This window comes from Phoxinus phoxinus (genome assembly GCF_949152265.1).
Source record: "Phoxinus phoxinus genome assembly, chromosome: 4".
NCBI classification, from domain to species: Eukaryota; Metazoa; Chordata; class Actinopteri; order Cypriniformes; family Leuciscidae; genus Phoxinus; species Phoxinus phoxinus.
This window is the reverse complement of record NC_136879.1, coordinates 7,095,111-7,150,688: the sequence shown is the minus strand read 5'-3', so window position 1 is coordinate 7,150,688 and position 55,578 is coordinate 7,095,111. Positions and strand designations below refer to the sequence as shown.

Here is a 55,578-nt window from a genome sequence, read left to right as displayed (position 1 = left end):
TTTCACATAGTTTTGGAGCAAATATTCTAGGCTACGTGATACAATTTTCAAAAGCCTTGCGAATAAATAATTAGTTTGTGTTTCATGACATTATTTCAGTGACTTTTTTTTGGGTCATTTTCACAAACCACGCATAAATGTTATTATCTCAAAACTACAAACTTTTACATACATGCTGCTGACATATTATTGTAGCAGAGTTTGTGATGAATGCAGTGTAATAAGACCTTAGCCATGAAAATGTCACAAGTAACAGAAATAAGCACAAATGTTAGAGCATGTCAGAACACCTCCAGGACCCAGAAAACACCTCAGACCCCAGGGGGTTAACATGTACTTGTACTGCAACAGTCATTGTCCTGTTACCACCACAACTCCATACTGCAGATGAGTTTTTTGGTGCAACCAATCCAGTTATACTAATGAATAAAGGACATTCCAATTCTTCATCCGTTGTTGGTGATTTAACACTTATGTGCGGTCCAGAAGCACTTTGTGGCATTTTTGTGCACACAAAACAGTCACCTGTTTTTCCTCCGGACTTAGCAGTGAAGTTAGCTAATCTCCACCACATATTAGTTGCAAACGCATGTGGCTCTTCTTCGTACTTCAGCCGAGTTTCATTACCACTGCTAATAATGGCTTGTGTGTGTTGTGGTTTCAATCTTTTTATGAAATCACTTCTCAGAGATCTTTGATGCCAGAAATGTTAGACTTTATTCACAAACAAAGCCGAGCTCCCTTCTGCAGAAAGAGTCGCTCCAGACATGTGGTCGGCTTCACATATATACCCACATCACTTCCAAAAATGGTAATACCTCCTATAGATATTTTTGGGGCTGAAGTCTCACACATGTGACACACACAAATAGAATTATCTGCTGCACCAGCAGCTTTGACCTTTCTTCAAGCCCCTAAAAGTACATCCAAAGTCACACACTCACAAAGTAAATAATAGTGTCTTAATATGTAGCTAAATTACTGATCTTCTAAATAATAAAATCTTCAACATTCCCTCCTCTGGGGCTTATCTAAGCCCCACTTTACTATCCCTTTCCCAGAGTGTAGTTTCACAATCCAGCCCTCTCAGTTATGCTACCTAGTGACTCAATTAAGTCACCCAGTCTCTTTTCCAATGACTAGATTATGCGCACCACACTCGGGAGGAGCATTCGAGCCAAACATCTCTCTCCATACATTTTCTTTCTTTCAGTTGTATTTTCTTTTTTTCTTTCAATGGAGAGAGTAAAAGACTTCGAATTCTCCCTAACAAAACAAAAAACATTGTTATAAGTGTGTGGATAAAGTTGGTTCAGCATTGCCTGTCATTGTCACAGTAGAGTATGTCAAACATAAAAATCCCTTATACATTTAAAAGTATTCTTGCGGTGTAGATATCCTCTTCGACCCAGACTCCCAGGGTCTGGCTCATCAATCATCTTCTTCATCTTTATTTGAGGTACTTGAATCAACATCCAATTTTTGTACATTTAAATTTGGTTTATAAGCCCAATCTTAATAATATTGGTTGCCCTTTAAAATTAATTTTCATTATCTTGATATTTCAGCATTTCCATTTGTTTAACAGTGATTTTAACAACTAATGATCTTACTATGGGAAGTACACAACAGAATAATAACCACCTTTCAATATTGCAACTTCAGAAAACATTCCTAATTTAGCAAACCATGTTCATACTCCTCCAAACTTCAAATCAAGTTTTTCTTAACTTTTTGTTCTTAAACTTTTCTGACTTATTCCTGTATTCGCTAAATGTTCCTCCCTGCGCAGTATTATTTGGTAAACGTGCAACACTGATCTTCAACCATAAGTCCTTCTACTTTTCTCATGTAATTGTTTTCCTCCTAATGCAGACAAAGCTTTACAGTAAATCTCTGCTGATTTATAATAATTAATTTATTCATTCTGCGTTTTTATTTTTCGTGATCCATATGAATTTTGAATTTAAAATAGGGCTGGGTTAAATACCTATTTTTCTCATTTTCAATTGCTTCTTTTTATGAAGGAATATCAATTATTAAATTCGAAGAATCAATCTTTTAGTCAATCATTTTTAGTTGATGAACGAACAGAACATTGTAGTGCACCTTTTATCCTTTAAATCGCTTTGTGCTTCGTTATAAAGTTTCACATTTTAAATTCTGTCTATTTTATTACCAAATTGAACAATAACTACCATTTAGACATTTTCAATGCCAAGCTCCTCATTGTAGCTCCTCAGTTCAAGCATACTTTAACTAAATACCTTTTCTTCCTTTCTACTAATTTCTAAATAAACTATCATGAATAATCTAGTTATGTCCCATGTAATCACTCAAACTAAGAAAGCTTTAGAGCAATGTTACATTTACCTCATAAAAGTCATTCAATAAACTCATTAGACAATTAGAACAAATAACTCTAGAAAATAACTTTTTCACTACCTACATATTGATTATATGTAGGCCTACATTTCTTTCTTTTTTTTTCTGTAAATCTAAATCCATAATTTTTATATCAACCATTTAAAACATAAAGCATTATAACTTAATTATTATTAAAACTTCCTTGTGTGCAATTTAAGTGTTCGTATACAATTCATTTTAATCTTCAATATTCTTGGAATAACTTGCTAACCCATTATCTGAATTTATTTCTGATAGCATTTCAAATCTAAGGAATACTTCTCTGTTAGAAATCTCATTTCTGCATCTGCCCTTCCTCTGCTAATAACATTGCCTTTACCCGTCTATATCATGTCCATATAATCCATTATCAAGCGTTTTAATAGTCCTTCTTGGCTATTTGTGTCGCTGTTCCTTTCTTAACTGTTTTTTGGCACAAATTTTACAAATTTCACATTCTTAATCTCTCTTTACAAATTTCACATTCTTAATCTCTCCTTTTCCTTAATCTCTCATAATTCCCCCCTTGCGTACTGGTCAAAACCAGGCGCATCTGGATTGAAAATATTCAAAAGTGATGTTGGTGTAACAATCTGTCCTTCATGTGAATGTCAAATATCTTTTTGACCCTCCTCTGGTATCATAAATTGTTCTTAAGAGCCTGCTTGTTATTGAATTCGATTAACTTCCAATTAAATTTGTTGTTCTATTAGCACTACTTAATATTTTATTTAGTCAATAGCATATTGAATCATAACATAATCTTATGAATTAAAATTAAAATCGAATACAAGTCTTAATACTTGTTTTAATTTCACCTGTAGCCTTAAACTAATTAGGTATACCCCTGTATTGACAAGTTGCATCTAAGTACCCGTTTGGATCTTTTTCAAATGTCTTTTAGTTCTATTTTTTATTCCTTTATGAATTGTCCTAATTCCAATTATTCTATGTAAATTTCTTGAATTAGTCGTTAACATTCATTTTATCACCATACCATACATTTTCTTCTCTGGTGGGGTTATTATTAGGTTGCTACTAAATATTCAAGGGCTTTAACATTACATTTTTAGAAAAGTTTGGTTGATGTTGAGTATTGTCTGAACTTGTACTCATCTCTTTCACTTTGATTCTCTTCTTTGCACAACTCCTTGTGAATCTCCCACATTCTGCAACTTTTCATTCCTGTGATTCTGGTCAAGTTTGTCTCCTTTTTTCCATTCATGTTGATCTTTTTGAGTTGTTGCAATGGGTTGTTTCCTCTCATTTGCAAGGGAAGATCATTGATCCCTCACTTTCTGTTGTGGAGGGGGTTGAGGCTTGTTGGTGTATTTTAAGTTGAGACATGGACTTTGCTGATCAATGCACAAGCCTCTTTTGAGCCTCTTCTGAGATTACAATGCGAAGTCACTGGTTCTTTGTTAGAACCATCCCAGAAACCTTCCTGGAAGTGAGCTTACTGTCATCTGTGAATGAAATCTTAATTATTTCTGTTAGTGACAACAACATATATTAAATAATCTGCTCATCTGGCCCATTGTCCTCCTCGGTGTTACCTGTAGAATGGTCATGTGGGCTGAGCGGTTTCCTTTCATTAGCAGCAGGGCTTGAACCCATATATTCCCTTTTTTTTTTTTTTAAATGAATTTGGCTTTTTATCTTCATATTTGCACCTTCTTTACATTTTTCTCACGATAAATTTCAAATGTACTTTTTATAATTCGTCAATTCAAAACGTATCTCATTGTTTTGAGTCCCACTATCAGCACACTATTCATCTTGGACAACACTCAACCCACTTTACAAGACAAAAGTTACAAGACATTATTTCATACTTTTGACAAATAATCAGCTCCATCACGATATGCTGAAAAGAAAATCAGATGTGTTATGCTCCATCATGATATTCTGAAAGGAAAGTAAGATGCGTTATACGCTGCGCAAAATGTGGCACTGTTTTTTCCCATTATTTTTCTATTGCCACTACAGTTTCAACCAGGACATTTAACCAAATTCATCCATGGTCATTATTTTATTGGGCAGAATTTGCCCTGTGGGCCCACATATTCAATTTTCAATACAGCTGTATTGGCAAAATAATTGATTTGCCTCAGTGTCTCTTCAAACTCAATCTCTCACTCCATTCATACTGTCACACGCATTGGCCATCACACACACTCCTGTGGCTGCTGTAGCAGGTTCTGCTCTAAATACAGAACTTATAATTTTAGCTGTGGAATTCCACAAGGTCTGATCAGGTCAACACAACTATGTCCAATCACTATTGAGAAGTTTCCATGATCATAAGGTTTCCGTTTAACACCGGTTGTACAAAACCTTTTTTCTTTTTATAAACTCTAATATCCTCTATATTTTAGAATAATAGGCCTAGTTGGTCTAATTTTACATATTATTTTTGTCTTTGCTCATGAGCTGCTTTTAAGAAGAAAATTGGAGATCTCTGCATAATCTTGGATTCTTGGCCAGTAAGATTTCCAACTCATTATCCCAGTTTTGACGTTTGTGATTTCATAATTTTGGACTTTTGGAGTAACTTTTTCCTCCAATCTATCTCTAGAATTTACCAAAACAAGATGGAGTGACCAGTATCATTGCTTTGTCAACAATAATAATCATGCTTTTTTGACATTTTGTGTCTATCCTTTTCTTTGACAGAGAATAATTCTATCATGCTTTTAGCCCTATAGTTGTTGAATCTAATAGCCCTCACTATACCAAATCCAGCCTCCGTTCTAATTATTTGGTGAGTTTGAGCACCCACTTCTGTCTGTCAACATATTTTCTTTTTCTTATAGGGCTGGACTTGTACCTACTGAAAAAGCAGAGAGGGTTAGTTTAGCAGAGAATATAAAGAATTGCTCTTAGACCAGTGAATAATCAAAATGAATAAAGTTAATATAATAATTAACCAACTTTGAAGCAGTCTCTGGTGATCATTGAGGAGTCCACACCTGTGGTGCCCCGTAAGGGTCAGTTCTTCTGTTTTTAGATCATCAGTCTGTTGAAGCTTCTTGGCTGTCGCTCTGCATTTGTCATCAGCCGATGCTGTCACTCAAAGGCCTGTTAGGCTATGTTGTTTCTCTGCCTCTTCTCAGTTTGGGCAATGAAGTTGATCCTGCCTGAGTTGTGCATCTCAGGATTTTATCTTTGTCCTTAGGAAAAGTCTCAAGTGAACGTTTTACCCTTTCCAGCATTAAATCAGTCTTTCTCCTTGCTGCGCTTTCCAGAAAGTCAATTTCAGGAGGGGAGCTGAAAGCCCCTCACCCACTTCTGTCTTCTTTCTGCAGTCGTGTCTTTGACCTTTGGCCTCTTGTTGCTTTCATTGAAACTGTCAGTGAAGCCATCTGAAATTTGAACACTCAGAGATCTGCATGAATCAAATTTAACTTTTAAAAATACTAGGCCCAATTGTGCCTGAGCTATTAGCTCTTTATCTAAATTTCACTTTTTAACCATCTTTTTTACTAGTTCTTCTATATAAAAATCTCACTGGTTGACAACAGCAGTTCTTCCATTCTATTTTTAGTAAAGCAAGTTCTTCATTGCAGGAAAAAGCAAGCTATTTCTGTTTTTCAATATCAGCAATAATCTAACTTTGATTATCTAAGTATAATTAAACTTTCCCTATCATAAAATCGGCTTTCAATCTTTCTTCTATCTTTGCATGCTGTGTTCAAATAATCTAGCATGGTGTATAAAATTTTTCTCAACCAACATCAAGGAATTCCTCTTATCTTTTCTTTTTAATTATTGAATCAACAATATTTACTACAATTCTAAGATTCCTAATGTTTATTAAACTTAGTCACCCAATCTTGATCACCTAACACTGCACAACTTATTTTTTCTTAACACAAACTTAATAATCTGCAATGGAATAATTTTCCACTCTGTCTTCAGGGATAATGAGATACAAATTTAGACGTCTTCAGATATAACATATTAAGCACGTGCAATCTTATTTATATTGATCTATTAATATATATATTACTAGGCTACATTTATTGATTAAATACTTCTTTTTTTTTTCTTTCTTTTTTTCATACTGCAATAATCTGCAGAGTTAATATCTTGAAACAATTGTCTTCCTTTACTTTTTGTTAATACACCATTTATTTCATGTCTCTAAATCTCATTCACACATTCTTTGTCCCTTTTCAAGTGACCAGGGTCAGGGGGGGTCACTATTTTTACCCACAGGCACAGTCAAGCAAGACACAGGATCCCATAAACACACACACCCTATTCTGTACTCTATTCCCTGTCAGATCTGAATTATTCGCTACTTCTCAAATTTTTTTTTTTTTTTTAAAACACTACATTAAATATTCACTGATTCACTTCCTCAACACAGCAAAAAACAATACCTCTAAGATTCACTGATTCACTTCCTCAACACAGTGAAAAAACAATACCTCTTTAACTATACTAAAACTTCATCTGTGCACATGCTATTTACTTGTATCCTTCAAGGCCCACTTACAAGTAAAACACAAATCAATAATAACTGATATCCTTATCAGTACGGTTGTCATCCATCCAGGCCCACTTGACAACATAAAATCTTCTTCTGTGTACATGCTATTCTTGTATCATTCAATGCCCACTTACAAGAAAAACACCCTGTGTGCATGCTTTTTGCTTAATCATCCATCAAGGCCCTCTTGATATACGCAAAAACACAGATAAATCAACTGATATCCTTATCAGTAAATACAAATCATCTGTATGCATGCTCTTGCCTATTATCCATCGAGGCCCTCTTAATAAAGCAAAACACAGATTCTTGTATATTCGTACAACAAACCTTAGCGCCAAATCAGCAACACCAGTGTTCACAAAATCCACACAGGATCATATAAGCACTGGTAAACACTACTGGGAGCTCCCCCGCGCTATTATAAACTACTTGATATCTACAAGGCCTTCTTATTAGAAATCAAACTGCATGCAATCATTTCTGGAATCAAAGACCCCTTTTTCAATTTTGTTTTAGTTCTTTTAAATTTGAAGAAGCTTTTCTTACCACTTCCGGGCAGCTGGTGACCAACACATACTTTACACAAAAGCAAAAATGCTCACCTCAAAGTACAGTGGCCACTGTTGTTTGTGCCGGTCACCAGCGATGCCTTTTGTGGTTCCTTCAGCTCCTAACAAGTCCCGCTGGGGTGCCATTTGTTGTGGTTTCAATCTTTTTATGAAATCACTTCTCAGAGATCTTTGATGCCAGAAATGTTAGACTTTATTCACAAACAAAGCCGAGCTCCCTTCTGCAGAAAGAGTCGCTCCAGACATGTGTTCGGCTTCACATATATACCCACATCACTTCCAAAAATGGTAATACCTCCTATAGATATTTTTGGGGCTGAAGTCTCACACATGTGACACACACAAATAGAATTATCTGCTGCACCAGCAGCTTTGACCTTTCTTCAAGCCCCTAAAAGTACATCCAAAGTCACACACTCACAAAGTAAATAATAGTGTCTTAATATGTAGCTAAATTACTGATCTTCTAAATAATAAAATCTTCAACATGTGTGCATAAGTACATTTGTCAGCATGAACAGGTAACAAGATAAATTTTGCAGACATGGCTGACTGGATTCAATGCTAATTATTGCTGATTCTTAATTAGCAATTTCTTTTCCTCGTCTTCTTCCACGTTTCTTTGTCCTTCCGCTCAGTGCTGGATGTCCACTCTGCATAGGCTTATGCGTTCCCCAGGGATGGAGCTGCCTTCACTCTGCTAGCATGGATCCACTGCGGCTGGAAATCAATCAGCACACCGGTCCTCATCACAGCAATCACCGTGGCAGGCCCCAGATAATTTGGTTCCCAGAGTTTTGTGGGCTTCAGACACCTTATCAACACTGGTTGTCCTGGAACGAAAGGATGAGTTGGCTTTTCTGAAGGAAGAGGGAGAGAGAGAGAAACATCACCATTTATGCCATTCAAAGTTCTAACTAGGGAATCCACGTAATCCGCGATGATCACCTCCGTGTCACCTGTGGAAAGATTGCCAGCGCGACCTCTGACCCAAGGGGTCGGGAAAGGTCTACCCATAAGAATTTCAAATGGAGACATTTTTATGGTTGCTGATGGGGACATCCTTATTTCTGTCAATACGGCCGGCAACAAATCAACCCAATTTCGACCCGTATCCAGACACGCCTTATTAAGACGTTCTTTTATCATTTTATGGGTCCTCTCTATGTTGCCTGATGACTGCGGTGCGTACGGAATGTGAAAGTGCCAATTAATTTTAAGCTCTTTGGCTAGTAATTGTGTGACTTTTAATGCAAACGGAGTTCCATTATCACTTGCTATAATGGTTGGAATGCCGAATCGCGGTATAATTTCTTTTGCAAGAACCTTTACTACCGTCTGCGCGTTTTCGTTACCACACGGAAAAGCTTCAGGCCACTTAGTAAATCGATCAATAATCACGAGCAAGTATTTGTGATTCCCACATTTTTAGTTTTTATTGAAAGGATCCCCATTAGCTACAGCCGTGCTGCAGCTATTCTTCCTGGGGTCCTGGTGGCATGTGTGTAAAATCGATCTATAAATATTGGAAAGGAAGTTCAGGATGCGGAAGAGAGTCATGTCTGATTGCCTTGTGCCTATTTGTTTATGCGCACACCAGACAAGCATCCAATATCAACAAAGTATTCCTTCGAACATTTGCTATGCAGTATGATTGATTCAAATTTTGTATCACTTTTTCTTTTGACACATGTGATACACCGTGATAATGTCTGCACAGCATTACAATGCGGATGCTGGTAGTGCGATTCTACCTTGTTTGTCTCGTAGAATACCAGATTGATCTGGTTTTACTTCATTGGCAGCCCAATGAGTCAAATCAGCTTGTGTAGGATTAGCTTGCAGTACTTTAATGTCCAAATCATTAATCAGTGACGAATTCATCATCGGCACTTCTGTGCTTTCTTCATTTACATGCGGACTAAGTATTACGTCTTTTGCTGCCCATTTCGCTACTTCATCTGCAAATCTGTTTCCTCTAGCCTCATTCGATTCACCGGTTGCATGACCAGCTACTTTAATGACAGCAAGTTTCGATGGTTGCTGTGCTGCACTAATGAGCTCGGAAACAATATTATGGTGTGAAATTGGTTTTCCATCGGAGGTTTTGAAGTTTCTTTCCTCCCATAATTTAGCAAAATCATGGACTACGCCGTACGCGTATTTGGAGTCAGTGTATATATTGATGCACTGACCTTTTGCCAATTGACAAGCTCTCGTTAAAGCAATCAACTCTGCAACTTGAAAGAATACGCCTCAATTACATGATCAGGTAATTCAACAATAGCGTAACCACACAAGTATAAATTGTCATTTGGCTTGAAGCAGGATCCATCGATATACCAATGTCTCCCCTCCTCCAGGACAGATGTAGACACATCTGGCCTGCAGGCAGTCGAGGTTTGGATTCTGGACAGGCAGTCGTGGTCGTCACTCTGAAATTCACCCTGTGTCAGCAACCTGTGCAAATGTACAGTAGGGCCATGAATAACAGAAGTTACTTTCAACGTTAAATTAGCAGTAGCTAACAATATAGCCTCATAGCCTGAGCGGCGTTGGGCAGTCATGTGTTGAGTTGAAATGTTATGCATAATGGCTCCTACCTGGTGAGAAGTGTGTACTGTGAGTGGATGTGCTAAAACAACCCTTTCAGCATCCTGTACCATGATCGCTGTCGCAGCCACTGCACGCAAACAGGCAGGGAGTCCCCTAGCCACAGAATCAAGGGTTTTAGATAGATAAGCTATAGGACGAAAGGTACCCCCATGGTCCTGGGCCAGGATTGCGGCGGCTGTTCCCCCACCCTCGTGCACGTACAGATGGAAGTCTTGTGTGTAGCATGGGAGGCCAAGGGCAGGAGGCCTTAAGAGGGAGGATTTCAAATGTCTGAATGCTTGATCCATCTCAGTTGTCCATGTAATGTCCTCTTTATCACCCAGCGTAGCTTCTCGCAGGATTTTGTCATACATGGAGCAATTAGGCACCCATACTCGACAGTAATTGACCAGTCCCAGAAAGCTTTGCATTTGCTTCCGTGTCGATGGATGCTTGAATGCAGCAATGGCTTTGACCCTGTCCGCAGACAGACAGACTTTGCCTTGTGACAGTTCATGACCCAGGTAGGTGACTTTTCTTTTCACCCACTGGAGTTTCTCTTTAGATGCCTTGAAACCAGCCTCAGCTAGAATGTTGCAGACAATTGTGGAGGCAGCAGCACACATGTCCTCCGAGGCACCAGTGACTAAAATGTCGTCAGCGTACTGGAGTAGGCAGGTGTCAGGAGGTAGCTTGACATCTTTCAGAGTTGCGTGCACGACAGCAGAGAAGACAGCCGGCGAATCTCTTAGCCCCTGTGGGAGTCTCGTCCACATGTATTGACAATTCTGAAAACAAAATGCAAACAGTGGCTGAGTCTCATGATCAACAGGAACACTGAAAAAGGCGGAGCTTAAATCAATGACAGAAAAGAATGCATGTTCCGAAGGGATAGAATTAATAATAGTTTGCACATCTGGCACAATAGGAGCAAGTGGTTTTATCAAATCTCAGGTCTTGCGTTAAAGCCAAGAACCATTTGCCTTCCTGATTGGATTAATTGGTGTGTTATAAGGTGAATGAGTGCGGACCAGAATGCCTTGAGCCAGTAATTGATCAATGAGGGGTTTAATTCCCTCCTCTTTTTAAACACAGGCCTATTCGTTGTCAAATTGGCCTTGTAGGGTGGTACATCGATGAGGCCTACATCATCCTTGTGTGCCGCCCACAATTTGGGATTAACGTCAGGTATTTCCTGTGTCAGCACAGTTGCAGGCAAATCGTTGAGGAGAGCACTTCCTGTGTCAGTCAAAATGGAAAAGGCTGCAGGAAACATAAGAGTCAGAGAGTCAGCGTCAAATTCAAGTTTAATACCCAATTTATGCATCAGATCTCTACCTAGCAGTCAGAAAGGAGAATTTGGTATTATTGCAAAATCATGCATTTTGAACAATGACGGTACGTCGTTAGAAGTAACCGGCAAGGTTGGCGTCATTTCACATTTCACGGGGACATTATCGATTCCCACAGAGTTGATTTTCTTCCCCGTGATGGAGCCTGAGTACCTAACAGATGAGATTGATGATATAGAAGCACCTGAATCGATCAAAAAGACATATGGTTTATGATCAACGATTAATTCAATAAATGGCAAAACATTTGATCTGTTAGGATAACTCATTGAAATCATTGAGAACTCAGGCTCATAGCTCTGTGGGCGACCTCATTGCTTTCTCCATTCCGTTGCAAACTGCTGGCCTGAAGAACGCAAGGAGGGGGCTTTTGGCCCGTAGCCATCCGAGCGCCTGAACATCTGGTTCCTATTAGGCTGTTGCATCTCGGCTTTGGTTCTGCAAAACCTGGCTATGTGCCCTGAACGGCCACAACAATAGCACTTTATAGAGTTTTTATTATTGGCTAACGGACGGTTCGGAACGGCGTTAACTTGAAGCATTGCTGGAATTTTTCCTCTGGAGGAATCAAAAGCTCCGGCAGAAGAAAGTTCCCGGAGTCTCCTACCTAGATCCTCTATAGTCATAGAATAAATGTTTGTTGTCGTAATTCGAATTAATTCTGCAGTTTCGTTGTGCATGTTATTTAGTAACGTGTTCACAAACAGCAGACAATTATCATCATCAACAGGAATTGCAGACTCTTCGATCCAGGCACGCTTAAATCGATTAAAGAAAGCAACTGGACTCTCGCCAGCTCTTTGTTTAGTATTAGCTGCATGGGAAATGTCTTGTTTAGCAGACGACAACTTCAGCAAAAATGCAGTTAATTGTTTGAAAAAAAGTTTAAGCTTACCCGGACTGGCCCACGCCCAGTCATTGAAAAATTAATCATCTTCGTCATCCACCAGTCTCAGTTCACGATAAGGTCTAGACAAATCAACAGGTTCTGAGTCTTTTATCACAATGTTGCGAGTGGGCGGTGCGTCATTTAGAGGGTTTAACAATTCCACTCCTTCAATTAGCTCCTCTTCGGTAATTTCGGCAGGCAATGTTTTAGTCAGAATGAAGCGGTAATCTCGACCAGTCAATTGACTACGCTGTTAACCGGTTTAATACCGACACATAATGATGCGGGGATCGGGCGGGGTCTGGTAATTCTTTGCAAATTGCCATCACTTAGGAGATATTAAGAGCGTGGACTTTAAATCCATCTGATGTTTCCACAAAGGGAAATGCAGTCGTGGTTATTAGATCTGGATACAGTTTATTTTTTACAGGTTTCGAGCCTGCAGCAGTCTGAATGCTCTCGTATTTGGGAGGGAGGGGTGCAGTCACAGAAACTGGCTGTTCTGCCTTTTTTTCCTCCTCTGTAGGGTGCACAGAAGAAATAGGAGACACTTTGCTCTCTCTCCGGCTTTTCAGTCGGAGAAGGAGAAAGGTTTTTGTCAGTATGTTTGGCTGGACCACGATTCCAATATGATTTCATATCATTCCAAATTTTATAAGAATGTTTAATATATTCGTAATCCCAATTTGGATCTCCCCAATTTCCACAAACCATATCTTTTGCTGCGCGTATATCGTCATCTTTAAACGATCCGTCACTGGGGAACGGAGACAATTGTGACTTGCCGGCCGTCCAACCCACCAAATTTGACAAATATGGTTCTGTGAAAAACGCTTGATTATTTCTAATCATAAAATCTTTTGGCGATTCATTGAGTAATGGACTAATTTTATTCCCCATTGTTAACACACAAAGATTTCTCTTCTAGATCAATTCAATTAAGACAGCTTTCAAAATAGCCAAATAGAAAACAAAGAAACAAATCTGGATTTTACAGATTAATTGTGTTAGTACATTGGACAAAAAGAGAGAAATAAAGAGACAGAGAAAGAATTTAAAATTTTTTAAAGTATTATTCATTCATAGCCCAAAAGACAGAGACCTCACATTGAAATAGGCTTTGCGAGAGAGAGAAAAAGTCTCAGCTCCAAATCTACTTCCTTCTTACGTAGCCCAATCGTAAGGATACCACAAAACGGAGGAAAATGATCAATTTCCCTACATGCTCTTCCCGCATTTATTCAAAAATGCGAGGATTACCATCCCGTACTGATTTACGAGGTAACCAAAAGAGGAGATCAAGTCTCTTTTGCGTTCTACCCATATTCATTAAAACACGAGAATAACTGATTTTACCAAATATGGCACAAATCACGCCACTATAATTATAAAAAAAAACATTTTCTCAGCAGACAGTAAGAATCAACCTTCTCTTTAAATTTTTTTTTTACTCTTACCGTCTGGAGAAATCCCGGACGAGCCCCCAAATTGTTAGAAATGAATTGAGTCCAACAAAAGTGCCCCAGTCATCTGTCTTTAATTAGGCATGTATGAACAATCTTCCAGCGCTGGAGAGAGAAGATTCTCTAATCTCAGACAATAGTTTACCATAGATATAGGAAAAGTATAAGGGGGAGTATTACCCCTCCAACCAATAAAACCATACATTACATCATATAGGATCATATAGCATAGTTATACAACACAGCTAAATATGGTCAGTTTCCTGTCAAAAGTCCACACAGACATCTGGGTCCGAACAGGACCCTCCAATGTAAAGAATAGGACCCGAAAACCAGATCTCCACTGAAGCAACAGGGGCCTGCCTAATGCATAACAGATGTGACCATTACATTAACATAAAGGAATGTTATGCTGAATATGTAGGTTTTCAGAGCATGCAGGAAAGGAGAACTAATATTTCTAACAGGCCCATAGATATTTCTCCGTCCAATGGCCCATTAACAGATATATAGGCCATTTAATTGCCCATCTTTGGATAATGTATGCTAACAGTTGTTTTTATTTTTTTAGGAATGTGTCTGCATCACGCTCTCCTTCTCCAGCACCGCAGAGAGGCACGCAGGTGTTGTTCAGTTCTCAATCGAGAATCATAGTAAGTGCACAGACGTAATATTTTACTGATGAAATGTAATTGTGTTTACATCGTCATAATATACAAGTAGGGCCTACCTATACTTGTGTGAAATTACAAAAACGGTTGTCTTTTTTTTAATACATGGCCATTAGTGATTGATAATGATAATAATACAGTTTCTTTTATTGTGTTATCAACAGATGTGACAATGAACATGTCCAAGCACCTGTCCCGAAGAGAGCCAAGGCAAACAAGCAACAGGTCCAAGTCCACCCTGTCATGCAAAACCGAGACTGATGTTGACATGGTTGCACAGACTGCGCGATTCCTGCCCGGACGGGAAACTGGACCGCAACTGAGCTCTGTTGACTCACATTCGCCCATGAGTCTGTTTGTAACAGTATACATTACCTTTCTTTCTTTTTTTGAAAGGATGTGTTAAGTTATATTGTTAGGAAAGATTTCTATTTTTAATAAATGTTTTTATTTTTAATCAGTGAATCCAAAAAAAAGTATCACAGGTTATAAAAAAATATTAAGCAGCACAACGGTTTCCAACATTGATAATACCTGATTATCAAATCATGATATTAGAATGATTTCTGAAGGATCATGTGACACTGAAGACTGGAGTAAGGATGCTGAAAATTCAGCTTTGATCAAAGAAATAAATTATATTTGAAAGTATATTAAAATAGAAAATAATTATTTTAAATTGTAATAATATTTCACAATTTTACTGTTGTTTCTGTATTTTTTATCAAATAAATGCAGCCTTCTTCCAAAAATATTAAAAATGGTAATGTGTCCAAACGTTTGACTGGTACTATATGTTTATATATGCACGGTAGCACTGTGGTCTTGTAAAGCACAACATTTAGTTCCTCCACATAGAGGAATTACAATAAAACGGATTGAAAAACAAAACCTTTGAATCTCCTCTCATTCTCAGATTCTCCTCTCTGCCTCACAGCACCGTGATGGGGCATTAGCCATTGATGGGGGAGTGTCTATTGTCTCCCCTCATTCATATTCATGGCCATCAACACCCCTACGCATACAGCAGTACTGGCACAAAAACTGACTTACAAAGTTTAAATCGTTATATTGTTGTTTTGTGAAAGAGTGGATCAGAATGATTTTCACATCATTTTGTAGTAAACATTCTAGCCTACAAGAATGGTAACTCAAAAGTCTTGTGCCAAACTATTCAGTATGAGTTATATGCGCTCATTGCAGTGACAATTTTTTCCCAAAACTTACTAACCACGCATAATTTTTTTTTCTATAAAATGCAAACATGTAACTTCCATTTCTCACATATTATTGTAGCAGCGTTTGTGCTGAATACAGCATAATTATGAGTTGGCCAAAGGTATGTTGTAAGTAGCTGAAATAAGCACAAATGTCAGGGCATGTCAAAACATCTCAAGGGCCCCAAAAACCCCTCAGACCCCAGAGGGTTAAGTATCTTTATATGTTCATTAGAGATATATGGGTAAGTGATAGCCTGGGAAAACCCAGACCACTTCCGGCAAATTTAGATTTGCTCTGCAAGTGGGTCTGGCAAAGAGCCCATTGAAACCCATTTCCAATCCGTCGAAATCGCGGCACCAATCAGAAACGTTGGGGCGGGCTTTACACGATGACGACAGAGCAGCGACGGTGACGCAGATTTTGTACATTATAAAGATGGATGCCGCCGTGTTGTCCGCCAGCTATCGCGTCTGTTTCAAGCGATTTAAAATGGTAATTTACAAAAACGGCAAAGGTCGTCAGAACCCATTGCTACATCTTCCTGAAAAATACAGAGAATTGCTGAGAGTCTCAGATGTTTCTCCGTCGCTCTGCATACGTCATGTCCTTCATCGCTCTGATTGGTTTTAGATCTATCCAATTGCGCCCAGAGCCATTTGAGCGACGTCCGTTGGTGACGCCCCTGTGGAAATGTATTTTCTATGGAGCTTTGCCAGACCCTAACTCAGTTACAACTGAGAGTGGTCTGGGTTTTCCCAGGCTAGGTAAGTGATAAAGAAGGATTTAAAATTGAGGGAAGAACTAAAATTCGCCTAGGTTATAAATAAAAATAAAATCTGTTTTCACCTTCATTAGAATGATAATTAAAAATATGCTGTATATTTCAGTTTCAAATCATATTATCATAGTAGTCAGACAGGTCTTGGGACAACAGTGTTACATAGTCAATTATAATGTTACTTTTATTATCATATTCAACTGTATAGGCACTGTAGACCTTACTCCCCATATAGATGGTCTGCCAATAATCAAGTCCAGTAAAACACATTGTTGGGCTATTCTAGGTAAATTTGCTAATTCAGAGCCATTTCTGGTTGCTCTATATTATGGCAATAGCAAGCCTGACCCTGTTCATGACTATCTTGGTGATTTAATAGCAGAATTGCAGGTGCTTATGCAAAATGGTGTCCCACACAAAACCACAGTGCACAAAGTAACTCTGCGAGCATTCGTATGTAATGCTCCAGCAAGAGCATTTCTAAAGTGCATCAAAAGCCATAATGCCTTGCATGGATGTGAGCGTTGTCTGTCAGTGGCCACATCAGTTGAGGGAAGGGTTGTCCACTTAAATAAAGTGTCTTGTGAGAAACTCACTGATGATAAATTCAGTCAGTTGCAGTATCCAAACCATCTGAAGGAACCTACACCTCTAGCCCAAATGGGAATCAAATGTGTCACACAATTTCCTCTTGACCACATGCACCTAATAGCTGTGAAAAGATTACTTACCTTTTTGTTGCGAGGCCCAGTTATTTGCAGGTTGCAAAAAGGACAGCGTGAAAAAATCAACAATAAGTTGGTAGACCTGAAAGGTGCAATGCCAGCAGAGTTTGCCAGGCAGCCAAGATTTCTGACCGAACTTGATCGCTGGAAAGCAACTGAACTACGGCAATTTCTGCTGTACACAGGACCACTTGTGTTGCAGGATGTTTTGTCTCAGGACCATTATCATCACTTCCTGTCATTAACAATTGGTATCTCTATTCTCTTGGATGATGATGATGATGCCACTGGAGGACACTACCTGGGATATGCCCAAAACCTGCTTGAGCACTTTGTGGATACCTGTTCTGAACTCTATGGGGAAACTTTCCCAACATACAACATCCACTCTATCAAACACATTGCTGATGATGTTTTTAACTTCAAGTGCTCCTTGAATGAGTTGTCCTGCTTTCCATTTGAGAACCACCTGCAGTCCATAAAAATATTGGTTAGAAATCCAGTCGTCCAGGTCTCTAAACGATTGGCTGAAAAGGCAAATACCCAGGAACACATGAAGCAATCGATGCCTAAACCGTACTCCATATCGGCCAAGGCACCAAATCACTGCTTCCTGTTGGAGACTGAGCAAATTGTGTTTGTGAGGGAAAAGCGTCAAGATGGAATGTTGGTTGTGGATGTTATCGTCCCAAAGGTCACAAAGGAGCTGTTTGATCTACCTTGTGAGTCAAAGCTCTGCATAGGAAGGCTGTGTGTTTACCACATGCACAGGGATTTGCCATATTCCCTCTCCTCCATGTCTTTAAGATGAACTGAAACTTGGTACTTGTCTTGTCAGTTCACTTTTCTGGGTAAGAATATTGCCAACGTCAATTAATATACCGACTCGCATGCCCGATGAATCTAAAAAAATCTAGTTTCATCATTCTTGTATTTGATTAAGGTTAGTAGCAAATCTTTAAATTTGTCTAATCCACAGGCCATTATGTCTCAAGGACTGAGGCGTGCACCAAAAAAAAAAAGTTATACGGACTACATCCAAGGTAAGTGCCATTTTCACCTTTCAGTTTCTACTACAACTTTGTATATGCAGGTCAAAATCTCTGAATTGATTTGATAATACAATGGCCATATTGCAATTTTGTTTAGATAGTAGCTCATCGGAGTCCTTGCAGCCATCACCACCACCATAGAACCACAGAGGTAGTTGTGCTATTATTTATTTATTTATTTTTTAACTACTTTTCAGATTAAATATGTAATCTAACAAATTAGTATGCATTTAATTTGATAACTAGGCTATTTTAATCACTTCATTTGTTATATTAAAGATCATCGGGGTTGCATGTGAACATATTTCAGGAGCAGTAACAGTCTATGTTCTGTGCTGTCAGTCAGACTGCTGTGGCTCTTCCATTGAATGCTTTTGCATATTATATGATTGCTTTAAGAAATGCTATATTTTAAATAAAAACATCAGTGTTTACATCACATTTACATTATTTTAATATATTCCTTTCATGTTGTAGTTTGTACTTTCCCTGTGCCACCCAACAAATATGGTACGGCCTCCAAAACTGACACTGCCCCAGGTACGCAACACAACATTATAGTATAATTATTTTGGCCATGTCCAAACAATTTATTTTTAAATAACTTGTTTTCCGAAATTGGTTATATATATTTTGAAATTAAAAATAATTATTGATGCCAATATTATTCTTTTTAGAACCAAAAAATAACAATGGGAGTAAGCTGATGAAGCTTACTCACCATTAAAAAATGGGTGAGTTCATTAATCATACTTGTAAACTTAAGGCTGGTTCACACGGGACGATTTTAAAATTGTCGGCCGATTTTCCAAACCTGAGAGACCCCACACACGGCGATAAAAAATCACGGGTCTAACAGTTTTGGTCATACAATGTGTGGTGTGCAGCCACACGGCAAAATCAACACATCACACACGAACCGATTTGACTCCCGAGCATTAATCTCGCAAAATCCCTGGAGATCAAACGTGACTTCAGAGTAAACAATCATGGCGGACGAAGAGGATGCAGTGGCCATAGTTTGTGCTTTGTTTTTAAGCGAAAAAAAACATAAGAAAAACAAGAAAAGGCGATGGTCAAAGAAGTGGAGACAACGAAACGCTGTACAAACATTTGCGGTGTTGCCACAGGTCGACGAGTTGATCCTCCATCTCCGACGTCCACCGGACTTTCTGGTGCGCCATCATGCCGCCGGCTGTTTTGATTTTTGTTTCCCGGTACTTCCTCGCCACCTCGTACCTCGCTTTCTGATTGGCTACACGCCACAGTCCACAGGCTGTGTGCTCGTTTGTCCTCGGGGGACACCACACATGAGAAGAAATCGGGCCAAATAAATCCAACATGTTGGATATCCCCGATTTGAAATCGGAGCGGTCCCGATGTCCTTCCGAGCAGACGAGAGCAGTCTTAACACACCACACACGGCAGAAATATCTGATCAGATTATTTTACGATAATCGGAGCATCCTTAAGATTGTCGGAAGGGGTGAATCGGGACTAAAATCGGCCTAATTATCCTGCCGTGTCAAGTCAAGTCAAGTCAAGTCATCTTTATTTATATAGCGCTTTTTACAATACAGATTGTATCAAAGCAGCTTCACAGTGATAACATGAAAATAATACAAAAAATAATTTCATCATCATCCACCTTTAAGGCAGATCTATAATATTGTTGAATATTAAATGTCCCCAACTAAGCAAGCCAGAAGGTAAGGCAACAGCGGCAAGGAACCAAAACTCCATCAGGTGACAGAAGGGAGAAAAAAACCTTGGGAGAACCCAGGCTCAGTCGGGGGCCAGTTCTCCTCTGGCCAATGAGTGAACAGTGTATGAAGTTCAGAATGAATCAGAGTATTTGTCCAGTTCCGGTTGTTTGAAGTCAGAGTGGAGAGGAGGAGAGACTGGTTGACACTTCAGGTCAGTGGCGTCGTCGTCGTGTCCTGGCGCTGGTCCTTCATCAGATCTGGATACGGCCTGGTTCCAGTGGACAGCGGTAAACCTCGGGATAGACAGAGAGACTAATATTAGCGTAGACGCCGTCCTTCTTATGATGTACCAAGTACATCAGGATTACGGGAAGTGTTCCCGGTCCCGGCTGTTCTAAACTATGCAGCCTAATTATAAGTCTATAATGTGTATGCTAGGCTGAAGAGATGTGTTTTTAGTCTAGATTTGAACTGACAGAGTGTGTCTGCTTCCCGGACAATGGTAGGAAGACTGTTCCAAAGTTTTGGTGCTAAATAGGAAAAGGATCTACCGCCAGCAGTCGATTTTGATATTCTAGGTATTATTAACTGACCGGAATTTTGAGATCGCAGTAGACGTGAAGGACTATAATGCGTTAAGAGCTCGCTCAAGTACTGCGGAGCTAAACCATTTAGTGCTTTGTAAGTGATCAGCAATATTTTAAAATTTATCCGATGTTTAATAGGCAGCCAATGCAGTGTTGACAGAACAGGGCTAATATGGTCATACTTCCTGGTTCTAGTAAGAACTCGAGCTGCTGCGTTTTGAACTAGCTGTAGTTTGTTTATTAAGCGTGCAGGGCAACCACCCAGTAGAGCATTACAATAATCTAGCCTTGAGGTCATAAACGCATGAACTAATTGTTCTGCATTATTCATTGAGAGCATATGACGTAATTTAGATATATTTTTAAGATGGAAGAAAGCGGTTTTACAGATACTAGACACATGACTTTCAAATGAAAGATTGGTATCAAAGAGCACACCCAGGTTCCTAACCGACGACGAAGACTTAACAGAGCAGCCATTAAGTGTTAGACAGTACTCTAGGTTATTACGTGTGGAAGTTTTTTGTCCAATAATTAGAATCTCTGTTTTTTCTGAATTTAGTAGTAGGAAATTACTAGTCATCCAATTTTTTATATCAGCTATGCATTCCGTTAATTTTGTGAATTCGTAGGTTTCGTTAGGTTTTGAAGAAATATACAGCTGAGTATCGTCGGCATAACAGTGAAAGCTAATTCCATGTTTCCTAATGATATCTCCTAATGGTAGCATATACAGAGTGAACAGCAGCGGTCCTAGTACTGAGCCTTGTGGTACGCCATACTGAACTTGTGATTGATAAGACATCTCTTCATTTACTGCTACAAACTGATAACGGTCAGATAAGTATGATTTAAACCATGCTAGTGCAATTCCACTAATGCCAACATAATGTTCGAGTCTATTTAAAAGGATGTTGTGGTCAATGGTGTCAAATGCAGCACTAAGATCCAGTAATACTAATAGAGAGATACAACCACGATCGGATGATAAGAGCAAATCATTTGTGACTCTAACGAGAGCGGTCTCGGTACTATGGTACGGTCTAAATCCGGACTGAAAATCCTCGCAGATATCATTTCTTTCAAGAAAAGAACACAGTTGTGAGGATACTGCTTTTTCTAATATTTTTGACAGAAATGGCAGATTAGAGATCGGCCTGTAATTGACTAGCTTTGTAGGATCAAGTTGCTGTTTTTTAACAAGCGGTTTAATCATAGCTAGCTTAAAGGTTTTTGGTACGTATCCTAGAGACAAAGATGAATTAATGATATTAAGAAGAGGATCTATGACATCTGGAAGCATCTCTTTCAGCAGCTTAGTCGGTATAGGGTCTAACATGCACGTTGTCGATTTAGATGATTTGACGAGTTTGCAAAATTCTTCCTCTCCTATAGCAATGAATGAATCAAATTTTCCCTCAGGGAGACTACAATGCGCTTCCTGATGCGATACTGTATTAGACGGTTGCATAGTTATAATTTTGTCCCTGATATTATCGATCTTATAAGTGAAGAAGTTCATAAAGTCATTACTGCTGTGTTGCATGGAAACTTCTGGGCTTGAAGCTTTCTTTTTCGTTAGTTTAGCCACTGTTTCAAATAAATACCTAGGATTATGTTTATTATCTTCTAATAGGGTTGAAAAATAAGCAGATCTAGCAGCTTTTAAAGCCTCTCTGTAAGCAATTGAGCTCTCCTTCCATGAAATCCTAAACACCTCTAGTTTTGTTTTCTTCCAGTTGCGCTCCATTTTTCTGGCTGCTCTCTTAAGGGCCTGAGTGTGCTCGTTGTGCCACGGCGTTGGACTATGTTCTTTAATCTTCTTTAAGCGCAGCGGAGCAACTGTGTCTAAAGTGCTGGAAAAGAGAGAGTTAAAAGTTTCTGTTGCAATATCAAGTTCTTCTAAGCTATCCGGGATGCTGAGATGATGAAACTGATTAGGAAGGTTATTGATAAAGCAATCTTTAGTGGCAGAAGTGATCGGTCTAACATATTTATAACACGGAGTCGGCTTTGCAGCCTTGGCTAAATGTAATTTACACGAGACTAGATAGTGATCTGAGATGTCATCGCTCTGCTGCAGTATTTCAACGGCATCAACATCTATTCCATGTGATAGTATTAGATCTAGAGTATGATTACGACAATGAGTCGGTCCTGACACGTGTTGTCTAACTCCAATTGAGTTTATAATGTCTTTAAATGCCAATCCCAATGCATCTTTTTCATTATCTATGTGTATATTAAAGTCACCAACAATTAGTACTTTATCTGCAGCCAATACTAATTCTGATAGAAAGTCCGCAAATTCTTTGATAAAGTCTGTATGGTGCCCTGGTGGCCTGTATACAGTAGCCAGCAGAATTTTCAAACGTGATTTATCGTTTACACTATATATTTTTACATTAAGCACCAACACTTCAAAAGAATTATATTTACAACTAGATTTCTTAGTGGTTTTGAAAATATTACTATAAATTACAGCAACACCTCCTCCTTTGCGTTTCAGACGAGGTTCATGTTTATAACCGTAATCTTGTGGGGTTGACTCATTTAAAGCAATGTAATCGTTTGGTTTTAGCCAGGTTTCTGTTAAACACAGCACATCTAGGTTATAATCTGTAATCATATCATTAACTATTAGCGATTTTGAAGTAAGAGATCGAATATTCAGCAACCCAAGCTTTATCATTTGCTCATTTGTATTATATCTGTTTTTTATTTGTTGAAGATCAATTAAATTTTTAACCTTAGATGGGTTTGAACGTATTTTGGATTTCCAAGTTCGGGGAACAGACACAGTCTCTATATGATGATATCTCGGTGAAAGAGGCTCTATGTGATGGGATTTATCTGACCTTGGTGACGTGAGGCCGCTAGCAGACGGTCGGTTAAGCCAGTCTGTCTGCTTCCTGACCTGAGGCCCAGATTGTCATGTTTTAGCTCTAAGACTATGAGCCAAATTACTAGAGAGAAGAGCAGCACCATCCCAGGAGGGATGAATACCATCTCTTTTCAACAGGTCAGGTTTGCCCCAAAAACTTTTCCAATTGTCTATGAATTCTATATTATTCTGCGGACACCACCCAGACAGCCAGCCATTGAGTGAACACAATCTACTAACTATCTCATCACTCCGGCGAACAGGAAGGGGGCCAGAGCAAATTACAGTGCTTGACATCGTACTTGCAAGTTCACACACCTCTTTAATATTAATTTTGGTGATCTCCGACTGGCGAAGTCGAACATCATTAGTGCCGACGTGAATAATAATCTTAGAGAATTTACGTTTAGCATTAGCCAGCACTTTCAAATTTGCTTTGATGTCAGGCGCTCTGGCTCCCGGCAAACATGTGACTATGGTGGCTGGTGTCTCTATTTTCACGTTCCGTGTAATAGAATCGCCAATAACTAGGGCACAATCAGAATAATTCTCAGTGGGTGTTTCACTGAGCGGGGCAAATCGATTTGTTATCGGAACGGAAAAGGGGTTTTTTGATCCGCGACTAGAGCGATCTCTCACTGTCACCCATCTGCCCTGCTGCACGGGCTCTACTTCAGCCGGAACCGACTCATGTAAAGAGTTCACTAGGCTAGGCGCATCCAAAATAGTATCTAAAGCTCTAGCACTCTTCTTACTATTCTCGATTAAAGTTTGGATGCGTGTCTCTAGTTCTGAAATCTTCTCCGTCAGCCTGACTGTCTCCTTGCATTTATCACATATAAATCCTATATTGCCGACAGAGAAGGCTATGGTAAACATGTGACATGAAGTGCAGGTGACAATAACAGGAGAAGACATTACTCACCGTGTTTGTTGACTGATTCTTACTCACCTGGGCTTTTGTGAACTCAAAGGCGCGGGCGCGCGAGAGAAAAATAAATAACTGAGCGCACGGGTGGTGCGTTAAAAGGCTTTAGTGGTTATGGATAATGGCCATTTAATTCATTAGTTTTTTGCCATAAGAAAAGCTTGAGGAGCATTGCTGCTTCAATCACTTGCCTTCTAATGGCAAAAAGTGTATGTCCTTGAGCAATACAAACCAAAAGCTTAACTGCTCTTATTGTGAGTGGGTGAATGACAGGCATTCTGTGTAAAGCACTCGTTTTAAAAACTTTTATGATGATTTTTCTTATTTATTTTGCTAGTTCCAGCAGAGAACTTTTCTGAGGACCTTTTTGCAACACCACCTACCGCAAACCCTTGTAAGTAGACAATTATAACATTTATCACACATTTACATGTCTAGTAAATTGATTTAAAGTTTAAACTTGCTTGCATATTATTCAAAGTGTAACCTTGTGTACATAGTGTAGTAGTGAAAACAATTATTTTATGAACTCTTTCATTAGGTACTCTGATGAGTCCATTGGATGACCCCGAAATGTCTACACAACCGAGTAGGATATATAATATAGACCTAACTGTAAATTCAGTTTATTATATGATGTTGTGCTGTATTAACAGGGCTCAGTTAACTTTGTATGCTGTACTCAGCTGCCTTATACTCATTTCTCAATTCATCAAATATGAAATGTAAATTATATTTTAAAACAAGCATTGACCATTCACCAATGACTTCAGACTGTTTCTTGCAATAAACCCAAGAAGTACATGTACTGAAAATAAATTATTAGAAATATTGGAGATATTTTACACTATTAGATGAATGGAGAAATTAATGGAAGGCGACAGAGCACTGTATATGAATAATGGCGCCACCAGAAGGTGGCCATGGCCTGGCCGACTCCTGGCCACCCCACTGGCTAGAATAAATTTTAGTATCATCAGTTATGCATTTCATCCCTAATGCACAGCCAGGCAGGCAAGCCGTTCTAGACCTTCGATCGCACACAGTAGCCCGCCCCTCCGTCCATGCCGCTGTTGCGCGCTCAGACAGCAACAGCTCAGCGCGTGCCCGTCGGTCAACAATTTACAAAAAAGTTAAGAAAGAAGATGAAGAAGACTTCCGGTAAGTAAATAAGTCAAAATTATTCTTTAGTAAAAGAAGACGGGGAATTATGTGTCGTGACGTGTTTTTTAAGTGCCAAATGGTTACAGTATACTGTTACAGCAGCTTTTTGATGTGTCTTTGACACGTTTTGACAAGACTTAAATTATTTGTTAGTCAATTTTCAGACAATGAAGAGAAAGCCCACAGACAATTCTTCTTATTTTAAGAAAAAAAGTACAGAAGGACGAGTGAAAGAGATGGCAGGGGAGCAACAGAGGCTTACGGTACGTTCACATGGGGCGTCAGCGTCAACGCTTGACGGAAGGCGTGGCTGAAGTTTGGCACTGACGCCATGGTCATAGCAGCGTCAGCCAATGAAATTAGACAGGAAGTTCAGGAACTCAACAACAAGCTTCATTGTCATTCAACATGGACGCCAATTTTGTTGCATTAGCGATAGCTTGTGTGGTTACTGTGAACGCTCAACGCAAGTTGAAACGACGTGGTACTCGGCGCTTCTGGGTACATTCTATTCTCAGAGGGCGAAAACAACGGGGAGAGTATCACGGACTTGTCCGGGAGCTGCGTCTGGATGGGGTACTGTTTGAGCGGTACTTCAGGATGTCCCCGGACACCTTCGACGAGTTGCTGGGCAGGGTGGGACCACTGATCACAAGAGCTGATTCCGTGATGTGGAAGGCAATTGTACCTGCCCAGCGACTCGCTACCTGTCTTCGGTAAGAATAATTTTATATTACTGAGTATTCTTTATATACACACACATACATGTAGAAACCAAGCTCATGGTCGTTGGTAAATAAATAAAATTGAATATCTCAAAGTCTGATTGTCTGCGTAGTAAAAGGTAGTAAAAGGTATGTGTATGTGTATGTATGTGTGTGTGTATGTATATATATATATATATATATGTATATATATATATATATATATATATATATATATATATATATATATTGCAGTGTCTTTACTGTATAATGCTTTTTCCCCCCAGGTACTTGGCAACTGGAGACTCATTTAGAACGATCGCCTTCAGTTACCGAGTGGGCCATTCTACTGTCGCAGGCATTGTGCAGGATGTGGCCAGTGCAATCTGGGAGATTCTGGTGGAGGACACCATGCCAGTTCCAAAAAAGGAGGACTGGAGGGCAATAGCTGACCAGTTCTATGCACGTTGGAACTTTCCCAATTGTCTCGGAGCAATTGATGGGAAACATGTCCTCTTGCAAGCACCAGCGAATTCAGGGTCCTTGTTCTTTAACTATAAGTCAAGCTATTCGCTGGTGCTCCTGGCTTTTGTGGATGCCAACTAACTGTTTTTTGTGAGAGAAAACACCACAAGCATGAGTTCATTTTAATTGGTTTATTTATGCAAGTAGAAATGTGTGTGAATGTGTGAAAAAAATAATTTTTAATTATTATTATTATTTATTGTATTTATTTATTTTATTTATTTATTTTTATTACAGGACGACGTCAGCAGCCTCCAGTTCTGCCTGGTACACAAGTTGGTGGATCTCAAAACGCAGCCTTGCTCTTCTCGTCAGAGGAAGTCTGCGAATGGATGGTAAGAGGCTTTTTAAAAAAAATTCATCTTCATCCTCTGGAGATGTTTGAGGCAGTGGGGGACGTGGCAGTGAAGCCATCTGTGTCAGGGGCTCGATTGCTGATAGCATTTCCCTTTCAAAAGCGGACATTTCAATGTCCCTTTCTTTTCCTTCCCTTGACTGCAACCCTGGTTTCCTCCTGCTCCGTCTGCCTTGCTGCCTCTGTCTGTCTGCCTCTGTCTGCCTGACTGTCTTCCTCATTCCCTGTCTCATCTCTGCCTGCAGGTGCTTGCTGGGAATTGCTCTGACTGCTTCCCTCGGCCTGGCTGTCCTCTGGATCTGCATTGAGGGATTCTTGGACAGAAGATGAGCTGGGTAAAAAGGATGGAGGCCTCTGGACATTACTAGATGTCTCCCTATCAGTGATAAATGGAGTGAGAAACCCCATCACCGCCATAAATCGCCATGGCTGTGTGACAGAGGACCCTGCTCCACTCCTTCTCATCTCCCTTTCTTTGTTTTTTTATTTTCTGAACCTGTCTCTCAAAGACTTCCACCTGGTCTTGCATATGTCCTCTGAGATGCAAAAAAGAGAAATAAACAGTTCCTTCATATACACGTGTTTGTCAATTATTTATAAAATGTGTAGTTATGAAATAAATATGAATATTGGGTAAAATAACAGTTTACTAACGTTAATAATATAAAAATCCTGTATATATTTGTATATAATAATTATATATAATAAATAGTAAAAAATCACCCACCACTCTGATCATGTATATATTCTTTAATATATAATAATTAAACCTAAATTTCTGATGGGCCACTATTCTTGGCGGTACATTATATGTATGCTAGTTGTATGCTAGTTGTCACAGGTCCAATACACACCAGATTCACCAACGGCCTCTGCCACCTCCTTCCACGCCTGGTCTCTCCGGTATGAATCCCGGTAAATAAAAAGTGATTGGTCATAAAGGACCGGGTGATTCCCCACCGCAATAATTAATTTCTCCTCCATTTTAAAATTTATCCTCAGTTTGCTGCTCTTGAACAGGATGAACGTGATGAACGTGATTGGCTGCCGCCTGGCTACTGTATTTGCATAGAGCGATCCTGATTGGCTGACGCTTCCGTCTGCGGTGATTCACTGGCGTTGCTCGCGGCAGAAGTTGAAAAATTCTCAGCAACGCCAGTGAAGCGCCGCCGACAGATCCACAATTCATTTGACGCCCCGTGTGAACGTACCGTTAGTATTAGTGAGGAGGAGGAGGATGGAGGAGAGGAACAGACAGAGCAGCATGACAAGGATACACAGCCAGCATTAGTGACAGAACACAATGACGTGGAGTGTGGCAGGACACAGAAAAAGCAGGTGTTAGACGTGTTCCTGGACCAACAGGTGAAGTTACGATCACGTGGCCCTAATAATGAAATTGATGGCTAGCCTAGATAGTAACATCATCTGGAGAAATTTATGTTTTGTTTAGTGTGTTTCCATTAAATTACAAATCATGACATAAGCACTTAAAGCTTTTTGATTCATGTTTATTAGTAGTTGAGTTTTATTAGTCTGAATAGAAATGCCTATAGGCCATTATTGCAGCTATGATTGATAATTACGAGAGGGGCTTATTATTATTATTTTAATATCAGAATAACTGATTTTGCCTCTTGTTTCATTATAGATATCTCCCAGTCAAGAGCAGAGCAGCCCAAGCAGCCACATCTGAAAATCTTCCCTCGTACCTATCAAGGGGACAGAAGACGATGCTTCTCTAAAGACTGGTACAACACACATAAATGGCTGGAATACTCTCAGAGCAAAGATGTGATTGTTTCTATCCTTGCTTTTATTTGTATCTGCCAGTATCTGCTTTTCCCCAGTAACTGTTTTGTTTGCAATAAATGTACACCTTATGCCAAATATAATTGCAAATTAAAACAGAATTGTTGTGCAACTCAAAATGTTAACTGTACTGTTATTAGTCTATGCACATTATATCATTAGTAACATTAAATATAACACAATAAACCAAAGTATATCAGTAGGAGTTTCCTTAACCCTCTGGGGACTAAGCCCTTTTTGGTCCGTTTTCTCTATTTTTACATTTGGGCTTATAAACCATATGTAATGGAGATGGAACACCATGTGTTTGGTATCTATGGATTCAGAAGACCCTAAGCTAACATACGCATGCATGTAATGTGTTTATAAAGGAAGTATGTGTGAAAAATGTACAATAATCGAGAGAATTTCAAAACTGAAAATTAGATTTTTGTCATTTATTACTGAAAATCACACCTCACACAACAATAGTGAACAGTTTTTGAACCAAAAAAATATTTGTCAAACCCTTTGCTTGACAGCCATTTGTAATTGTTCCATCAAATGTGTTAAGAACAATGAAATAAGGAACTTTTTTTACAAACAGTCCCAGGCGTGAAAAAGCTACTGCTTCGAATTAAATGAGAACTGCTTGCTCTGAAGAACAGACACACTCACAACCTGGCAGATTTACTTTCCACTAACTGTTCCAGAGCTTGTTCTGCCGTAAATCTTACTGCTAGCCATCATAAAAGTGCTAAAACAATACAATAATAATGCTATTTAAGTTATTCTGTCTCTCTCTTATATAGATCTCTGTGCGCTCTGTAATACTCTATTCCGTTCGCTATCTGTCTCATTCTCCGTCCACATGACGCTGTTTGTTTGTACATGTTGAAGGCTACAGAGTCCTCTGATTGGCTAGAATACATCATGGTAACCTTCCTCTGATTGGGTAAAAAAAAAATCCTCCCAGCGGCAATTTTTCCATTGGTGGAATTTGCCTAACAACATCGATTTTCATTGGCCTTTTTATGCAGTGGTATTGCGCAACAGCGAAGCGCGTGAATAATACAAATGGGATATCATAGTTTTCAGCGGAATCTGAGGAAGACGGCAAAAAAGACCGCACATCTCTATCATTAATAGTTTTGAAGATAATTGCACATTTGTAAAAGTATGCCATTTTGGGCGGTACCGCCCAATTCGTCTCCAGAGGGTTAAAGGTCCCATGACATGGGGTTATTATATTATTTTATAATGTTTCCTGAGTTGCCCTTATAATGTTAGTATGTTTTTTAGATAAAAAATTGTCATAATTTAGAAACAAAAGGGATTTTTCCTAGCCCAGTTTTAGCCTCTGATTTGAACGCTCTGTTTGAAGGGGCGTGTCTGTGTGAGACTTCAGTGTAACCGGCCACTGCTGTGATTGGCTGACATGCTTGCATATGAAATAGCTACTTATTACATGTGAAACTCTCTCGAATACTTTTACTACAGTTATTATACGTTTTTACTATTACAGCTATCGAGATTAACAAATCGTCAGAAGTTTTTAAAGTATTTAGATCTATTCCCATCACATCAAATGTTGCCGTGATGAGCATTGCGCAAGCACATGAGTGTTGTTGATCGCGATAATGAAGATCTTATCATTGCAACGCAGTTTCTGCACTCTCACTGCTTTCACCAATGCAAACACGATGATGTAGCTAAATACGGAGAGCGATCATGTGCAGTGTAACGTGCGTCATTGATTTCATAACGAGTTTGGCAAGTGCCCAGATAAACTCGATCGCGATGTGTCCATGAGAAAATGAGCTAGGAAGTAGGAACGCGTGCGCGATTCCTACAAAGATTGTTCTTTGATCGCTTTCTGTATATAATTTTATTCACAATTTAAATACGATTATTTTCATGCTACTAAAAGAAACGATGTGAAGTTGATATTAATCACTGGCTTGACTTACTGAGGCATAAACAGCAGTATTGAACGATTTGAGAGAAAGATTACCTTGAACTTGAACAATTACACATCAGAAAGTGTTGCTTGGTAGCTCGATCGATTTATTTTCAGACGTTCGTCGAGGCCAGCTCTGTATTGACCCAAGTTGAGGAAACAGTCGTCGGTGAAATGTATGCCGCAAGACATGCAAAACTTTGGGGAGTTGTGTCGGCGCATTTCCAGAGAAAATGAAATTAATCCACTGGTTCTTCTGGGGCTTGGAGGAAGGAACTAAAAAAAGGCTTCGGTGTTCATTTGTACATCCAATTATTGAGCAATTATTATGCTTCGCTCGCTCAAAAGCCATGATATCTCCCGTGGACAAACTAAAATCGCGCGCACGCGTTCCAACTTCCTAGCTCATTTTCTCATGGACTGGAAATATTCTCTGGGCGGGCAAAGCAGAGAAAGGGGAGGTAACATTTCCTCCGTATGACGTGATAAGGAGGAGATTCAAGATCAGCCCGATTGAGCTTCCACTTTTTCAAAAGCAGAGAAAGATAGCAAAAGCTCGATTTACATCGATTGAAATTTCTAGAAACTTGGGGACCATATACAGGCTAGGGGAACTCATATTATTGTTAAAAAACCTCAAAAAGTGAAAATTTCATGTCATGGGACCTTTAAGTCTTTCTGATAGTTTTCTACAGGCCAGTTTACTACAACGGTAGAATAAAATTCTAAAATTATGGTTTATAGTTTTGGTGTGCCACCCCAAGATTTTAAGTGGCCCCATCTGGCCACCCCTATGAAAAATTTCTGGATGTGCCACTGTATATGAAGTCAAATGTTCTCTGTTAGGAGTACAACGCTATGAGGCCATATATTTGAATAACTTTTTTTTTTTTTAGGTTCTCAACAAACACCACAACTCCTCTCCAATTCTTGAACAAAGTAAAATATTCCAATTTAATAATGATACTTCAATCATTACAAGGAAGTATTGTAGTGTACCAACAAGATAACTCAATAACAGGTCAAGACATCAGACACCTTCAGAGTAGCCCAAAGTTGCATACTGGTATTTCATCCATTGCTGTTTTAAATTTTAATACATGTTGCTTTCCACGACTATAAAGGCACTCCACGGTCTCTGGACTCCACAAGAATTGAAACGCCCAAAAGTAAGATGTGTTTTGATTATTGTTATTTGTTGACTAAAAATCCTGCAGAGATAAATTGCATTCACTTGAGAAATTAACGATTATTCGTTATTTCAGAAAAATAGAGCTCTGTATTTCTGAATTAATGACTTCTCTACTCTTTAATTCACAAAAACAGAGCTGATTTATTTTTTCTTAGGTGAATGCAATACGATTCCAAACGTTACTGATCTTTATGTATTTCTAATCCAAATATGCTTTCATCAGGGACAAAGCAGGCATTCAGTGGTCGTTTTTTTAGAATTACCAATACGCACCTCAACCCCAGGTAATGGAAAAAACAAAACAGATAAGTCAGGACACAGCATAACAGAGTTTGTTTTTTTGTGGTGAAATAGTACACTAGTAATATTTTTTTAATTTCATTACAGCTTCCAGGACTGAGCGCCAATCACCCAGGACTCCTCAAGGCAGAAATTCCCAAGGTTAGTATGGCCATGTTTTGCCAGAGTTGTCAAATACTGATGTAAATATTCCAAATAATAATATATCGATACTTCATTACAGTTACCAGGACTGAGCGCCAATCAGCCAGGACTCCCAGGACTCCTCAAGGCAGAAATCCCCAAGGTTAATATGGACATACTTACGAGCTGAGCTTATGCCTGTTAAGATCAGTCAAGGAGTATCAGTTAAAATAACCTAATTAGGGCCCAAGCCCTGAAAGGGCGCAGAGCCCTATTGTTCTTCTAAGGATTTTTTGTTATTCTTCTTCTTTATAATAATTTTTTTTTCAAGGTTTTTGCCACTTTTGGGGGCCTTAACGTGCTCAAAAACTCTTGAAACTTTGCACACGGGTCAGAACCCGCGGCCATTAGGGACGGACTGAAGCTGGTACCCGGGCGTGGCAGGGGGGCTCGACAGCGCCCCCTGGAACGGGGTCCAAAAACTTGGTCCATAAATCAAACACGCTTGCATGAAATAATATGAAACTCTGTACACTTATAGATCTCATCGGTTCATATATCCTTCATGCTCTGACTTTTTACCCCAGCCCAACAGGAAGTCGGCTATTTGGCGTAGTTTAAAAAACACATGCAATGGAATTTAAAATACTCCTCCTAGACGATTCAACCAATCGCCACGAAACTCGGTGTGCATGAAGTCAAGACATTGAGGATGATAAATTGCCAGGGGATTTTTGATATCTCGAACGGTTTGGCCGTGGCGAGGAAACGAATTTATGGCGAATATTGGAAACATGAAGTGTGTTATAACATCCTCATACATTAATTGATCTTGATGAAACTTCAGCAGTGTGTTCGCTGTAAGAAGCCGATCACATGGATGTGACTATTGTGAGTCAAAGTTATAGCGCCACCAACTGGCAGCAGGAAGTGTGTCACTTTCAAAATGCTTTGAATTCACCCTCTTATTTTTACCCGATTTGCTTCAAACTTCATCTGTATAATGTAAACACACGACAGATGTAGACCTGTGAAAGGATTATTGATATCTTTAATACGGTCGCCATGGCAACGCTTTAAACTTTTATATTCTTTTTGGATGCATTTGAGGCACTTAACATGCTTCAAATTGCATGAAACTCAACATGCATATCACATTTATTGTCTAATAGACATGTGCGAAGTTTCAGAAACGGGCGTGGTAAGGGGCTCAGTAGCGCCACCTTTAGTCAAAAATGGGGTATTAGTTTTACCTACAGTAACCAAACTCGGTACGTATATTCTTCTCTTCGATTCGGACAACTTTCTAATTTACAGTCATTAGCTCCGACCAACAGGAAGTCAGATATTTTGGTTTCAATGTGTACTTTTTGGAGCATTTTCCCTCTGCCCCTCTGTGTGTGTGAGAGTGTGTGAGGAGGGGGGCTAGTTTAGTTTAACCATTTCTCTGCTGTGTGCAAAATCTCTGGCACTTTTGAGGGCCTTAAAGGGTTAGTTCACCCAAAAATGAAAATAATGTCATTAATGACTCACCCTCATGTCGTTCTAAGCCCGTAAGACCTCCGTTCATCTTCGGAACACAGTTTAAGATATTTTAGATTTAGTCCGAGAGCTTTCTGTCCGTCCATTGAAACTGTATATACAGTATACTGTCCATGTCCATAAAGGTAAAAAAAACATCATCAAAGTAGTCCATGTGACATCAGTGGGTTAGTTAGAAGTTTTTGAAGCATCGAAAATACTTTTTGGTCCAAAAATAACACAAAATAAGACTTTATTCAGCATTGTATTCTCTCCCGGGTCTGTTGTCAATCCTTCACAGTTACGCTGATGGCGTAAGACGCTGATGACGTGTTATCTGGTGCGCCCGAGCTTCATTTATAGACTGAGGGAAACGCACGCTGTAAAAGTGTCTCATCCGCGACATGCACATTTACGCACCATTAAAAAAATGATATCCACGCAAACAATGTAGAATAGCTTGAATATAGCGTGCGTCTCCCTCAGACTGTAAACGAAGCTCGGGCGCACCAGATAACACGTCATCAGCGTCATACGTCAGCAGCGTCACTGCGGAGTCCTGAACGCAGATTGACAACAGACCCGGGAGAGAATACAATGCTGAATAAAGTCTTATTTTGTGTTATTTTTGGACCAAAAAGTATTTTCGATGCTTCAAAAACTTCTAACCAACCCACTGATGTCACATGGACTACTTTGATGATGTGTTTTTTACCTTTATGGACATGGACAGTATACTGTATATACAGTTTCAATGGTCGGACAGAAAGCTCTCGGACTAAATCTAAATAATCTTAAACTGTGTTCCGAAGATGAACGGAGGTCTTACGGGCTTAGAACGACATGAGGGTGAGTCATTAATGACATTATTTTCATTTTTGGGTGAACTAACCCTTTAACGTGCTCGAAAACTCTTGAAATTTTGCACACAGGTCAGAACCCGCGGCCATCAGGGCCAGGCTGAAGCTGGTACCCGGGCGTGGCAGGGGGGCTCGACAGCGCCCCCTGGAATGGGATTCGAACACTTGTCCGTATATCAAACACGCTTGCATGAATTAATATGAAACTCGGTACACTTATAGATTTAATCGGGCCGAACAACTTTCCCTGGGTCAAGTTTTACGCCAGCCCAACAGGAAGTCGGCTATTACGGGTTGATTGGAGAACGCTTGCTCTCGCATTTGAAACACTTCTCCTAGAGAATTCATCCGATGACCACGAAACTCGGTCAGCATGAAGTCAAGACATGGAAGATGATAAATTGCCAGGGGATTTTTGATATCTCGAACGGTTTGGCCGTGGCGAGGAAACAAATTTATGATTAAAAAAGGATGCATAAAGTGTGTTATAACTTAGTTATAGTTTTACCTACAGTTACAAAACTCAGCGTGTATATTGATCTTATCAAGCCGAACAACTTTCTAATTTACAGTCATTAGCTCCGACCAACAGAAAGTCAGATATTGTGGTTTGAAAGTGGATTGTGTCTCTCTCTGTCTCTCTGCCATTCTGTGTGTGTGTGTGTGTGTGTGTGTGTGTGTGTGTGTGATATTTTGGTTGGGTGACAGTTGTAGGTTACAGTTTGACAAGAGTTTATAGTTTAACAAAAGCACAATGTTGTGCTTTATTGCGAGTGTACACAAACATAGAGAAACACTGTGAATGATGTCCTGTGTGAACAAAATGACGGAGTATGTTTTTATGTCTCCATTCGATCGAGCCACACACACACACACCACACACACACACAGCATTACAATCTTGACATCGCAGCATGTTCATTATAGCCTTAATAAAATTTAATAATAAAATAGTCAACCTAACATAAAAAAATTACACTGCTCTGTTTAAATAGTCAGTTGTACAGTTCGTACCGTTCACAGTAAGCACCGCTCCACTGTGATGTTTCCAAGCATATATATATATATATATATATATATATATATATATATATATATATATATATATATATATATATATATATAATTAAAGCTGCAAGCAGCGATGGAGGGCCCAAGCCGGTAGCACCGCCACCCAGTGCCTTTAGTGCAACTAAAGGCACCAGGGTGGCGGTGCCACCGGCTTGGGCCCGCAATCGCTGCTTGCAGCTTTAATTAACATATTACTTTTAATGTGTCGAAGTTTGAAAATTTAGGGGGCAGCGTAACTACTTTCTCCCAATTTATTAGGAGAATCATGTTTTTTTTTTTTTTATTGCATATCGATTACATGTGTTTGATTTCCTTTTTTTACAGAAAAGTTCCCAATGACAGACAAAAGTAAGTATCAATGGATTGTTACTAGAATATTTTTCTCAATTTTCCTGAATCACGACCGTGGGAGTAAATAAAGATTCTCTACTTTATCTTTTACCTTCTGGTTCATAGCTGGCCACAGTTCTTCTTTGTTGTCCCCTATAGATGAGGAGGCAGTGATGCTGTTTAAATTAACATAATGCCTTTGTTGCATTTAGGATTACAAAGAAAAGTGTTGACACAGCTTATAGAAATAAAAGAAGAACTGAGAAGAATTGGTAAAAATGTGGAACCAGACACTGTGTTCCACCTGTCTACCTCGGCCTCTGAGGAGGAGTTACAATACGGATATTAGACGTCTTTTAGACGCAAAATTGCTTGCTGGGAGGCTACATTTCTGAATGAGATGAAGAAAAACTCATGTAACGTTAATTATAGAAGTCGTTTGACCTACGTTATAACGAGTCATTAATGTATTATAACTTAATGTATTATAATATGTTTCATATAATAGAACCGAAGCTATAGATTGTGAATTTAAACATTTCTGGTTTACCAGCGGCAGACGTCAGGAGGACTAGCTGAGGTAAGGCTGTTCTAGGCGGGTTACATGAGCGCTGAGCGCCCGGTGATCGCCTGGATCTCACAACTCCGAAACGTCAGATCAATTTTTTTAAATAGCCGCTATCTTTTTAAATTGTGAATTGTGATTGTGAATAAAACTACTATGTAAAGGCCAAACTAATTAAAAGAAAATAGTTGACATCGTTTCTGCTTTTATTTTATTTTATAAACTTGTTAGTTTTATGAAAACACTAAAATGAATAAACACTGGCTCTCAAATTTAACTTAATGGATATATACAGGGATGACAAAAAAACTAAGTTAATCAAAAATGTGCTTTATTACTACATTTGTTTACAAGTAACTTTACGGTCAATGAACAATGGCAAATCCCCAGGCCCAGACGGATACCCAGTCGAGTTCTATAAAAAATTATCAGATCAGTTAGCTCCACTATTACTCAAAATGTTTAACCACTCATTCAACCATCTCCCTAATTTATAAGAAGGGTAAGGACCCACTGAGCTGCGCTTCCTATCGACCAATATCACTCCTCCCGGTAGATGTTAAAATACTCGCAAAAATCTAAGCTCGGCGATTGGAATCTGTCATGCCCAAGATCATCTCAGAGGACCAGACGGGATTTATAGGGGGAAGACACTCATGCTCCAACATAAGAAGGCTTCTCGGCGTCATCCTCTCTCCATCTTCCTCTAATGTCCCAGAGGTAATAATATCTCTTGACGCCGAGAAGGCCTTCGACAGGGTAGAGTGGCCCAATCTCCTCTTTTCCCTGAGACAGTTTGGTTTTAATACTAACTTAATTTCATGGGTCAGATTACTTTACTCCTCTCCCTGCGCCTCAGTGTGCTCAAACAATCAACGTTCTAATCCGTTTCCACTCTATCGGGGATGTTGTGGCAAAAAACAATACTTAACAAACACAGCATCCCAGGCATAAGAAACATCAAGATTGTTTTGTCTTTAAAAGAAAATGTATTTTATTCTTGCAAGAATAGTTCCCATCCATCCTTACAGTCCAGCTGCAGGGCAGAGTGAGACCCAGAGAGGTGTTTTTCTGGTAGTTTTATAATGTTCTTATCAAAGCACCCATCCCAAACACAAAGAACTAAGGAACCCCCATGGTTGCCTTAACCCCTCCCTAGCCCGGGGATCTTCTCACCTCTGTCTCAGTGTCTCACACACACAGCTGTATCAACGTTACAACAGGAAAACTCAAAATACAGAACACATGGCATTCAATTTTATCATTGAGAAAACGAAATAATAAATAAAAGATTAAAATTGCCACTGCAGGGAACACGACAGGGGTGCCCGCTATCCCCACTACTATTTGCGCTAGCGATTGAACCATTATCGGCTGCTCTAAAAATGGAGTAGGGACTTGGGGGGATTGAAAGATGGGGCATAAAACATAGTTTTTCATTATATGCAGATGATCTGCTTCTCTATGTAAGTGACCCTTTGGCAAGCATCCCACGTATCCTGACCTTGTTGAATTCTTTCGGTCGTCTGTCGGGATATAAGCTAAATATCTCTAAAAGCGAATACTTCCCAATTAACCAATTAGCTGTAGCCCTATCGCCATCAACTATACCCTTTAACCCTCTGGGGACCAAGGTGTTTTTGGGGCCCTTGGGATGTTTTGAAATGCCCTGAAATTTGTGCTTTTTTCAGTTATTTATAAACATGTTAATGCCAAAGGTGTAAATGCACTCTATATAGCACAAACAGGGCTACCATAATATGTGAGCAACATGTATGTACATGTTTGTATTTTTAAGAGAATAATGTTTATGCGTGGTTATTGAAAAAAATAAAAATGAAAGTTGCTGATATAAGACCACAAAACGTATACTAAATATGTGTTCCCAAGACTTTTGACTAATGAATGTTGTCGCTTCGAGTTCTGGCTTCAAAATGATGAGAAAAACATCCTGCCTAATCGTTCACTTAAAACAATAAATTGATTTAAACTTTTTAAGACAGTTTTTTTGTCAGAAGAGGTTTATGCGTGGGAGTGGTAATGGCCTATCAATATTAATGAGATTCAGACCCGGGGTGTGACAGATACTCCCCCAATGGCTAATGGCCCATCACGTTACCAAGCTGTCCTTTGCAAAGCACACAGATCTTGCGACCAACTGTGCAAAAAGGAATATTTCGATTTACAGTCACCTGACTTAATAATTATCATAATTATTATAACATTTATTAGGCTACATATTTAGAGACGCTTTTATCCAAAAAAGGAACAAAGCAATTCGTCAAATATCATTCATAATACGGGTTAGACAATAATAATACAGGGCTAAGATTATCACAAATAAACACAAGATTTTGACGCTGTCACGATAAATACGGAAGAACCCAAACGCAAACAGGATGTATAACAAATAGTTTATTTACTAACAAACAGGGAAAACAAAACCCACGAGGGGGGCAAAACGTAGACAGAACACAAAGAGACTAAACTAGACTATTGCTGCGTTCCAAACCGCATACTTCCCTACTATTTAGTATGGGAAAAAGAGTAGGCGAGCGAAAAAGTATGTATGAATCCAAAAGAGTAGGCGAGAATTACCTGGGGGACGTACTAATTATCGCGAGATTCGGACTTAAGTGCGTTCCAATATGCCTACTTTCCTACTATATAGTAGGCGAAAACAGTACGTGAAGGAAGCAGTACGTTCGAAACATCAGTATTCATAAAAGAGTAGGCGAGAAGTTCCCGGATGGCTTACTGCTTCCGGCCCGATTTTTGAGTGCTCAACCGATGGATACTCTGGATACTCTTCTATCCCAGGAGGCCACGCGAGAGGATACGTGATTATAAAATATCACGGAGATCAGCGACGCGGGGGGTTTCAAATGTGAGTAAACACGGTTCCTTGTGTTAAAATTGCATGTGTTAAACTAATAGAGTAAACGTTTTAACTGTTGAATGTGTAAAGCTGTTAGACAGTATAGTATAGTTGTGATTTTGCTGTAAAAACACGTTTTATTATGTATAGCTCTAGCTGACAGGGGAGCTCCGGTAAGGACACGTAAGTTACGTCTCTAACGTGGATTTACATAAACTATAAACATCTTAAAGACGCTTATTTTAAACGTCTATTTACATCTGACAGGAACATCTTTTGTAAGTATTGCAGAAGAGCACATCACAACATGACATATACATCTGAGTGGTATGTGTGCTATTATGTAGAACAAATCTATAAATTAACTAAACATAAGTAAGTTATCTATTTTATTTGTCCATTAGTACGGTTGATAAATTGAGGAACATGTATGTTGTTAAACAACCTCAACATGTTAATGTAGTGTTGAGCTCATAAATCACAGAGGTTATGGGAGTCTTGTCTGGATGTTACAGGGACAGATGAACAGATGTGGGTTTATCCGGTGGAGAGTGGCTCATGAAGCTGAAGTATACTACAGAAATGAATAACAACAACTATTTAAATATTAAGTTGTAGTTTATTTTAATTATTGTAATTTCAAACAGAGCTATTACAGCACTTTTCTGATTCTTGATTTCTGTGCATTTGCTGCACAGCTGTTGTGGTGGAGCAGGGCCTGCAAGGAAAGATGATGGTGGCATTTGTGAAAAAAAGCGTTCTTGTCTGCTAAATAATACTGAAATCAAATGACATTGTGCTGTTAAAATGACTGCTTTTGTGTTATGTTTGTGCATTTTTGTAGGATCTGAATTGTCAGCAGACTGGTGTGAGCACTGAGGATGAGGAGCACAGAGCTGAATCCTGGAGATGGTGCCATGTACGAGACCCTCCATCACTCCACCGGCCCTTACGAGACCCTCCATCACTCCACCGGCCCTTATTGCCTCAGATTGTGAAGCACAACACATCACGCAACAACCTCCTGCACGGCTCACCTCCGGCGGTCCGCTGGTTCATCATAATAAAGCCGCAGAATGGGAACCGTTGTGTTGAGATGGCAGTAGATGTGGTTCAGCGCCTGTAGTCTACATACATGATTGTAGTTTGAATAAAGCTTTGTTTCATGTGTTGACTTGTACCGGTATATGCATTTGTTTATTGTGTGATATGCATTTGTTTATTATTTGTTTATTGTATATATATATATCATGGGTTTGCATACATAATATGAGATTTTATACAGAGGAAAAAGGTTGAATATCTTATATATTTTCTTAAATAATTAATTAAAATACATTTAAAAAAAAGCATTTTTTGTTATTTATAGGTCTGAGGGATGAAACGACAGAAAAAGAGGAAAACAGCAGTAAGGCACTTTTGCTTGTGGATGAAAATGTTTGGATATAAAATAAAGAAATTAACAACATATTCAAGAGATGACAATTTTGGGATTTCGTAATAAAAAATAAATAATATCGTTAAGGATAAAACGGTGGGTCACATAAGTAGGGTTAAATATAAGAACTTAAATCAACCCTAAATGTATTCTCAAAATAAATGGGCAGCAGTTTCTTCAAAAAGACCATAAAATGAGCAAGTTTAATCAATATCAAGATATTTACAGATAGATGAATTAAACGTGTCGTTCAAATCTTTTAAGTTGTTGCACTTGTGATAACGCGTCGTAGGTCACATGATAACGTCAACATGGCAGATGTCCGGTTCGCATTCATACTTAACGAGATTTGGCTATAAAGTACCTACTCTTTTAGCGCTCGTTAAGTAAGTACTTATTGAAATTAAGTACCTACTCATTGAGTATGCGGTTTGGAACGCAGCAAACGACTAACAATAACTAGACAATACTCAGGAACAGGAAACTCACAGGATATCACAAGATCTCAAAACTCACAATGATCACAGAGAGGTAAGGATCACAATGAACCAACACAAGACAGCAAACACAAGGAGACTAAATAGGTGAACTAATAAAGGAAACAGGTGATGCTAACTAGACAATCATGACAAACGAGGATAACAAGGGGGCGGGGTAAAGTAACGAGACACACAAGCACATAGCCCAAACCAAAGACCATGTGTTGTACACAAACATGGGTCTGCCATGATCCTGTCTCAGAACTAGAGAACTCAAGGACAGAATCATGACAGACGCATATCCAAGGGTTTGTGTGGAGTGTGGAGCGCGCACTGCATGGCACGGAGGCGCGCGCGAACACTTGCATTTTCCTATCAACAGTGGAAACAACTTAAAATACTCTATCATGTCTCTATCAAAATAATAATACATTATTCGCAACTACTTTTATTTGTGTAAACAATAACAAGAAAACATTGTGCTTTTGTAAAATAAAATAAAACAATCAGGCGCGCTTTCATGATCTCCATGAACTGGAGCGCGAGAACTGAAACAAAATATAGCCTATGTAGGCTAAAGCTTGAAATGTCCACTTTAAAACAAACAAATTCGAATTGAAAGCTAATACATTCTGATAATGTAATGCGTATGAAAGGTGCATTTCTCTCAAAGCGCATCTGCTTAACAGCGGAGATGGAGATGTTTTTATCCGACTTAGAAAACAATAGTTTATTAATAATATTATTGGCTCTTTTCATTCAGCACTGCGGGAAAAATATCAATTCCAGTTTCTAATTTGCCCTTAGAAAACCAGTAAAATCGACATGTTTTCCATATTAATTTGTGAATATTTTAAATGTTTAATAAAGGGGCAAAAAGTCATTAAACAAAAATCTGACAATTCATTAATATTTACTTTTTTGCGCAGCAGTTGGTGTAGCCAGTTCAAATTAAAATTTTGGTGTTTAACTTTGCATTTTAAAAAGACAACAACCGTTAATTGTTCGTTTTTCAATTACGGGTTAAAAAAGGAAAAACGAATGGACACAAAAGTAGCCTATATGGATCGTTTGGACAGAATACGAGACAGCGCTCTTTATTAAATTTATAAAAGAAACAGTGAATAATAGCCTACTGGATTCTAAACCTCAAAGAAATGCCAATCAAAACCTTGGAGCAGAAATGAGGGCGAAACACCCAGAAACTCTTTAAATCGTTCGCAGTATAAGGGTCTTTCCCTGCCATTAATGCTTGGATAACACGCCGCGTCTCTTTCCATTAATAATAATAATGTCTAATGCGGTGGCTGTGCTATTATATAAAAAAACGTCCGTTGCCGTGATTTTTGGAATTTTTTAATTTTTTATTTACCCTTTATTTTACCAGGTGATGTCCCATTGAGATATTCAAATCTCTTTTACAAGGGAGCCCTGGGGCAACAAATTACACAAGTCACAGAAACGGACACAACAAACAAAACAGATTTACAGTACATGTAAAACAATTTAAAATAACATAAAGGGGTCATTGAAAACATGTGCATTGTTCAAATGTGGAACATTTAAGTAATTGTTTAAAATGTTCAAGTGAGATAAAAACAGAAAGCTTCAAAACTTTTTGGAGAAAATTCCAACACCAAGGAGCAGCATAACTAAATGCAGTCTTACCAAATTCAGTTGTTATACGTGGGATATTTAGAGCCAGAATGTTAACGGAGCGAAGATTGTAAATGGAATGTTTCTAGGTCAACAGACTGTTAAGATAGCTGGGTAAATTACCATTAATAGCTTTGTAAATAAAAATATGCCAGTGCAACCATCTACGCAGACCTAAAGAACTAAAACCAGTCGCCTCATAAAAATGACAGTGATTACTGCGTGATTTGGCATTAGTAATGAACCGTAATGCACCATGGTAAACTGTGTCAAGTGTATGCAGCGAGGAAGAAGTAGCATGCATATAAATAACATCCCCATAGTCCAAGACTGGTAAAAAAGTGGCACAGATCAATTTCCTCCTAGCTTGGAGAGTAAAACAAGATTTATTTCTAAAATAAAAGCCAAGCTTCACTCTTAGCTTTCTCACTAATTTATCAATATGAACTTTGAAGGTTAGCTTTTCATCAATCCACAGACCAAGATATTTATAAGATGAAACATTTTCAACACACTTCCCATCCAGTGTGGAAATGGCTAGGGAGGTTGATGAGGGTACTGTGCGAGACTTTGTGAACTGCATCACCTGCGGAAATGACTTAATACAGAAGCGCTAATCGTGATTCTTGTAGCACAATTTCTAAAACTATTAATACGTATAGCAAAACCACTCACTGAGTTTGCAAAACTAAAAGCACTTTGCAGAACTTTAAACACAACTCACTGCTTACACTCAATTACCAAATTTCCAACACACTCCTAGCTAAATTATACACATGTATGGCTATCATTAACACCATTTTGCCAACTGTCTGGCACACTTTCACATGTGAAAACTGTTTTAGATAATTAGTTCACTTTGCAATCAGCCTAAGCACTATAAATAAGCCACAGGTAAGCTGTCTGTGTGGAGTACAATGGAAGGAGCAGTAAGAGTGAGAAGAGTGAGAATCAGAGGAGGCCGAGGGAGAGGGAGAGGTTGTGGAGGTGAAGAAGTTGGAGGAAGAGGACGTGAAGGTGAAGAAGTTGGAGGAAGAGGACGTGGAGGTGAAGAAGCGAGAGGGTTAGAGGAAGTTAGAGGAAAAGGACAAGGAGGAGCAAGAAGAGGACGAGGAGGCCGAGGGAGAGGACGTGGAGGTGAAGAAGTTGGAGGAAGAGGACTTGAAGGTGAAGAAGTTGGAGGAAGAGGACGTGGAGGTGAAGAAGCGAGAGGGTTAGAGGAAGTTAGAGGAAGAGGACAAGGAGGAGCAAGAAGAGGACGAGGAGGGGAAAGAGGAAGGGTAAGAAGAGTAAGAAATAGAATAACTGATGACATCAGAGCTACAATAGTGGACCATGTCATCAACCATGGGATGACCCTGAGGGAAGCTGGCCAACGGCTTCAGCCTAATTTGAGCCGCTACAGTGTGGCAAGCATCATTAGGATATTTCGAAATGAGAATCGGTAAGTACTTTGTAGCACTGCCATACTCTAATGAGAAACACAACAGTACCATACATGCAAAAATACTGAAATTGTTACTTTACAGAATTGCTAGACGTCCAGATGTTGGGGGCAGAGGAAGAATGTTCACTCCAGAGCAAGAGACCCATATAGTGAACATGGTGATTGCCAATAATGCAATAAGACTGCGCGAAATACAGAAGCGCATAAATGATAATGACACCATCTTTCAAAATATACACAGTGTAAGCATTTCTGCACTAAGTCGTGTACTTGCGCGCCACAGAATAAGAATGAAGCAAATTTACAGAGTTCCTTTCGAGAGAAACACAGAACGTAAAGCAACTGTGATATGACTATGTGCAGGTAAGCTATAGTGTCATTGGTTTTGAATTTGGAAGTGCATACTGTAGTGCTGTGTATGGGCCTGATGCGTTGCATTTGTTTTGTCTTATCCAGAGAGTGATGGAACTAGAAGCAGATGCCATGGTACATGAGCTACTTTTTGTAGATGAGGCCGGTTTTAACCTCAGTAAAACCAGGAGAGGTGGTAAAACCAGGAGACGTGGCAGGAACATTATTGGACACCGTGCCATCATCAATGTCCCAGGACAACGTGGTGGTAACATAACCATGTGTGCAGCTATAAGCCAAAATGGTGTTGTTCACCATCATGCAACCATAGGCCCATACAACACTGCACACATTATTGCATTCCTGGACACCTTACATGACATGCTCACTGTTCAGAGACCAGAGCATACCCGATATGTCATCATATGGGACAATGTTAGTTTCCATAGGGCTGCTTTGGTCCGCAACTGGTTTACAGACCACTCATTCTTCATGGCACTCAACCTCCCTCCATACTCTCCATTCTTACAGTTTTTCTCGATTGCTTAACCCCCTGGGGTCGGCAATCACGCCGGCGTGATTTGCACGTTTTTTTTCACATAGCAGCTGAATAAACTTAAAATGCTCCGTCATTTGTGGTCATACAGACTTAATAAAAATGAAAAAAGAATCTGTGAGATGTCTACTTTTGTATGTGTCCACTTACAATCAAAACAAAACGTTGTGCTTTTGTAAAATAAAGAAATTAAACAGGGTGTGCTTTCTGCCTCTCCGTCTCGTGAACTTTTTTCTTGAGCACGTCTCTAAACATAAAAAAAACTCAGCGAATACTTGTCACACATTTGTGAGCTCTATATATTTATAATCATTTAAGTGTGTAGTTTTAAATGATCTGATTCAAAACGAAAACAAATATTCTCTGTTTAAGTAATTTGTATAAAACCAACAAGATATTCAGTTTCTCTAACCCTTCCTCATTAGTTTTAATGTGACCACACCCACACGCGCAAAACATATAGAGATGCAAATCGTCCACGCGTTGCGCGAACGCCCCCATTACCTCAACAACAAAGCAGCAAACTTTATCAGTCCTCTGCAGTCGTCGAGTTTGGAAGACATGCTGTGAGATTATTGGGTTTACATCTGAAGAAGAAGATCGCGATTTGAAGACAAGAACGATTTTAAGGTAAGAAATAATCCTGAATTATATTAGTTGGTGTTATTGTTGCATAAACTTCATATTGCCATTGAACTGTTGCTCGATGCTTCAGTGAATGTTCTCTGCACGCGCTGTGAGAGTTTGAGTCAGTCGCGCGACGTGCGTTTGAAAAGCAAAACGCACCATGATTTTACTCCAATCTCATTTCATAACGTCATATCGATTGTAAACATTTGAAGTAACATATGATAATCAATATGTTTTTCTCTAGTGTAGTGTTACTGAAGTGTTCCTTTTTAACTATGCCTGCTATACTATTGTTCTTATTATTTGATTCAGCCCTGCAGGTATATGCCTACAAGGCACAACAAATATATATATATATATATATGTATATATATAATATATATATATATATATATATATATATATATGTGTGTGTGTGTGTGTGTATTTTGTAAATTTTAAAAAGGAATTTTCACCAGAAATCTAAAATGTATTCCCACAATCATGCAGCCCTGGTTTCTTCTTGATATCAGCATGTTCACAGCTTTTATATATATATATATATATTTTTTTTAGGTAGCTACCCGTCCTGCTGACTTCAACATGAGCATGAGGAGGTAAAGTGAAAAATCAAACACCTTGGAAATGACAGGTATGCAATATGTTTCAGGAAAGGAAAGGTATGTGACTGGTTATGTCTCTGTCTTTAGTTCAGTGTGTTAAATAATGTGCTTTTTTGCCATTTGTTGTGTATCTTTGGATGATGTTGTGTTGTAAATAAATTCAAACAATCAAAAAGCCATTCTTTTTTAAATCTCCTCATTCTTTGTGCAAGGTAATGTAATGATAGTGCCTGAGAGCTCCTAATAGGGCCATTATGGGAGGGCCTTTGTCTTTCTCAGGTGTGAAACACTCAATATTCATGGTGGTTAACGCCTCCTCGCATAGAGCTTTCTTACACAAAACATGTCATACAAATTTTAAATCAATATATTGTCTTATCTGAATGAGTATTCAGGATGATTTTCACATAGCTTTGGAGCAAATATTCTAGGCTACGTGATACAATTTTCAAAAGCCTTGCGAATAAATAATTAGTTTGTGTTTCATGACATTATTTCAGTGACTTTTTTTTGGGTCATTTTCACAAACCACGCATAAATGTTATTATCTCAAAACTACAAACTTTTACATACATGCTGCTGACATATTATTGTAGCAGAGTTTGTGATGAATGCAGTGTAATAATACTTTAGTCATGAAAATGTCACAAGTAACAGAAATAAGCACAAATGTTAGAGCATGTCAGAACACCTCCAGGACCCAGAAAACACCTCAGACCCCAGAGGGTTAAACACTATAACCAGGCTTTTGAACTAAAATTTCAAAACCATAATGACATTTATCAAAAAGCACACCCATTTCACTAAACTATAAACACAAATCCCTTCATTTCTCATTGCCTACACCATGTGGTCATTTAGAAAGCACTAGTATTCAATATTGGTCACTCAAGTCAGCACAGATTCAGCTCAGGTAGCACACAATTCCCCAGGTGAAAACACTAAGAGTCAAAATTTAACACACATCAATCAGACCCTTCAATAGATAGATACTGTAAAAGGGCCCGAATCAGTTTATTGAGTTTTGGAACAATGGATCCAGAAAGACATGAAGGAAGACGTTGAGGAAGGATAGGAGGAGGAAGGGTAAGAGCAAGGGCAAGAAGACAAGTGGTCTCGGATGAAATTCAAGCCACTTTAGTTGACCATGTCCTTGTCCATGGTATGACTATGAGGGAGGCTGGGCAACGAGTTCAGCCAAATTTGAGTCACTTCACCGTCGCCTCCATCATCAGAAGCTTCAGGGAGGTGTGCTGGCAAACACATTTCTGTCACTAAATAAGAGACAAACATTTCCAATTGTCTTTGATGAGGTTTATTTTCTTGCAAGAAAAGGCCAGCAGTCGTACAGTCACACAGAGTGTCTGCAGAGTGTGACAGTGAAGCATCCTTTCTCCTTTATAGACTTGACTCCCAGAATGTTATCTTTCTAGGCCAATGATGGTATTTCAACCATACGTGGAACATTTTTAGACTTGTTCATCATATTGTATCCTTGAGTGGAGGCGTTCCTGTCACGACCAACACTATTTACCATTACAATACAATTCCATATGAGAATAAGGTTTGTGTGTGCTCTTTTACTGTCATATGATGCTCACACACATCTTACTGTAAGTAAATATAAACATTTTTTAGAGGAGAGAGTAAAAAAAGAGAGTAAAACAGAAAAAAAAAATTTAGTTTTTGTGTGTGTGTGTGTTGTACCGTGTAGTACATGAATGAATAAAAATGTGCCAATGTATCCATTGGCTGTGTCTTTTGTGTTCATCATGTGAAAAGGTTTGTGAGGGGGGAACCACAAGCAACATTACTTACCAGTTTTGAAAATGTTGTTTTGAATTTATTACTCCAGTGTGTAAGACTATGTTGTAGTGTGTGTGATTTTGATGGCTTGTGTGTCCAGTCTGAGGGCAAAGTTTGGTTTTTCAGCAAGAGTGAATGGTTTCGAGTATAGAGCTTTATTTTGACCTGAAAATAGGATGTTTGGGGAATTGGGTGAGACGTTATGGATTTGTGTTTACTGTTCTGAGAATCCGAGGCATAGTTTCAAGAAATGTGTTAAAGCAATCGAGAAAAACTGTAAATCCCATCGAGGAGTTCTTCTCTGCCTGGCGCTGGAAAGTGTACGACCGTCATCCTCATCAACAGGTAGTCCTTTTACAGGCAATGGAGAAGGCATGTGGAGATATTGACCAGGCATCATGTCAGGCCTGGATACGGCATTCAAGGAGATATTTTCCCCGGTAACTTGGACTGGAGGATGTCGCATGCGATGTGGACGAAATTTTGTGGCCGGACCCAGAAAGACGACATGATGTAGGCTGATTGTCTTTTTTGTGTGAAATTACTACTTTTTTTTTTTTTGTGAAATTACTATTTTGTGTTCTGACTTTGTCTTGGTTTTGATGAGTATGAATAAACACCAATACTTTAAGTTTGGATCCTTGTATGTTTACATGACACTATGACAAAAGTATGACCTCAAATTGACATCTGTACACAGAGAAAGCAAAAGCCAGATGTGTTTTGTATTCATACCATCAGTGTGTAGTTGGCACATTGTGTGCTTAGTAGATGATGGTAGATCTTAGTAGATTTACTGTTTGATACGAAAACACCATTTTTACGAAGGTGTGAAGAGTTAATCTAGCTGTGTTTGCTTATGCAAGAGAACTACAATGTTTTGATAATTGGGTGAAAGGTTTTCTTATTTGTGTGTAGAGTTTAGCAAAAAAAGCCAATAGTTACAAAAAATGTGCTTAAGCAATCAGAAAAAACTGTAATGACGAAAGGAATGACTTATTGCGAGAGAAAAAAGGACGTTTTTGTCGCATAACATCAGTTAACCCTTTAGAACCGGATGTGTCATCGCCGACACAGATCAGCAAGCTGTATTTATTGTACCATAACTCTTCAACCGTTTGCACTATCAAAACCATTCAAATTGCCCCTGACAGTAGACAACATGCGCTTTTCGGCAATATATGGCTTATTACAGTAATTTCATGCTTTCCGTCAGCAAATGAAGGATTTGAACCGAGAGATACGAAGCGTGGCGGGTTAGAGTGTTTTGGATTGCATAAAATAATAAAAGAAACGAACAAATACATGGTGAAAGAAGTGGTAGACAGCAGAAGAGGGGATTGGGATGATTTTTAATGAAACTTGGGAGGCGGATGGCCGTTACATCTTCACGTATCTTTACATGTGGTGTATGCATGTGTATGTGTGCGTGTCTAATATGAATGGACGCATTTGTATGTGTGCGTGTATGAAAAAAAGTGTCCTAAATGAAAACTGTGTAACCCAATGTCACAAAAAAGACTTTCAACTTTAAAGTGTTAGTTTCTTTCATTCGTGATTTGTCCGTTTTTTTCTAAATAAAAATCGTAAAATGTATTCTTTTTTTTATTTTTGTCCATTTAAATTCTATTTACAAACTCACCACACACAAAAATGTTTACGAGTGTGGGCTAAAAGCAGACTGCACATAGCCCGTCCAATTCAGAGCTAAATCGTGACTTCAGATCGACCATGTCATGAAATGACACTTGCACATTGTATATATTATTACCAATGCGAACATGGGATATCAACCAACATCTAATGCGTTGCCTGCCCAAAAAACTACAATTAATCAGTTTTGACTATAAGTGGGCTACAAATAGCCGGTCTGACTGTCTACGCACAGCCTACACATAGAACATGTCGAAGAAATGAAACCAAACACCTTGTAATCACAGTTGACTTTGCTTACATGATGGAATATCATACATATCGCAAGTTATTTTGGAAAAAATGACATGTAACCAGATTCAATGTTATTTTGTCTAGAAGTGGGTTACACATAGCCGGACTATATCGGGTCTATATTTAACCGAGGCGGTGAAATGACGGCTATTGCTTGCTGGGCTATGACTGCAAGTGTTCAGTGTCACATTCATAGTTAACATCTGAAAAATGTCATTCCTTCTTTCACGCGGGCATTTAGTCATTACAAAATAATTTATTGAGGCCAAACATATAAAATAAGTTATTGAGCCAAACATTTAAAATGACATTATAATCTGAAAATCGGGCCTTCCCCCGTTTATCACGTCACTTCACCACGTGACAGCAGCAAGCAGGCTCCTGATTGGTTTACGCGGCGCGAATTGACGCAGAAGTTCAGATTTTTCAACTCGGGTGGCAGACGCGAATTCGCGTCAAACGCGTGAATGCACAAAAAACACTACACTACAAAAAAATGCACCATAACAGTTAAAATGAAAACACCACAGTTTAAAAATAAAATATGGAACCATTACATTGTGCTCTGCTAATATATTAAAGAACAGTCTTTAGTTTAGAAACAATAAAAACAGTAGCAGAAAGAAAGGAAAACAGTCGAAAAAGAAAGAAGGCAGACCTAAACTAAAACAGCTGGATTCTTCTGTTTCGGTGGTGACTGGCAAACCGTCTAACAAAATCATCTAAGTCAAGACATTTGGCTCTCCTCACCTCAATGCTTAAGACTCCAAGATTACTGAGTCTGTCATCAGTCATGGTAGTGCGTAAATGTGTTTTTATGAGCTTAGTGCAGAGAAGCTGTGCTCACAACTTGCACTGCTGACTGGTAAGGCCACAGCTATGGAGCACAAACGAAAAGGCTGATAAAACACTTCTTTGAATGGCTCAAGGAAGATGGTAAACTCTAGGAGACTAGACAATTCAATTCCAGTCTGGAATTTCCTTTCTTACACCCTCCTCACTTGATGCAGTTCATGTTTTATTTAATCAGTATCACATTCATAAATCCTAGCAAAGCTAAAAATGGTCTCTTCATCCAAAAAGTTTCGGCTTTTAGGGTTCATTGCTTTGTAAGGTATATGCCTCGGACTCTAGGTCCGTATGAATTAGCTCAAATGATCCACAGGGAATTTTAATAACTAATCATGAATATGATTAATATTTTGCATATTACAGTTACATTAAATTATCGAAATTGAAAATGTATAGATTATATGAATATATGAATAATCAATCACAACGTCTTATAATTCCTCATTCATATATCAATAATCTTATTTAATTTCGATTATGAGATAACCTTTAAGGGAAATTCATGTAATGATCAAATAGGTGTTTGTCCTGCAAAAACCATCAAAGATCACCCATCAACCTCTCAGTAAAGCTATCTCCTTATAAACTCCAAGAAACATTAACTTCCGGCCGGGAACATTAATTTTCCGGGGTTTATAAAATGAAAACTACTTAATGTAGTAAATATTGAGCGCGGTAGCTCTTGGATCTACCTCATTGACTCGTTTTTATGATCGTTAAACAGTCACCAGTCATTTATAATATATGGTTTTAATAAATGCAAAACTACAGAATATAAGTACTACACATACTGATTATAGGTTTGTACATATCTTACATGTGAACAAACAAGACAACGAATAACAGATGAGAGAGAGAAAGTGAGAGAGATAAAGTTCTGAGGAGGGGCGCGCCGTGCACGCGCTGAGATTGTAGAGAGAGGGGACAGCAAAAATCACAGACCTTTGAGAGACATCATTGCATCGAACCTTAAAACATTAAAACTCGTTAGAGTTTGATACTTGCAAAAGGATCGTTGTGTGAGTGTGGCTGAGACCAGCCTGCGTATGCTCGCGGAGCAGAGCGCGCGTTCTCGTGCTGAGGCGCGTTCTCTCGTGAAGCCTCGGAGCAGGGCGCGTGCTTGTTGCCAGAGCAAGCTGTTCGCGGGAGTTTTGAAGAAGGCCTCTTTTGGAAGGGAAGTTGCTGAGGGAATTCAGGCTTCGTTCGTTCGACTCGTAGGTGGAAACGAACCAAGGAGAATTTGAAAATGAAACAAAAAACTTTATAAAGAAAATAAAAAGAGACGGACTCCAGAGGAGTCGATCGCGGACTGTTCACATGACTCTCTTTTAAAGAATGTATGGCTCTCTTTTAAAGAATGTATGGATCACGCCTTCTTTTGGGACCACAGCAAATCGGATCCTCTGATCCGGAGCGGGAAAGATGTTCCTTTGTTTGTAAAGACACGCCCACTTTGACTATGTCATGTGAGAGATCGAATTTAACATTCATATTTAGAAGTATGGTATTTCCTAGAATAAATGCATATTATTGTACCTTGCAGTCAAGATTCAACTCCAACATGTTTTTCCCATTACAATGATACCTCGAATGACGTTTCTGCACAAATACAGGGTTACATAATTTCCTCATACTCACTAGCATAGTAATTACTTCAGATGCTTCAGACATTATCTTGACAAATTATACACACAAAAATATATGTCAAAAACATTGCTATTGGATCATATGTGGACATTTCAGTTTAAGGGTCCATGAGTGTGTGTGTGTGTGTGTGTGTGTGTGTGTGTGTGTGTGTGTGTGTGTGTGTGTGTGTGTGTGTGTGTGTGTTTCTTCCAGAGGGTGATAGAGAGACAGAGTTTCTTCGGTTTTATGGCATGTGAGTGTCCGGTTACGTGCTCATGCATGCGTTTGGACAGGAAGTTTGGGGGCTGGGTTCTATGGGGAGCCACCAAAACCTCTTGTCTGTTCAGACCGTGAATGAAGTGTTTGGAAGAACCACGATTCATTAATTTGAAAATCAGCTGCCATTGTCAATGTTGCTACAGCTTGTATACCTTGCATTATACTGCAGTTTGACTTACTGAAACGCCTCTGCATCTCCCCACTCAGACAGTCCAGAATGGGGAAGAATATACCACTTCTGAACAGTTCCATGTCTCCTTCCTTACACCTCCGCTGTCCAACAGTGGATTCAACAATTGACCCGCTCAATCTAGAACTAATTTTTTTGTGGTCTTTTCACCACAGTTTCTACTGCAACATTGCACTGCTTTCCAGTGTCTACAGTGTCTTTCCAGATTTCATCAAAAGATGAATCACTTCTTAGGTCTTGGAGGGTGTCTTGAAATGCTTCAACTAAGTCCACGGCCTTCGCTAAATCAAGAGACGTTGACTGAAGCATGTCTGCAAGGAATTTTGCCTCTCCAAGGACTTTTGAAAAGATGACAAGTGTTCCGATAAAGGTAAGATCCAGTTGGGCAAGTACACCCTGTGCCTCCACAGAGCATTCTTCTCTGTTCTCCACATTAATATCATGTAGCACACGCAATACAGCAGGCAGTCTGTCCTTAATGTTTTTGAAAGCCTGGTACCGACATGCCCACCTGGTGTCACTGAGCCTTTGTAGCTCTCTTGGGGCACCTTTATACATTTACTTTTGCTCGGAGAGACATTTCTGGTGCACATAGGAGCCTGACATGTACACATACAATTTCTGTAGCAAAGAAAAGAAGGTTTCAGACTCAGGCACTGATTTTGTTGAGTCAACGAGAACAAGGTTAAGTCACGTTCTGAAAATGCCTCAAACAACTGTCCGGCAAATTTTTATCCGATGGCTTGACCTGATGTATGGGAAAATTTCCTTTTTAGTTCACTGGCCTGATAGGGAATGTTTTTCAATGATACTTCCAGAAATGAAGGCCCAGTTCCCACGACTCACAGCAATCATAGATTGTTTTGAAATCATGACAGAGTACCCCAGCAACCTTAAAGCTAGGTGAGTGTCACAAGAAATGTCTTTACACACTCTCACATCCCATATTGAAATAAAAGGCTAGATGCCATTGCTATTATGTATCCTTTCTTAGAGCAAAATCATACTCTAACTACAAGAAATGGACAACAGTGAAATATTTAATAGCATGCAGTCCATCTGGCAGCATTACATTTTTGTCAAATGGATGGGGAGGAAGGAACTCTGATGTACATATTGTTCGACAGTCAGGATTCCTGTCCTCAGTGTACCATTCTCCAGGTGATCAGGTAAAATTGGAATAACGTGTATCTCAACTAACCACATTCATGTCATTTGATTAGGGTGTCGTCACCAACCTCTGGTGAGAAAGCAGAACAAAGTAGATACAATGCAATATTATGGTGGATTTTTTAAATCTCTAGATATTGACAGACAGGGGGTTTACACTCCAGGATGACTTTGCCCTCCTCGGTGTCGAGCTGCTACCACCATCAAGCAACAGTTGACAAACTTGTAAATGTTTGTGCAGCACTTGTAAACATGGCACAAAGTATTATTAAATAAATACTCAATTATGTTCAATAGTGTCTCTATTTTTTTTATTTTATAGATTATTTAAAAAAGATTATTATTTTTCTCACCTCACTTTGTAGCACTGTTGTCATCAATCGTGGGTGGATGTGTTTTGCCCAAAATCTGCTGATCACGTGCACCATTCCGTGAATGAATTCATCATCTTTTAAGATTCTAAAGATGGTGGTCTGCTGTGGGGTCCAAGTAACAAAGTCTGCATACTGTGCTTCACACACAAACATTTGCAGCTGAACCTTTGGCAAGGAGGAAGGGGGAAATGAAGTATTATTAAAATGTGGGGGTGGGGGGGTGGGTGGGTGTGTGTGTGTGTGTGTGTGTGTGTGTGTGTGGGGGGGGTGGACGAGAAAGCCATTACTTTAACTTACATATTTGTTGAGTCTATTTTCTGCTTACTGAAAAAGGTGTATACATTTTATAAGCTACCATTGACTAAACATTGGGGATTAGTCTACAATAACTACAAATTAATTTAATATATATTCCTTCTGGATATGCCCAAATGTTTTGTTCAAATATTTGACTTGCTGTATCCACATTATAATATATATAGGATCTACAGATGTACACTACTCTGCGT

The 55,578-nt window shown here is 39.0% G+C and overlaps 2 protein-coding genes and 1 long non-coding RNA gene across 5 annotated transcripts; all 3 read left to right on the top strand.

Annotated features, from left to right (window-relative positions):
- Positions 1-17,666: 17,666 nt before the first annotated feature.
- LOC306996517 lies at positions 17,667-18,934 on the top strand. 2 transcript variants are annotated; one of them, XR_013797109.1, is made up of 5 exons: positions 17,667-18,021; positions 18,150-18,213; positions 18,320-18,373; positions 18,700-18,762; positions 18,900-18,934. It is a non-coding gene; the product is annotated as an uncharacterized lncRNA (long non-coding RNA). The 2 variants fall into 2 exon arrangements; XR_013797110.1 differs by having other exon boundaries at positions 17,667-18,213.
- Positions 18,935-24,433: 5,499 nt separating this feature from the next.
- Positions 24,434-26,801, top strand: LOC306997442 (uncharacterized protein; the record flags this gene model as incomplete). Its single annotated transcript, XM_079610747.1, has 4 exons — positions 24,434-24,581; positions 24,665-24,721; positions 24,869-26,207; positions 26,483-26,801. Exons 3-4 carry the CDS (start codon positions 25,900-25,902, stop codon positions 26,799-26,801), a joined length of 627 nt encoding a protein of 208 aa, XP_079466873.1. The 5' UTR covers positions 24,434-24,581; positions 24,665-24,721; positions 24,869-25,899.
- A 1,597-nt stretch (positions 26,802-28,398) lies between these two features.
- On the top strand, positions 28,399-40,934 carry LOC306996516 (uncharacterized protein). 2 transcript variants are annotated; one of them, XM_079609078.1, is made up of 7 exons: positions 28,399-28,826; positions 31,723-31,995; positions 32,242-32,302; positions 32,406-32,459; positions 32,542-32,604; positions 36,218-36,241; positions 40,511-40,934. In XM_079609078.1, exons 2-7 carry the CDS (start codon positions 31,927-31,929, stop codon positions 40,543-40,545), a joined length of 306 nt encoding a protein of 101 aa, XP_079465204.1. In that variant the 5' UTR covers positions 28,399-28,826; positions 31,723-31,926; the 3' UTR covers positions 40,546-40,934. The 2 variants fall into 2 exon arrangements, with proteins under 2 accessions (XP_079465204.1, XP_079465205.1); XM_079609079.1 differs by lacking the exon at positions 40,511-40,934 and adding an exon at positions 36,777-36,879.
- The last annotated feature ends 14,644 nt before the right edge of the window (positions 40,935-55,578 follow it).

What these genes read in the sequence shown, in the direction of transcription:
- LOC306996516 (XM_079609078.1), top strand. Translation starts at nt 31,927, where the DNA reads ATGTTGCTTTCCACGACTATAAAGGCACTCCACGGTCTCTGGACTCCA. An exon ending in AAGAATTGAAACGCCCAAAA is followed by an intron (nt 31,996 to 32,241) that starts GTAAGATGTGTT and finishes TGCTTTCATCAG; the next exon opens with GGACAAAGCAGGCATTCAGT. An exon ending in GTTCCCAATGACAGACAAAA is followed by an intron (nt 36,242 to 40,510) that starts GTAAGTATCAAT and finishes GCATTTTTGTAG; the next exon opens with GATCTGAATTGTCAGCAGAC.